The sequence below is a fragment of the Triticum aestivum genome, chromosome 1D, assembly GCF_018294505.1.
Source record: "Triticum aestivum cultivar Chinese Spring chromosome 1D, IWGSC CS RefSeq v2.1, whole genome shotgun sequence".
NCBI classification, from domain to species: domain Eukaryota; kingdom Viridiplantae; phylum Streptophyta; class Magnoliopsida; order Poales; family Poaceae; genus Triticum; species Triticum aestivum.
This window is the reverse complement of record NC_057796.1, coordinates 488,706,502-488,771,469: the sequence shown is the minus strand read 5'-3', so window position 1 is coordinate 488,771,469 and position 64,968 is coordinate 488,706,502. Positions and strand designations below refer to the sequence as shown.

Here is a 64,968-nt window from a genome sequence, read left to right as displayed (position 1 = left end):
TATACAAAGTTGTTTCGAGAATTATGGAGTTTTAATGATTTAGAAAATTTCAATGAGCATGCCACAATAAACAGTATGTTAGATATCCCGGCCATAACACATATTTTAGATGAACGCATATTATAAATGAAATATTTCATTGGTGATGAGCCTGGTGAGGAAGAAAACATATGTTTACATTATAAAAAAAGTCCATTTTACTATCCTGAATAAAGTGCGTAGTTCGGAGTCCCGGATATGATCACGGACATGACGAGGAGTCTTGAAATGGTCGAGGCATAAAGATCGATATATTGGACGACTATGTTCGCACACCAGAATGGTTTTGGGGAGTTTCGGACACATACCGGAGTACCGGGGGGTTACCGGAACCCCCCGGGGAGACTAATGGGCCTATTGGGCCCTAGAGGAGAAGAAGAGGGACGACCAAGGGCAGCCGCGCCCCCCCTCCCCCCCCCCCTAGTCCGAATTGGACAAGGGGGGGGGGGCGCCCCCCTTTCCTTGCCCCCTCTCTCTCCTTCCCTCTCCTCTCCTACTCCCACTTGGAAGGGGGGAGTCCTACTCCCGGTGGGAGTAAGACTCCTCATGGGGAGCGCCTAGGGTGGCCGGCCCCCTCCCCCTCCTCCACTCCTTTATATACGGGGAGGGGGGCACCCCTTGGAGACACAACAATTGATCTCTTGATCTCTTAGCCGTGTGCGGTGCCCCCCTCCACCATATTCCACCTCGATCATATCGTAGCGGTGCTTAGGCGAAGCCCTGCGTCGGTAGCATCATCATCACCGTCACCACACCGTCGTGCTGACGGAACTCTCCCTCAATGCTCGGCTGGATCGGAGTTCGAGGGACGTCATCGAGCTGAAGGTGTGCTGAACTCGGAGGTGCCGTACGTTCGGTACTTGGATCGGTCGGATCATGAAGACGTATGACTACATCAACCGCGTTGTGCTAACGCTTCCACTTTCGGTCTACGAGGGTACGTGGACAACACTCTCCCCTCTCGTTGCTATGCATCACCATGATCCTGTGTGTGCGTAGGAAAATTTTGAAATTACTACGTTCCCCAACAGTGGCATCCGTGCCAGGTTTTATGCATAGATGTTATATGTACGAGTATAACACAAGTGAGTTCTGGGCGATACAAGTCATACTGCTTACCAGAATGTCATACTTTGGTTCGGCGGTATTGTTGGATGAAGCGGCCCGGACCGACATTACACGTACGCTTACGCGAGACTGGTTCTACCGACGTGCTTTGCACGCAGGTGGCTGGCGGGTGTCAGTTTCTCCAACTTTAGTTGAACCGAGTGTGGCTACGCCCGGTCCTTGAGAAGTTTAAAATAGCACTAACTTGACGAACTATCATTGTGGTTTTGATGCGTAGGTAAGAACAGTTCTTGCTCAGCCCGTAGCAGCCACGTAAAACTTGCAACAACAAAGTAGAGGACGTCTAACTTGTTTTTGCAGGGCATATTGTGATGTGATATGGTCAAGGTGTGATGCTATATTTTATTGTATGAGATGATCATGTTTCCTAACCGAGTTATCGGCAACTGGCAGGAGCCATATGGTTGTCGCTTTATAGTATGCAATGCAATTGCCCTGTAATTGCTTTATTTTATCACTATGCGGTAGCGATAGTCGTAGAAGCAATAGTTGGCGAGACGACAACGATGCTACGATGGAGACCAAGGTGTCGCGCCGGTGACGATGGTGATCATGACGGTGCTTCGGAGATGGAGATCACAAGCACAAGATGATGATGGCCATATCATATCACTTATATTGATTGCATGTGATGTTTATCCTTTATGCATCTTATTCTGCTTTGATTGACGGTAGCATTATAAGATGATCTCTCACTAAATTTCAAGATAAAAGTGTTCTCCCTGAGTATGCACCGTTGCCAACGTTCGTCGTGCCGAGACACCACGTGATGATCGGGTGTGATAAGCTCTACGTTCATCTACAACGGGTGCAAGCCAGTTTTGCACACGCGGAATACTCGGGTTAAACTTGACGAGCCTAGCATATGCAGATATGGCCTCGGAACACTGAGACCGAAAGGTCGAGCATGAATCATATAGTAGATATGATCAACACAGTGATGTTCACCATTGAAAACCACTCCATCTCACGTGATGATCGGACATGGTTTAGTTGATTTGGATCACGTGATCACTTAGATGATTAGAGGGATGTCTATCTAAGTGGGACTTCTTAAGTAATATGATTAATTGAACTTAAATTTATCATGAACATAGTACCTGATAGTATTTTGCGTGTCTATGTTGATTGTAGATAGATGGCCCGTGCTGTTGTTGCGTTGAATTTTAATGCATTCCTTGAGAAAGCAAAGTTGAAAGATGATGGTAGCAATTACACGGACTGGGTCCGTAACTTGAGGATTATCCTTATTGCTGCACAGAAGAATTACGTCCTGAAAGCACCGCTGGGTGCCAGGCCTGCTGCAGATGCAACTGACGACGTTAAGAACGTCTGGCAGAGCAAAGCTGATGACTACTCAATAGTTCAGTGTGCCATGATATACGGCTTAGAACCGGGACTTCAACGACGTTTTGAACGTCATGGAGCATATGAGATGTTCCAGGAGTTGAAGTTAACATTTCAAGCAAATGCCCGGATTGAGAGATATGAAGTCTCCAATAAGTTCTACAGCTGCAAGATGGAGGATAATATTTCTGTCAGTGAACATATACTCAAAATGTCTGCGTATAACAATCACTTGATTCAACTGGGAGTTAATCTTCCGGATGATAGTGTCATTGACAGAATTCTTCAATCACTGCCACCAAGCTACAAGAGCTTCGTGATGAACTATAATATGCAAGGGATGGATAAGACAATTCCTGAGCTCTTTGCAATGCTAAAGGCTGCGTAGGTAGAAATCAAGAAGGAGCATCAAGTGTTGATTGTCAATAAGACCACCAGTTTCAAGAAAAAGGGTAAAGGGAAGAAGAAGGGGAACTTCAAGAAGAACAGCAAACAAGTTGCTGCTCAAGAGAAGAAACCCAAGTCTGGACCTAAGCCTGAGACTGAGTGCTTCTACTGCAAGCAGACTGGACACCGGAAGCGGAACTGCCCCAAGTATTTGGTGGATAAGAAGGATGGCAAGGTGAACAAAGGTATATGTGATATACATGTTATTGATGTGTACCTTACTAGAGCTCGCAGCAGCACCTGGGTATTTGATACTAGTTCTGTTGCTAATATTTGTAACTCGAAACAGGGACTACGGATTAAGCGAAGACTAGCTAAGGACGAGGTGACGATGCGCATGGGAAATGGTTCCAAAGTCGATGTGATCGCCGTCGGCACGCTACCTCTACATCTACCTTCAGGATTAGTTTTAGACCTAAATAATTGTTATTTGGTGCCAGCGTTAAGCATGAACATTATATGTGGATCTTGTTTGATGCGAGACGGTTATTCATTTAAATCTGAGAATAATGGTTGTTCTATTTATATGAGTAATATCTTTTATGGTCATGCACCCTTGAAGAGTGGTCTATTTTTGTTGAATCTCGAAAGTAGTGATACACATATTCATAATGTTGAAGCAAAAAGATGCAGAGTTGATAATGATAGTGCAACTTATTTGTGGCACTGCCGTTTGGGTCATATTGGTGTAAAAAGCATGAAGAAACTCCATACTGATGGACTTTGATTTGGAATCACTTGATTATGAATCACTTGGTACTTGCGAACCATGCCTCATGGGCAAGATGACTAAAACGCCGTTCTCCGGAACTATGGAGTGAGCAGCTGATTTGTTGGAGATCATACATACTGATGTATGTGGTCCAATTAATGTTGAGGCTCACGGCGGGTATCGTTATTTTCTCACCTTCACAGATGATTTGAGCAGATATGGGTATATCTACTTAATGAAACATAAGTCTGAAACATTTGAAAAGTTCAAAGAATTTCAGAGTGAAGTGGAAAATCATCGTAACAAGAAAATAAAGTTTCTACGATCTGATCGTGGAGGAGAATATTTGAGTTACGAGTTTGGTCTACATTTGAAACAATGCGGAATAGTTTCGCAACTCACGCCACCCGGAACACCACAGCGTAATGGTGTGTCCGAACGTCGTAATCGTACTTTACTAGATATGGTGCGATCTATGATGTCTCTTACTGATTTACCGCTATCGTTTTGGGGTTATGCTTTAGAGACGGCTGCATTCACGTTAAATAGGGCACCATCGAAATCCGTTGAGACGACGCCTTATGAACTGTGGTTTGGCAAGAAACCAAAGTTGTCGTTTCTTAAAGTTTGGGGCTGCGATGCTTATGTGAAAAAGCTTCAACCTGATAAGCTCGAACCCAAATCGGAGAAATGTGTCTTCATAGGATACCCAAAGGAAACTGTTGGGTACACCTTCTATCACAGATCCGAAGGCAAGACATTCGTTGCCAAGAATGGATCCTTTCTAGAGAAGGAGTTTCTCTCGAAAGAAGTGAGTGGGAGGAAAGTAGAACTTGATGAGGTAACTGTACCTGCTCCCTTATTGGAAAGTAGTTCATCACAGAAACCGGTTCCTGTGACACCTACACCAATTAGTGAGGAAGCTAATGATATCGATCATGAAACTTCAGATCAAGTTACTACTGAACCTCGTAGGTCAACCAGAGTAAGATCCGCACCAGAGTGGTACGGTAATCCTATTCTGGAGGTCATGTTACTTGACCAAGGTGAACCTACGAACTATGAAGAAGCGATGGTGAGCCCAGATTCCGCAAAATGGCTTGAGGCCATGAAATCTGAGATGGGATCCATGTATGAGAACAAAGTGTGGACTTTGGTTGACTTGCCCGATGATCGGCAAGCCATTGAGAATAAATGGATCTTCAAGAAGAAGACTGACGCTGACGGTAATGTTACTGTCTATAAAGCTCGACTTGTTGCAAAAGGTTTTCGACAAGTTCAAGGGATTGACTACGATGAGACTTTCTCACCCGTAGCGATGCTTAAGTCTGTCCGAATCATGTTAGCAATTGCTGCATTTTATGATTATGAAATTTGGCAAATGGATGTCAAAACTGCATTCCTGAATGGATTTCTGGAAGAAGAGTTGTATATGATGCAACCAGAAGGTTTTGTCGATCCAAAGGGAGCTAACAAAGTGTGCAAGCTCCAGCGATCCATTTATGGACTGGTGCAAGCCTCTCGGAGTTGGAATAAACGTTTTGATAGTGTGATCAAAGCATATGGTTTTATACATACTTTTGGGGAAGCCTGTATTTATAAGAAACTGAGTGGGAGCTCTGTAGCATTTCTGATATTATATGTGGATGACATATTACTGATTGGAAATGATATAGAATTTCTGGATAGCATAAAAGGATACTTGAATAAAAGTTTTTCAATGAAAGACCTCGGTGAAGCTGCTTACATATTAGGCATCAAGATCTATAGAGATAGATCAAGACGCTTGATAGGACTTTCACAAAGCACATACCTTGACAAAGTTTTGAAGAAGTTCAAAATGGAGCAAGCAAAGGAAGGGTACTTGCCTGTGTTACGACGTGTGAAGTTGAGTCAGACTCAATGCCCGACAACTTCAGAAGATAGAGAGAAAATGAAAGATGTTCCCTATGCTTCAGCCATAGGCTCTATCATGTATGCAATGCTGTGTACCAGACCTGATGTGTGTCTTGCTATTAGCCTAGCAGGGAGGTACCAAAGTAATCCAGGAGTGGATCACTGGACAGCGGTCAAGAACATCCTGAAATACCTGAAAAGGACTAAGGATATGTTTCTCGTTTATGGAGGTGACAAAGAGCTAGTCGTAAATGGTTACGTCGATGCAAGCTTTGACACTGATCCGGACGATTCTAAATCGCAAACCGGATACGTGTTTACATTGAACGGTGGAGCTGTCAGTTGGTGCAGTTCTAAACAAAGCGTCGTGGCGGGATCTACGTGTGAAGCGGAGTACATAGCTGCTTCGGAAGCAGCAAATGAAGGTCTGGATGAAGGAGTTCATATCCGATCTAGGTGTCATACCTAGTGCATCGGGTCCAATGAAAATCTTTTGTGACAATACTGGTGCAATTGCCTTGGCAAAGGAATCCAGATTTCACAAGAGGACCAAGCACATCAAGAGACGCTTCAATTCCATCCGGGACCAAGTCCAGGTGGGAGACATAGAGATTTGCAAGATACATACGGATCTGAATGTTGCAGACCCATTGACTAAGCCTCTTCCACGAGCAAAACATGATCAACACCAAAACTCCATGGGTGTTAGGATCATTACTATGTAATCTAGATTATTGACTCTAGTGCAAGTGGGAGACTGAAGGAAATATGCCCTAGAGGCAATAATAAAGTTATTATTTATTTCCTCATATCATGATAAATGTTTATTATTCATGCTAGAATTGTATTAACCGGAAACATAATACATGTGTGAATACATAGACAAACATAGTGTCACTAGTATGCCTCTACTTGACTAGCTCGTTAATCGAAGATGGTTAAGTTTCCTAGCCATGGACATGAGTTGTCATTTGATTAACGGGATCACATTAATAGGAGAATAATGTGATTGACTTGACCCATTCCGTTAGCTTAGCACTTGATCGTTTAGTATGTTGCTATTGCTTTCTTCATGACTTATACATGTTCCTATGACTATGAGATTATGCAACTCCCGTTTACCGGAGGAACACTTTGTGTGCTACCAAACGTCACAACGTAACTGGGTGATTATAAAGGTGCTCTACAGGTGTCTCCGAAGGTACTTGTTGGGTTGGCGTATTTCGAGATTAGGATTTGTCACTCCGATTGTCGGAGAGGTATCTCTGGGCCCTCTCGGTAATGCACATCACTATAAGCCTTGCAAGCATTGTGACTAATGAGTTAGTTGCGAGATGATGTATTACGGAACGAGTAAAGAGACTTGCCGGTAACGAGATTGAACTAGGTATTGAGATACCGACGATCGAATCTCGGGCAAGTAACATACCGATGACAAAGGGAACAACGTATGTTGTTATGCGGTTTGACCGATAAAGATCTTCGTAGAATATGTAGGAGCCAATATGAGCATCCAGGTTCCGCTATTGGTTATTGACCGGAGACGTGTCTAGGTCATGTCTACATAGTTCTCGAATCCATAGGGTCCGCACGCTTAAAGTTAGATGACGATCGGTATTATGAGTTTTGTGTTTTGATGTACCGAAGGTAGTTCGGAGTCCCGGATATGATCACGGACATGACGAAGAGTCTCAAAATGGTGAGGCATAAAGATCGATATATTGGACGACTATGTTCGGACACCAGAATGGTTTCGGGGAGTTTCGGACACATACCGGAGTACCGGGGGGTTACCGGAACCCCCCGGGGATACTAATGGGCCTATTGGGCCCTAGTGGAGAAGAAGAGGGGCGGCCAAGGGCAGCCGCACGCCCCCTTCCCCCCAGTCCGAATTGGACAAGGAGGGGGGCGGCGCCCCCCTTTCCTTTCCCCCTCTCTCTCCTTCCCTCTCCTCTCCTACTCCCACTTGGAAGGGGGGAGTCCTACTCCTGGTGGGAGGAGGACTCCTCATGGGGAGCGCCTAGGGTGGCCGGCCCCCTCCCCCTCCTCCACTCCTTTATATACGAGGAGGGGGGCACCCCTTGGAGACACAACAATTGATCTCTTGATCTCTTAGCCGTGTGCGGTGCCCCCCTCCAGCATATTCCACCTCTATCATATCGTAGCGGTGCTTAGGCGAAGCCCTGCGTCGGTAGCATCATCATCACTGTCACCACGCCGTCGTGCTGACGGAACTCTCCCTCAAAGCTCGGCTGGATCGGAGTTCGAGGGACGTCATCGAGCTGAACGTGTGCTGAACTCGGAGGTGTCATACGTTCGGTACTTGGATCGGTCGGATCATGAAGACGTACGACTACATCAACTGCGTTGTGCTAACGCTTCCGCTTTCAGTCTACGAGGGTACGTGGACGACACTCTCCCCTCTCGTTGCTATGCATCACCATGATCCTGTGTGTGCGTAAGAAAATTTTGAAATTACTACGTTCCCCAACAGTGGCATCCGAGCCAGGTTTTATGCATAGATGTTATATGCACGAGTAGAACACAAGTGAGTTGTGGGCGATACAAGTCATACTGCTTACCAGCATGTCATACTTTGGTTCGGCGGTATTGTTGGATGAAGCGGCCCGGACCGACATTACACGTATGCTTACGCGAGACTAGTTCTACCGACGTGCTTTGCACATAGGTGGCTGGCGGGTGTCAGTTTCTCCAACTTTAGTTGAACCGAGTGTGGCTACGCCCGGTCCTTGAGAAGGTTAAAATAGCACTAACTTGACGAACTATCGTTGTGGTTTTGATGCGTAGGTAAGAATGGTTCTTGCTCAGCCCGTAGCAGCCACGTAAAACTTGCAACAACAAAGTAGAGGACGTCTAACTTGTTTTTGCAGGGCATGTTGTGATGTGATATGGTCAAGGTGTGATGCTATATTTTATTGTATGAGATGATCATGTTTCGTAACCGAGTTATCGGCAACTGGCAGGAGCCATATGGTTGTCGCTTTATTGTAAGCAATGCAATCGCCCTGTAATTGCTTTACTTTATCAATATGCGGTAGCTATAGTCGTAGAAGCAATAGTTGGTGAGACGACAACGATGCTACGATGGAGATCAAGGTGTCGCGCCGGTGACGATGGTGATCATGACGGTGCTTCGGAGATGGAGATCACAAGCACAAGATGATGATGGCCATATCATATCACTTATATTGATTGCATGTGATGTTTATCCTTTATGCATCTTATTCTGCTTTGATTGACGGTAGCATTAGAAGATGATCTCTCACTAAATTTCAAGATAAAAGTGTTCTCCCTGAATATGCACCATTGCCAAAGTTCGTCGTGCCGAGACACCACGTGATGATCGGGTGTGATAAGTTCTACGTTCATCTACAACGGGTGCAAGCCAGTTTTGCACACGCGGAATACTCGGGTTAAACTTGACGAGCCTAGCATATGCAGATATGGCCTCGGAACACTGAGACCGAAAGGTCGAGCGTGAATCATATAGTAGATATGATCAACACAGTGATGTTCACCATTCAAAACTACTCCATCTCACGTGATGATCGGACATGGTTTAGTTGATTTGGATCACGTGATCACTTAGATGAGTAGAGGGATGTCTATCTAAGTGGGACTTCTTAAGTAATATGATTAATTGAACTTAAATTTATCATGAACATAGTACCTGATAGTATTTTGCTTGTCTATGTTGATTGTAGATAGATGGCCCGTGCTGTTGTTCCGTTGAATTTTAATGCGTTCCTTGAGAAAGCAAAGTTGAAAGATGATGGTAGCAATTACATCGTCCTTGATGGCCGTCGTGCACATTTTTGCCCGTGTCCCCGTCGTACATATTTTTTTGTTCGTGTCGCCGTTCGCAGCCGTTTCGGCGGCGCGCCAATGGTTTTGCGCTGTTTTTCATGGCGCATCCGGAGGTAGTAGTTTACAACTCAAATAAATAAAAATAACATGATTTACATCCAAATAAATTTAAAATTGTACCAAATACATCGAAGAAAAAGATACTTCTGTTGGTTTTCCTATGTGAGTCCACGTATGCTCAATCAATTTATTTATTTATTTGGAAACGGAGGCAAAAGTTTTGCCTCATCTCATTAATAAAGAAGAAGAGAATTGCCCGGTTAGTTAACAGAATACCGGGCGAAAACCGTTACAACATGCCCACACAGGACACTAGGGCGACCTAGCAACCCACACAAGAACGCACACACGCCGTCGAGGAGGGAAGCGGCGTCGAGGTAGCAATCCGGTGTCATCATCATCACACCTCTGCCAGGGCGACTCCGACTCCACCATCAACGACCACCGAAGTAGCCCTCACCATAAACGAGTGTCGAGGCCTGCGCCGGACAACGCCAAACAGTTCACCGCACGCGCCGAAGACCAGGCAGCTTCGACTCTGGCAACGAGCATTGCAGGGGGAAAGCGCTGGACCTGGGTCGAGCCAGCGCCGGGACTGACCACCCGTCTCGTGTCATCTTAAAGTTGAATGTGAGTTGTCCAATCACGTATTTTTTGAAATTGAGTGAACTGTGCAAAAGTTGGCGCTCCATACTCAGGCTTAACATTTTCACCCTGATAATCCCATCTGTTGGAAATATGCCCTAAAGACAATAATAAATTGGTTATTATCATATTTCCTTATTCATGATAAAGGTTTATTATTCATTCTAGAATTGTATTGACCGAAAACTTAAATACAAGTGTGAATACATAAACAAATACCATCTCCCTAGTGAGCCTCTACTAGACTAGCTCGTTGATCATAGATGGTTAAGGTCTGCTAACCATAGACATGAGTTGTCATTTGATAACGGGATCACATCACTAGAAGAATGATATGATGGACAAGACTCAACCGTAAGCTTAGCATTGGATCGTATCACTTGAGTTTATTGTTATAGCTTTCTTCATGTCAAGTACCTATTCCTAAGACCATGAGATCATAGAACTCCGGATACCGGAGGAATACCATGTGTGTTATCAAACGTCACTTCCTAACTGGGTGATCGTAAAGATCACTAGTAGGAAAAGGGGCTTTTACCCTGGTTTGTAAGGGCCTTTTGTCCCGGTTTTCGAACCGGGACTAAAGGGTCGTTACTAAAGCCCTAACCCTTTAGTCCCGGTTCTTACACGAACCGGGACAGCAGGTCCTCCACGTGGCCGCTGCTGCCAGCCCAGGCAGGGGGGGCCTTTGGTCCCGGTTGGTGCCACCAACCGGGACCAATAGGCAGGGCCTTTTGTCCCGGTTGGTGTCACCAACCGGGACCAATAGGCATCCACGCGTCAGCATTTCAGGGGCTGGGGTTTTTGTTTTTTTTGAAGGGGGGGGGGGTTGGGGGGTTTTAGGTGTTTCATATATTGTGTTAGCCAGCTAATTAATAGAGAGAAGTGTCCTCTCATATCTCCGTGCTTGGTCGACGCTACGTACTATATACGTATGGAGAGGACTAGAGAAGCTAGCTAGTAAGCAAATGAAGGAAACAGAAGATCGTCATGAACATATGCATATAGAGAGAAGTGATATCGACCACCTCTCCTTCTCCGAGAGATTGGTCGAACAACAAGTTCTCGTATATCTATCTGACACTACCGGCTACATATATACAATAATTATCTCTTACAATATAATCTCCTAATTAAATTGTAAGAACACAGGGTCCACATAGTATTCTCCGTTTTCAGCGATCACGTGGTCAAGGAAGAATGCCGCCAATTCCTCTTGAATTGCTCGCATACGATCTTCTGCTAGGAGTTCATCCCGCATCCGAAACATCTAATTTGAAGAAGGGGGTCAATACATATATATATGAATAAATGAAACTCGACACAAATGATGGTAATAAAATAAAATTGTGAATATTATTGCTTACGCACTTCATATTATTCGTCAGAGTAGCCCCGCTCACAGGTCGTGTGGCGGATAGACTCGCAAACGTAGTATCCACAGAAATCATTCCCTTGTTCCTGCCACAACCACTTTACAAGAAATAGAGGTCAATCTAACTGATAAGCAAGCATGCTAAATGGTATTAATGAAACTAGCGCTTGAATCACTAGGAGATGTGCGGAACATGCTACTATAGTACTTACTTTCGGGTGTCTAAATTGCAGCTTCTTTGGCAGTCCCGGAGCTTTTGTGGTGAATTTTCTCCAAACCCTGCCAGACAAAGAAAAAAATTACTTGATATCAGGAAATGAACAAAGTTGCTGATATGGTGGATAATGATCGATTTAACTTACTTCTCGAGCATTTGAGTCATGTTCGCATAGTCCTGGGGATCTTTTCGTCTCGAGTCTAAGACGGTTACTACTTCCTGCTCAAGCTTAATCTCTAGGAGAATATAGTGGAAGCTGCGCATGCATGCATAAGTCATCAATTACATTACCATAACCTGGACTAATAAGGGAAACCGAATATGGACAAGACAGTAACACTCACTTGAAGTTGTAAGGAAAGAGTATTATATCTTTGTTTTGATTTAATACCAACGATCGTAGCAAGTTGGCCTCGGCTTCTTTGGCATGTTTTTCAACCGTATATGCATCTATGAGATTTGTGTTAATGAACCCAATATCACCGATTTGTCTTTTCTTCAATTCGGCGATCTTCAATCTGCATAATATAGTGAGGATAATTGTAAATACATGCAATGAAAGAGCTGACCTATATAGAGAGACTTAATGACAGAAGTAGTACTACTTACAGACAGTAGCAAGTGATCGTTGTTTTATCGAGGGCCTTTTGATTGAAAAACTGGAAGAACTCCTCAAATGGAACATTCAGCAGTTCAATTCCAATGAGGTCATGCTCCGGTTTAACTCTCAGCGTCAAAGTATTCATCCCATCAGACTCTCTGTAGGTCTTCATGTACCAATCATGTAATCTTCGCATCATCGTTGTTAGAGATCTTTCATCTTTGATGAGAGGCTTCCCGTAATGGTATTTGTGTTCGTCCACCTCCATGATTTCATAATGTACATCGTCGGGCAGGTAATCTCCAAGATTGCTATAACCGGCCACCATCCTCGGATCATTAGCGACGATGTCTTTTGACACCTTGAGCGGGGGGCACGATTGGTTCGCTTGTTCGCCGAGCTGGGCAATTTTTTCCCTGCTCGTCGTTCTTTTAACCTTTGATCACTGACAGTACTTCCCGACCGCTCCGCTTCGGCATATGTCTTTGCAAGAATGCGCTCATAGTTGCCTCTCCGCGGAGACTTTGGTGGTTTTGTCAGGGCAGCCAGAGTGCGCTTTGCTTTCACCGGATCTACCTTCTCCTCCGGAGGTGGATGTTTCTTTGCTTTCACCCCTTCAAAGAAGTTTGTCACTTCGGCTCGCACGATCTTCCTGGTTTCCTCCTCGGTCCTCTCGTATGGTAACTTCTCTAGAGTCTTCAGAGAAGGACGGAATCTGTATTGCCTCCCGGCTCTGGCAGCTGTACTGCTAGACGCCGGCAGAGCAGACGGAGCGGCTGTGGCTGTCTTCTTTCCTTGCTTACGAGGCAGAGGAGAAGGACTACGATGCGCCGGAGCAGCCGGAGCGGCGGCGGGTCTCTTCCGCCCTTGCTGACGAGGCGGAGAAGGAGGAGGCTGGCTGCTCTGGCGCACCGGCGCAGGCAGAGAAGGAGGCGGAGTGCCGCCATGCGCCGGAGAAGGAGGCTGAGTGCCCTGATCACTCGCCGGAGGAGGAGGCGGAGGAGGAGGCGGAGTGCCGCCACGCGCCGGAGAAGGAGGCTGAGTGCGCTGATCACTCGCTGGAGGAGGAGGCGGAGGAGGAGGCGGAGTGCCCTTACTCGCCGGAGCCGTCCAGTTCGGAAGGTTGATGAGCTCCTTCCGCCATAGGCATGGAGTCTTCAGAGCAGAACCCAGCCGAGTCTCCCCTTCACCGGTAGGGTGGTCAAGCTGGAGGTCCTCAAATCCCTCCGTTATTTCATCCACCATCACCCTAGCATATCCTTCTGGAATCGGCCGGCAGTGGTAGGTTGTGCCGGGTTCAGGAGGTAAAACAAAGCCAACAGCCGTCTTGACTTTGAAGTTCTGCCATTGCGCCATAAGGTGGCAATGTTGAGACTCCGTGATAGCATCCATGGGGTAGCTAGCAGGAGCCGTCAAGACATGCTCCGGCCGAAGCAGCTCGGTGGAAGCCACGCTGCTTCTCCGCTGAGATGGCGGTGTAGCTTCGGGGGTAGTTTCGGCATGTCGATTGTCGTCTCGTTCCTCTAGCGCTTGAACCCTTTCGTGCAGCTTCTGAATTTCGATCTGCTCCACTTTTTCCTCCTCTCCTGGCTTTTGTAACCACCCGTGTCCGGAAAACCAGCCTTCCACGGAACGGAGCCTGGCGTGCCTCGTGTCTATCCAGGGTGCTCAGGATACCTGAGGGCCATTGTGAGCTCGTCGTTCTCTCTGTCTGGAACGAACGTCCCTTCCTGCGCTGCATCGATATATTGCTGAATCTTCTTGACCGGTATTCTCAAAAGCTCGCTCGTCCAAACGCTCCTCCCTGATACAGGGTCCAAGGTTCCGCCAGCCCCGAAGAACCAAGTCCGGCAACGGTCTGTCCAGTTCATTGTCTGTGGTTCTATCCCTTTTTCAAGCAGATGATTCTCAGCCTTGGCCCACTTAGGCCGGGCTTTGAGGTAGCCACCTGACCCCGTGCGATGGTGAAGCTTCTTCTTCGCAACATTCTTCTTGTTTGTCGCTGACATCTTCTTACTCTTTTCTGATGTCTTGTGGGCCACAAATGCGGGCCAGTGATCTCTGATCTTCTCATACCGGCCGATGAATTCTGGTGTCTCTTCTTTGTCGACAAACGTTTTCAGCTCATTCTTCCACCTCCTGAATAGGTCTGCCATCTTATTAATAGCATGAGACTTGATTAATTGCTCTTTAACTGGCTTCTCCGGATCCTCCTCTGGCGGTAGGGTGAAATTTGCCTTCAGCTCAGTCCAAAGATCATCTTTCTGCATATCATTGACATAAGACACCTCAGGGTCTTCCTTCTTAGGCTTATACCATTGCTGGATGCTGATCGGGATCTTGTCCCTAACTAGGACCCCGCACTGAGCAGCAAATGCATCCTTTGTCCGGATGGGTTCAATCGGTTGGCCGTCGCGCGCGATTGCTGTGATCTCAAACCTTTCATCCGAGCGCAACTTTCTCTTTGGGCCTCGTCTCTTTACCGAAGTTGTGCTCGATCTGGAGGGCTAGAAAAAAGAAGAAAGACGAGTGTTAATTAATATGTGTACATACCAAAACAATGAATGCATCAATTAGCTAGTCAACAGAGGCTTAACTAATATATTTACCTGGCCGGACTCTGTTCGGTCACCGGAGCCGTCACCACGGGCTCCTTCTTGCACCAGCATTGGGTCACCGGAGCCATCATAATCATGTCTTTCCTCCTCCACTCTTCGATCACCGTAGCCTGCTTCTTCACCCTGTTCTTCCAGACCATCATTGTCATTAAGATACGACAAGATATCACCTCCGGCTAGGATTATGTCCCCCAACACCTCTTCTGCTTGCTCGTCTCGTCCGTGCTCCATTGTTTCTGCAAATATTACAACATGGCAATTATTACACAAACATGACAGCAGGTGGATATATTAGTGCAAACGTAGACCTAGCTTATTCCGGGTTTGGGGTGGCCTCGGCAACGCTTCAAGGGTAGGGGCGCGGCGGGAGGGGGTAGGAGACCGACATCGTTTTTTTCTAGGGTTTGGGTGTCCTCGAGAGTTTTGGTCGAGCGAGAGGGCCGGGGGGTGCTCCCGTGGTATAAGTTATCACAGTCGAGAGGGGGTATAAATATCGACCATCCATCATGTTGAAGTTATCTGGGAGGGAGTTATATATATCGACAACGACGACATACATACATGGGAAAATAATGTTATCGGGGAGGGGGTATATCAACCCCCCCCCCTCACGTGTTGAAGTTATCGGGAGGGGGTTATATCGACAACGACGACATACGTACATGGGAAAATAATATTATCGGGGAGGGGGTATATCGACCCCCCCCCCTCGTGTTGAAGTTATCGGGAGAGGGGTATATCGACGACGACAGACCCGATAAAACATAAGAAAACGAAGAAGAAATAAAAAGAGGAGAAGAAGAAAAGGAATAGAGGAGAAGATCGAAGAAAAAAAAGAAGAAAAAAAAGAGGAGAAGAAGAAAGGAATAGAGGAGAGAAGAAGAAAAAATAGAATTTTTTCTATTTTTTCTTCTTCTCTTCTATTCCTTTCTTCTTCTCCTCTTCTCTTTCTTCTTTTTTCCTCTTCTTATTTATTTCTCCTCTTCTTCCTCTCCTCTTCTTCCTCTCCTCTTCTTCTCCTTTCTTCCTCTACTTATTTTCCTTTTTCCTCTCATTCATAAAAAAATGTTCAAATAGAAAATTTCGAAAAAAACTAAAGGTTTTGCCTAATCCATTGTTCATATTTCATCATGTTCTATGAACAAAAAAACATCATATTTCATCCACATCCATGCATACATCATATATGTGATCATCTATGAGAAAAACATCATATTCTATAAAAAATCATTACATATATATATGAACAAAAACAATTATGATAACAAGCATATATATCATCATATATACAAAAAAACAAGCATATATATGAAAAAAAAAGCATATGCTAGGGAGGGCGCCGGCCGGACCAAGGTGAGGAGGACCGCGGGGTCGGCGGCGAGGATGGCGACGGGGCAGTGGGCGCGCGCTCGGGGTAGGGGGTGACGGCGATGACGGGGACGGGCTGGGGCAGCGCGCGTCGGGGCAGGGGCGCGGCGGACGGCGAGGGCGCGGGCAACGGCGGGCGACGGCGACGACGGGCACGGGCGACGGCGGGGGCGGCGGGCGGCGTCGGCGTCGTCGGTGCAGCAACTGCAAGGTGAGAGTGAAAATTTCCTAAGTGTGAACTTATATAGCAAAGCCTTTAGTCCCGATTCGTGGCACCAACCGGGACTAAAGGTGGGCATTAGTCCCGGTTGGTGCCACCAACCGGGACCAAAGGCCTCTTTTCAGCAGCCCAAAGGGCGGGAAGCGGCGGCCTTTGGTCCCAGTTCGTGGCACCAACCGGGACTAAAGGGGGGGCATTGGTCCCGGTTGGTGCCACGAACCGGTACGCATGCCCCCCTTTAGTCCCAGTTGATGGCACCAACCGGGACCAAAGGCCTTGTGCTGCCCCGCGTCCAAAGTTTAGTCCCACCTCGCTAGTTGAGAGAGCTCGAGAGTGGTTTATAAGCGCTGCTGCGCCCACCCTCTCGAGCTCCTCTCTATAGCAGGCTTCTGGGCCTAACTTTGGCGCGCTACCCGTTGAGCCTTCTAGCCCTTCTGGGCATGTATTTGCATACCCTAGGGTTGGCAGGCCCAGCGGGCAGCGCCCCAACAATTTTTTATATAATTTTCTTCTATTTATTTCCGACTAATTTTTTTGCTGTATTTAGTTTCTTTGTGAATATAAAAAAAATTATATAGTCCCACCTCTTGCTGCCCAACCGGGACCAAAGGCCTCTTGCTGCCCGCGTCGCGGCCAAAAGTTTAGTCCCACCTCGCTAGTTGAGAGGGCTCGAGAGTGGTTTATAAGCGCGGTTGCGCCCACCCTCTCGAGCTCCTCTCAACTGCAGGCTTTCGGGCCTAATCTGTCACTATGTGCCTGTGGGCCTACTGGGCCTCCTGCGGGCCAGAATCCTGGCCAATGGATGGGTTTCTAGTCGTATTCAGGCCGTGGTGGCCCAGTAGGTGGCATATTTTTATTTTTTGCCTGTTTTTTGTTTTCTTTTTTGCTTTATTTATTTTGTTTTGTTTCTACTTACAACAAAAAACTTATTTATTTTATTTTATTTTGTTTCTAATTACTTATTTATTTTACTTTATGATAATTCTTTTTGCTATTAAAGTTTCTATCAAAAAAGTTCTTTATGAAATTCTTTTTGCTTTTAATGATTTTGAACAGAAAATACTTCGATAATTTTAGTTGCATCAATTTTATATGATTTTAGTTTCAATAATACTAGAGGTTTCTTATAATGTTTTGAACAGAAAATACTTTGTTAATTTTAGTTTCATAAATTTTATTAAAGTTTATTTTATTTTGTCGTAACACAAGAAGTCCGGAGTTGTAATAAGTTATTAAAAATAAAAAAGAGGCGCAATGCTCGTTGATTAGCTTCAAGCCTTTCGGAATAGTGTAGACTGCACCGCACATAGCTCCATGCAGTCTACCTTATTCCTCAAGGCTTGAAGCTAAGCAACGTGAAGGTGAGCATTGCGCCTCTTCTTCATCGTCTCTGCACTCAGGGCTTATAAACCACTCCTAGTGCCTCTCAGTAGCGAGGTGGGACTAAAAAACTACTTAGTAAGAAACTCTAGTACCGGTTCGTGCCACGAACCGGTACTAAAGGTGCTCGTGGGGCCACAGCCTCATTAGTACCGGTTCGTGGCACCAACCAGGACCAAATGGTGGAATTGGTCCCGGTTCGTGCCACCAACCGGGACCAATGGCCTTGCACAACGGCGTGGTGGTGGGAGTTTAGTCCCACCTCGCTAGCTGAGAGAGAGCCGCACCTATTTATAAGGTGCGGTGCGCCTGAGCTGTCGAGCTCCTCTCTAACGCAGGCTTACGGGCCTAACCTCTCTGTACATGCCTGTGGGCCTACTGGGCCTTCTGCGGGCCTGAATCCTGGCCCATGGATGGGTTTCTAATCGTATTCAGGCCGTGGTGGCCCAGTAGGTGGCATAATTTTTAATTTTTGGCCTGTTATTTTTCATGCATTTACTAATTATTTTGAGCTATAAGACCCTAAAATTGAAAAGCATTTCAAATGAACTCTGAAAAGGTTGAAACTTGGCATGGTATCATCATTTCATCCATATAGCATGTGCAAGAAAGTTGAGAGGGTTACGGCAAAAACTAGATGCACTTCGTGTACAAAACGGACAATGGTATCATACTCGTCTGTTACAAAGTTGGCATGGTATCATCATAATAGTTGCGGGAGAAAGTCTTCACTTTTTCTTCGCTTGTGTCATTTGCTTATTGCGCTGTAACCATGGATAATCTTCATCGTTTATCAGGATGCTTGGGTCAGCCTTGACTTTGAAGGGAGGAATTTCATGAAACTTTTCATAATCTTCAGACATGTCTGTCTTGCCCTCCACTCCCACAATGTCCCTTTTTCCTGAAAGAACTATGTGGCGCTTTGGCTCATCGTATGATGTATTCGCTTCCTTATCTTTTCTTTTTCTCGGTCTGGTAGACATGTCCTTCACATAGATAACCTGTGCCATATCATTGGCTAGGACGAACGGTTCGTCAGTGTACCCAAGATTGTTCAGATCCACTGTTGTCATTCCGTACTGTGGGTCTACCTGTACCCCGCCTCCTGACAGATTGACCCATTTGCACTTAAACAAAGGGACCTTAAAATCATGTCCATAGTCAAGTTCCCATATGTCCATTATGTAACCATAATATGTGTCCTTTCCCCTCTCGGTTGCTGCATCAAAGCGGACACCGCTATTTTGGTTGGTGCTCTTTTGATCTTGGGCGATCGTGTAAAATGTATTCCCATTTGTCTCGTATCCTTTGTAAATCAATACAGTCGAAGATGGTCCCCTGGACAACGAGTACAACTCATCACAAACAGTGGTGTCACCTCTGAGACGTGTTTCCAACCAACTGCTGAAAGTCCTGATGTGTTCACATGTAATCCAGTCGTCACACTGCTCCGGGTGTTTGGAGCGCAGACTGTTCTTGTGTTCATCGACATACGGGGTCACCAAGGTAGAGTTCTGTAGAACTGTGTAGTGTGCTTGAGACCAAGAATATCCGTCCCTGCATATTATTGAGTCCCCTCCAAGCGTGCCTTTTCCAGTCAGTCTTCCCTCATACCGCGATTTAGGGAGACCTATCTTCTTAAGGCCAGGAATGAAGTCAACACAAAACCCAATGACATCCTCTGTTTGATGGCCCATGGAGATGCTTCCTTCTGGCCTAGCGCGGTTACGGACATATTTCTTTAGGACTCCCATGAACCTCTCAAAGGGGAACATATTGTGTAGAAATACGGGCCCCAGAATGACAATCTCGTTGACTAGATGAACTAGGACGTGCATCATGATATTGAAGAAGGATGGTGGGAACACCAGCTCGAAACTGACAAGACATTGCACCACATCACTCCTTAGCCTTGGTATGATTTCTGGATCGATCACCTTCTGAGAGATTGCATTGAGGAATGCACATAGCTTCACAATGGCTAATTGGACGTTTTCCGGTAGAAGCCCCCTCAATGCAACCGGAAGCAGTTGCGTCATAATCACGTGGCAGTCATGAGACTTTAGGTTCTGGAACTTTTTCTCTGGCATATTTATTATTCCCTTTATATTCGACGAGAAGCCAGTCGGGACTTTCATACTGAGCAGGCATTCAAAGAAGATTTCTTTCTCTTCTTTCGTAAGAGCGTAGCTGGCAGGACCTTCATACTGCTTCGGAGGCATGCCGTCTTTTTCGTGCAAACGTTGCAGGTCCTCCCGCGCCTCAGGTTTATCTTTTGTCTTCCCATACACGCCCAAAGAAGCCTACCAGGTTCACGCAAAGGTTCTTCGTCACGTGCATCACGTCGATTGAAGAGCGGACCTCTAGCTCTTTCCAGTAGGGTAGGTCCCAAAATATAGATTTCTTCTTCCACATGGGTGCGTGTCCCTCAGCGTCATTCAGAACAGCTAGTCCGCCGGGACCCTTTCCAAAGATTACGTGTAAATCATTGACCATAGCAAGTACGTGATCACCGGTACGCATGGCGGGCTTCTTCCGGTGATCTACCTCGCCTTTGAAATGCTTGCCTTTCTTTCGACATTGATGGTTGGTCGGAAGAAATCGACGATGGCCCAGGTACACATTCTTCCTGCATTTATCCAGGTATATACTTTCAGTGTCATCTAAACAGTGCGTGCATGCGTGGTGTCCCTTGTTTGTCTGTCCTGAAAGGTTACTGAGAGCGGGCCAATCGTTGATGGTTACAAACAGCAACGCGTGCAGGTTAAATTCCTCATGTTTGTGCTCATCCCACATACGTACACCGTTTCCATTCCACAGCTGTAAAGTTCTTCAACTAATGGCCTTAGGTACACATCAATGTCGTTGCCAGGTTGCTTAGGGCCTTGGATGAGAACTGGCATCATAATGAACTTCCGCTTCATGCACATCCAAGGAGGAAGGTTATACATACATAGAGTCGCGGGCCAGGTGCTGTGATTGCTGCTCTGCTCCCCGAAAGGATTAATGCCATCCGCGCTTAAACCAAACCATACGTTCCTTGGGTCAGCTGCAAACTCAGCCCAGTACTTTCTCTCGATTTTTCTCCACTGCGACCCGTCAGCGGGTGCTCTCAACTTCCCGTCTTTCTTACGGTCCTCACTGTGCCATCGCATCAACTTGGCATGCTCTTCGTTTCTGAACAGACGTTTCAACCGTGGTATTATAGGAGCATACCACATCACCTTCGCAGGAACCCTCTTCCTGGGGGGCTCGCCGTCAACTTCACCAGGGTCATCTCGTCTGATCTTATACCGCAATGCACCGCATACCGGGCATGCGTTCAGATCCTTGTACGCACCGCGGTAGAGGATGCAGTCATTAGGGCATGCATGTATCTTCTGCACCTCCAATCCTAGAGGGCATACGACCTTCTTTGCTGTGTATGTACTGTCGGGCAATTCGTTATCCTTTGGAAGCTTCTTCTTCAATATTTTCAATAGCTTCTCAAATCCTTTGTCAGGCACAGCATTCTCTGCCTTCCACTGCAGCAATTCCAGTACGGTACCGAGCTTTGTGTTGCCATCTTCGCAATTGGGGTACAACCCTTTTTTGTGATCCTCTAACATGCGATCGAACTTCAGCTTCTCCTTTTGACTTTCGCATTGCGTCCTTGCATCGACAATGACCCGGCGGAGATCATCATCATCGGGCACTGGTTCCTCTTGATCTTCAGCAGCTTCCCCCCTTGCAGCATCATTGGGCACATCGTCTGGTTTCTCTTGATCTTCAGCAGCTTCCCCCGTTGCAGCATCACCTTATTCAGGGGGCGCATAGTTGTCATCGTCCTCTTCTTCTTCGCCGTCTTCCATCATAACCCCTATTTCTCCGTGCCTCGTCCAAACATTATAGTGTGGCATGAAACCCTTGTAAAGCAGGTGGGTGTGAAGGATTTTCCGGTCAGAGTAAGACTTCGTATTCCCACATATAGGGCATGGACAACACATAAAACCATTCTGCTTGTTTGCCTCAGCCACTTCGAGAAAATTATGCACGCCGTTAATGTACTCGGAGGTGTGTCTGTCACCGTCCATCCATTGCCGGTTCATCTGCGTGCATTATATATAATTAAGTGTGTCAAAAACTATTACAGAACATCATGAATAGATAATTAAGTGACCAAGTTAATAGAAGTTCATCATCACATTAAAACCAAAGTACATACATAGTTCTCATCTAACAACATATATATAGCTCTCCAGAGCATCTAATTAATTAAACCATACATTGAAACTATGTAAAACATTTCAATGCGAAAACAAATGCGATCATAATCGCAACCAAGGTAACAATTGATCCAACGGCATAATGATACCAAGCCTCGGTATGAATGGCATATTTTCTAATATTTCTAATCTTCAAGCGCATTGCATCCATCTTGATCTTGTGATCATCGACGACATCCGCAACATGCAACTCCAATATCGTCTTCTCCTCCTCAATTTTTTTATTTTTTCCTTCAAGTAATTGTTTTCTTCTTCAACTAAATTTAACCTCTCGACAATAGGGTCGGTTAGAATGTCCGGTTCAACCACCTCCTAGATAAATAATATCTATGTCACGTTGGTCGGCATATTTGTCATAAACAATAAATGAACCAAATAGTTATAAGAAGATAATATATACCACATCCGAATCATAGACAGGACGAGGGCCGACGGGGGCAGATACCAAAACCATCGCACTATGTAATAAGAAGGAATAATAAAAGTAACAAAATTAGACAAGTATCTATCTAAAGTAAGAATTTTTCTTTCTTTCAGAAAGAAGATAAGAACAAGAGGCTCACTACGGTGGTGCTGGCGACGAGATCGACGCGGGCGATTGACGGCGGTGAAGACGGGGACGTGACGTGACGGACCGCTAAACCTAGACAAATCTCGGGGAAAATGGAGCTCGGAGGTCGAGTTTCGAGAGAAGAAAGATTAACTAGTGTGGCTCAGACATTTCATCGAACACCTCATGTGCATAGGAGGTGAGCTAGAGCACCCAAATTCCCTCCCCTCGCCGGCCAGAAAAAACAGAGCACTGTGGAGTGCTCTGCTGTGGCGATGGAGTATATATAGGCAACTCATTGGTCCCGGTTCGTGGCACCAACCGGGACTGAAGGCCTTTGGTCCCGGTTTGTGCCACGAACCGGGACCAATGCCCCCCTTTAGTCCCGGTTGGTGGCACCAACCGGGACCAAAGGCCTTGTGCTGCCCCGCGTCAAAAGTTTAGTCCCACCTTGCTAGTTGAGAGAGCTCGAGAGTGGTTTATAAGCGCTGTTGCGCCCTCCCTCTCGAGCTCCTCTCAACTGCAGGCTTTCGGGCCTAACCGTTCTCTTTGCCTGTGGGGCCTACTGGGCCTTCTGCGGGCCTGAATCCTGGCCCATGGATGGGTTTCAAGTCGTATTCAGGCCGTGGTGGCCCAGTAGGTGGCATAATTTTTTTCCCTGTTTTTTGTTTTCTCTTTTGCTTTATTTATTTTGTTTTGTTTCTACTTACAACAAAAAACTTATTTATTTTATTCCGTTTTGTTTCTAATTACTTATGTATTTTACTTTATTTATTTTACTGCTGCTATTTTTATTTATTTTACTGTTGCTATTTTTATTTATTTTATTAAGGTTTATTTATTTTATTTACTATAGTTTATTTTATTTAATTTTATTAAGGTTTATTTATTTTTATTTAGTTTATTAAGGTTTATTTATTTTATTTACTATAAAAAATGAACGTAGATGCGCCTATAGAGAAAATTCAACCTAAATTCAGACTAAATTTCTTTGAAGAAATTTAGTCTGAATTTAGGTCAAATTCCCTGTATAAGGGCATTTATTTTCACTTTGAGAGGAGCTCAACAAGGCAGAGAGGGACGGACTTATAAACTGGTGTGAGCGCCCTTCGGTTGGCGAGGTGGGACTAAACTCTGACCGCAACTAGGACCAACCCTTTAGTCCCGGTTTGTGGTATGAACCGGGACTAAAGGGTGAGCCTCTGGTCCCGGTTCAAGCCACCAACCGGGACCAATGGTGGTGGGCCAGGAGCGAGGCCCATTGGTCCCGGTTTGTCCCACCAACCGGGACCAAAGGGGTCGGATGAACCGGGACCAATGCCCCCACGAGGCCCGGCAGGCCCCTGGCCGCACGAACCGGGACCAATGCTCACATTAGTCCCGGTTCGTGACTGAACCGGGACTAATGTGAATATTGCCCTGTGATCAAAGCCCAGTTTTCTACTAGTGGATGCTTTAAATGTATCTTCGAAGGTGTCTGTTGGGTTGGTATGGATCGAGACTGTGATTTGTCACTCTGTGTGACGGAGACATATCTTTGGGCTCTCTCGGTAATACAACATCGTAAAGAGATTGCAAACAATGTGGTAATGAGTTAGTCACACGATCTTATATTACAGAACAAGTAAAGAGACTTGTCGGTAACAAAATTGAACTAGGTATGGAGATACCGACGACCGAATCTCGGCCAAATAACATATCGCCGGACAAAGAGAATTGCATACGGGATTATCCGATGTTTGACACGAGAAAAATATCTAAGACTTCAGGAGAAAGGAAGAGAGAGTGTATTTCTCTCATACGCCGGGGAAAGGAAAAAAAGTATGCCGGCGTGCCAGTGTACGAAGTACACAAAGAAATATGATACGGGAAACAAGTATTTCATTAATCTCATTGGAGAAATAAAATTACAAGATCCCATAATAAAAAGGTGCGCTTCATGGCCTACTAGCGCGGCCAGGCTGACTGTGGTGATTGTGTGATCTCCTGGTTCTCGGGGCCTCGGAAGGCTTCCAGCGTTAATTACTTCTACGGGTTGCTCCACGGGATACCTCCGATTGAGCTGTGTGGTCGTCTTTGTCATCAACATACAAGTCGGCCTCATGTTTGTTCTGCAGTGAAGCACGGATATTGTTTGCGGAATTATAAGTCGGAGAGGGAGGGGCTCGCGAAAAGGGACGTGCTAGAGTGCAATGATCAACCGGCAACAACGATAGTGGTGAAGACAAGTGACAACATGGATTGGTCGCTAGAGGCCTGCTAGGGTGCGACGATTTGTCTTTCTCCCACAGGCACATTTGCTAGTAATTAGTAAAGATGGTTGTGTGCAACTCTGCATCATGCTTATGCAGAGACCATGGATAATCTTTCTTTTCAGAAAGAAAAAGGAAAAACATATGCACTGTATCCGCTCTGCCGCCCCATCCAAACAATCCCCTCAATTGTGAAAGGATTCCATTGTGAAATGTGGATGCTCAAGTCTCTCTCTTTCAGAGCGTCTGCCTTCCTTGCCTTGTCCTTGTGAGGGTTATTGCTTTGCTATATGACGCCAAGCCAGATGCAGCGATGCAGATCGGCACGCTCGTGCGTGCACTGGCTGGATGCAAGCGGAGACGCCGCTCCACTAGCCGAGCACCTGTAGGCTGTAGTGTAGCACACTCGTAGCTCTTCAACAGGAAGCTGTAAGCCTCTGCGCTGCCCTGCACTACTTGGGCAACAACACGAGTAGTGGCATGTCGTGCGAGCTGGCGCGCGCAGAGGAGAGGTCACCGCCTCGCGCTCCAGAGTAGATGGTGGCGCCGGAGAAGGCCTGCACGGGAGACCCCGAGTTGCGCGAGGCCGAGGCGAAGGAGGCTGCCTCGCTGCTCCGAGCAGGCCTAACCTGGCGTGCGCGCGCGGGGCTCCAAGACCCGAGACGTCTGGTGGGCCGAAAAAATCCACCCGATCGAAAGGCAGCTCGTGACTTTATAGTACCACACCGCCTGCCATAGAACTTTTTTTGCAGCTTAAATAGCGTGTATCCGGCCATCGATTTGCCGACGACGCAAGGCTGTTCTAAATACGTCTGCCGAGGCAAAAAGCAGTCACACCACACTTCTGGCTGGGCCAAGCCACGGGCCTGTCACCTGAAGTTGCTGTTAAATCGTGCATGAGGGGGGCCAGAAGTGTGGAATGACGTTAGTCTTTTTTATTTTATAAAAATATACAATTACGCTGACGCCGTTGTTATTTTCTTTTCTTTTTGTTATTAATTTATTTTATTCCATTTTCTCTTTCCCAGCTTCAAAACCTTCTTATATTTCAGTTTACAGACCATGATCCATCGTTCTATAATTATTACAGAAGACAAATAAGACATCACGTTCGTCCACATAAGCTTAAATAATATACAACGTTGATTAGTAATATTATTTACGGTCCTAAAGTTATATATGTTGGACCGACACGTACAGGGTGGATGAATAAATAGTTGGAAGTAGCAAACACAAAGAAGAAAAAGAAGCCGGACACACATGTACACGTCTCACAGACCTGCACAATTACTTGAGATAAAATTTGAAAAATATTCATACTTTTGTTTGCATGCTAAAAAAAAGATCCATATTGGATAAGTTGCTATATCACCTTTCTCTTCAAAAAATCGGATACATTGAGATGTATCAAAACTGTACTTTTATTCTTTTGCATGGTAAAAAAAGATTCATACTGTATAAGTTGCTATATCACCTTTCTCCTCAAAAAATCAGATACATTGAGATGTACCAAAACTGTACTTTTATTCTTTTGCATGGTAAAAAAAAGATTCATACTGTATAAGTTGCTATATCACCTTTCTCTTCAAAAAATCGGATACATTGACACGTATCAAAACTGTACTTTTATTCTTTTGCATGGTAAAAAAAGATCCATATTGGATAAGTTGCTATATCACCTTTCTCTTCAAAAAATCGGATACATTGACACGTATCAAAACTATACTTTTACTATCTGTTTTTCCTGCAAGTCAACACGTACCAATGGATAGGATCCTAAGAAGCCCATTAGTATATGGAAAATGTTTGTATACGGTAGACCGGCCGAGCGTTCGGCCGGTCGCGCCGCGTGCGTCCGATTATAGCAGATCGTACGATTACGAGACAGGTTACCTGGCATTGGGCCCATGCACCGCTCTGCGCGTCGCCCTCCCCTCCCCTGCCTTATCTCCTTACCAGCGCTCTACCTTATCCATTCAGTTTCCTCGTCCCATTTCTCTCATCTCTAGAAATCAACCCCAAAATCGCAACGAGCACGAGCCTCAAATCCCGACGACTACTGTTGCTACAAATTCCAGCAACGCCGGTGACCTCCTCTAGCCCAACGACCTCCACGTCCCCATCCTCCGTCTCTTGTTCCAAGCCCCACGGCGGCCGCTCATCCATCAGCGTGACCATGCGGCAACCAGCGCTCGTCGCCATGGCCGACCGCAGCTGATTGCGCTCCTGTCCATGGCCGCCGCCGCAGGATTTGCTACAAGCATGCTTTGTTTTTTGCAGGAACCAGCCCATGTATTTGCTATCACCCACCCATCCAAAATCTGCTACCACGTTAGTTTTCGCTGGAACCGGCGATCCATTTTGCTACAACCGTTTTGGTTTTTGTTACTATCGGTGTTTTGTGCATTTATGCTACATCCATCTCCATGAGATCGCTGTTTTTCCAGTCGATTTTTTGCTACAACCATGTTATGATTTTGTTGGAACCGAAGATAATTTTTGCTGGAACCGACTCATATTTTTGCTACCACCCACCCCACCCAAAATCTGCTCCCACCGTATTTTTGCTGGAACCGGCTAACGATTTTGCTACAACTATGTTGCTTTTTTGTTACTGCCGGTGTTTGTCGAATTTTTGCTACATCCCATCTCCATGAACATGCGAGACCCACGACTGTGTCTTTTGATGCAACCTTTTTGTCAGTTTTTCTTACCATAGGTATTGATGATTGCTACATTCATTCTCACAAGATGCTACATCCCTGTTTTCTCCGGTCAATTTTTTATTGCTACAATCATGTTTGATTTTGCTGGAACCGAAGTCAATTTTTGCTACTTCCATTCATGGCGGCGTTGCTCAACGGTGGCGATGGATTTTTTTTCTGGGAACCGGGGCTGCCCCCCGAAAGCGAGAATGGAGTGGCGGTGAGCTTCGAGGCCGGCGTCGAGCTCGTCCATGGCGGGGGAGGGGTGGGGTCAGCGGGGGCTCAGTCGTCTGGCGGAGGGTTCTTTCGCGTCTGGCGTGCGGCGGCGTGAGGTGGGAGATGCGGGGAGGACAAAGAAAAAAAGGAGCTCAATCAAACGGCTGATAAAACGCACATCTGACGGCTAGGTGTCGACCGGCCGAACGGTTCGGCTTGTGCGCCGGCGCCCAGCACTGCCCTTAGTATATGCATCTCTCTTAATAAAGCCCACTTACTAAAGTAAAAGTTCTTTAGACCAAAGTCACGCCCGATCTTACTTTGTAATCCAAAAGAAGCATTATCACACTCTTAATACATGAATGGTATGCACCAAAAAAAAACTCACGATAAAAATATCTTTGCAGGGAAAAATCTTGGATGAACCTAAAAAAAGATATGCGTCTTCTTCAGAATTCCAACAAGAATAAATTGAAAACATCAATGGTGGCCTACATATTAAGTTATACTGTTTTCGCCAAAAAAAAGACTGAATCTTCCCATTCATCGGTTATATGGTGGACCTAACTATAATGGTCCGACCAAAGGGCAACATACCAAGAAGAAATAGTAGCTCGGACTACATTGCATGTGCTGATGTAATGGTGACATCATGGACCACATTAGTAATTGAACATCCTTTATGTTTTATCTTCCATCGAGTGTCAGGTAAGAAAGCAGTGTGTTCATGTGAAAGAAAGAAACATAAAATAGAGAGTTGTTGTGTTTGTTCGTTCGACCGGTTCCATAAGCTGCACATGACAAAAACTTTAACTAACATTTAACGTACAAATCGGTGTTGTGACAACTTGCACAATAAATCCATTTGCCAGAAGGCCATCTCGAGCAATTGGCACACGTATTATCATGCATGGACTTGATCGAAATATACAAGTTGTTTCGAGAATTATGGAGTTGTAAATGATTTAGAAAATTTCAATGAGCATGCAGGGTCACCCTACTAGCCGCGCAAAGTGCTTATATATAGAGAATAAATGTTTAATTAGATACTTCACTCGTAAATAAGCACCGGTACTTAAAAAGCTTTGTTTATTTTATCCCTATAAGGCCATTGAATCTAAGATCTAACCCGAGAGCATGGGAGAGATCCAACGGCCGAGATGGCCGGGGAGCATGGGAGCATGTCTCCCATGTCTGCACGTGGTACTCTTCCCTTTGCTTCCGCTCACAGTTTCTTTCCACACACTTCCCATCCCCATGCCCCTCTGATCCCGCGCCGCTCCGCTCCGGCATTCCGCCCCCGATCAGCACCGCCGCCCGATCCAATCCCCAAATCATGGCGCTCAGCCTCATGCCCCCTTCAAGCATTGCCCTCCTCACCCCACGGGGTCGCGTCAGAGTCGGGCCAGCGGCGCCGCCGCCGCCGCCGGCGTCCAGCGTCCGCGCCGCCTCCTCTTCCAGAAGGCGCAATGGTGGGAGGAGGAGGGGGCTGGCCGTCGTGGCGGCCTCGGAGGGCGGCCAGGAGGAGGAGGAGGAGGAGGGGCCCACGGCGGCGGCGGGGAGGATGAACCTCAACGAGTACATGGTCGCCGTCGACCGCCCGCTCGGCCTCCGCTTCGCGCTCGCCGTCGACGGCCGCGTCTTCGTGCACTCTCTCAAGAGAGGGGTAAAAATTCGACCTTGCAACGTCATTCTTTCTGTTCCTCACTTTTTCCTTCAGTTGATCTTTTCCACTCGAATTGCCACTAATCTACGCCAGAGGGATACTGAATTACTGACAGACATACTGCCAACTTGTCCAGAACATCAGAGCTGTTTCTCTGCATTTATCGCTGTGAATGAACTATCTATCTGAACTGTGTGCTATGGCCATCTCTGATTTGGAAGGCTTTTGCAAATTTACTAACTGTTGTTGCTGCTGCTGCTGCTGCTGCAGGGAAATGCGGAGAAGTCGCGGATCATAATGGTTGGGGACACTCTCAAGAAGGCAGGCACTGACCACAATGAGGGTCTTGTTCGCATAAAAGACCTAGGTGACACGGAGTATGGCACTAGTAAAGTTTCTATTGCTGAAACCTTCTTCGTATTCTTCAAGTATCACAGAAAGATCATTGTGCTAGATAGGAGGTTTTCTGTTTGATATTAGCTATGTTATCCTGTATATCTGTTGCAACCTATAGCAAATATGTGGTGTCAACTCATAACTGTATGACATCTCAAAACCATGTGGTACGGGCATACTTTAACCATAATACACCCTCCGCTTTAAAAAGATGCGTGTCTCAGCAACACTTCGCATTTCAAGGAGTTTTTTTATTATAAAGGGTGAGTGGTTGATTAGGCACCCATGCTTCGGAGGCACATATGCATTTAACTAGTACCAGTTGATATTTAATAAATCATCTAAGCACCTACAAAGAGATGCTTGCATTGCAGGAGATAAGATTTGTAGGTGAATAATGATGTGGCGAACTGAGTCGCACATAAGCACTCTGCATTGTACATGCTCCAACTGTACCATTCCATCAAAACATTAGTGGTTTCAGCATCCTTAATTAAACTTACTAATGTTGAATCTCTGAAAGTAGGATGTAACTAGTGGTCACTCTTAGAAGTTTGAACTTGCACTTATTTGTTTGGTCATATGTTTTCTGTAATGTATCTGCAGGATGGTTCTAAACCAAGAGTCAGGACCATGCAATCTTGTCCTTGAAAGGCCAGTTGCGCCTTATCCAATACACCAGTTGCATCAAAATGAAGATTATCATATCCTATTTAACAGAGGGAGGGTTTCTCTTCCGACCTGGAATAGTGCTATGTTGTCCTCAAAGCTGAATAAATCATCTCCAGGAAATGGGAAATCTGGTTTTGCTGTATTTTCCCCAAGGCTACTAAGTTCCCAAGGATGGGCGCTTTTATCTAGTGAGAAAGACGGACTCAATAGGAGGAGTACGAACCTTGCAAATTGGATGAGTGAGATTGTTGGCTTTTACTCTGATGAGGATGACATGGATGCTGAATGGGCACATGGTAGTTTTCCTTTGGAGGAGTACATTAAAGCCCTAGACCGTGCTAAAGGTGAACTGTACTATAATCATTCACTTGGTATGCAATACAGCAAGGTCGGTAAATAATTCTTTATCCTCTTCTTCTTTTGCTATGTATACTACATGAAGTGATGAAGGTGCTATGCATTTCCTTTCAAGACTTTAGGACTAGTCTGTCAATCAGCATAGCAATCTTTGAATATTCGATGTATTTTGTCACAGATTACTGAGCAAATATATGTTGGATCATGCATACAAACACAAAAGGATGTGAAGATGTTATCAGAGACGGTGGTAGGTTCACTGACATAGCACAATGAACAGAAATCTTATTTGTTCAATTTGTACCTGGCCTTTTACCATTCAGTTAAGTTTCTGACATTTTAAAAGGCACCAGGGTATTACTGCTGTCCTGAATTTCCAAAGTGAAAGTGAGCGCATTAATTGGGGAATAAATTCTGAGGCAATCAACGATTCTTGTCGTCAGAACAACATCTTGATGATTAACTACCCTATCCGGTAGGATTTTATTTTTCTCACTAGTAGATCAGAATGAAAAACTTAGTTGATTAGAGTGCCTTGCAGTAGCAACAGTGGACGTGCTTAAATATATTATAATATCACTGAGTAAAAGAAATATTTATTCTTGTTGTCAGAATAACATCTTAATGATTAGCAGCAGTCTTTTTCCTGTTAAAAGAGATATTTATTCTTCCTTTATTTTGTAGTTACAGTAAGTAGGGTTATGTAGATACCTGCTAGTATAGGATGTAATGTTCAGCATTATCTCTACAGTATCCCTTCTGTTTGATAACTGTTGCACTTTCCTGTTTAGGAAATAAACATCGCTGCTATATAGTTGGCACTTCCTATGGAATCTGATTTTCATTGAACTATAGATGCCCTCTATTTTTATTGTTTTCAGAGAGGTTGATTCCATGGACCTGAGAAAGAAGCTTCCTTTTTGTGTTGGTCTTCTTTTGCGCCTAATAAGGAAGAACTACCGTATATATGTGACTTGTACCACTGGATATGATAGATCACCAGCATGTGTGATTGCATATCTACATTGGGTTCAAGATACACCTCTTCATATTGCTCACAAGTTCATCACTGGGTTGCATTCATGTAGACCTGACAGGTAGTTTTATATGACATAGTTTTCTTAATTTTAGGGAATTAACTCAACAAATAAGAGCTGTCTGGTTCTTATTTCCACTGTCTTAGTTATTGTGGCTATTGTTTTGGGAGCTTAAAGTTTCATTTGAATACACAGAGCTGCAATTGTTTGGGCAACTTGGGATCTCATTGCATTAGTTGAAAATGGAAGACATGATGGCACTCCTACACATTCAGTGTGCTTTGTTTGGAACAATGGTCGGGAGGTAAGTTCGTTCATGACAGAATGTATCCAGAATGTTCCCTAAAAAAAGTATCCGGAATGTATCATTGAGCAGTGCTTTTGGTGTGAAATTATTGGGTTAATTTCTATCTTCCTCTTGATAATCACTAACCTGACGGAATTGAATGTTATGCATTTTCTCCAGGGTGAGGACGTGGAATTGGTGGGGGATTTTACAAGTAACTGGAAAGACAAATTAAAGTGTAACCACAAGGGCGGATCCAGATATGAAGCTGAGGTTCGACTTCGACATGGAAAGTAAGCTGCCGATTATAAGATTCTGAAAAAAAAAATCAGTAACGAGATTCATCAGTGCCTTGGAGTTGGTATTATATGAGAATATTGCAGAGAGATGCCATCTTTCTATCTTGGTTCAACTTATGATCAATTTTCCTGTGATACTTTAGAGTTATCCACAAGTAACTAACCCATACTGGTTCAGGTACTACTACAAGTTCATAGTTGGGGGTAATTGGAGGCACTCGAGTTTGTTGCCGTCAGAGACAGATGAACACGGAAACGTCAACAATGTGATCAGAGTCGGTGACATCGCCCGGATTCGTCCTGCTCCCAGCCAATTGCAGATAAAGGTATACAACCTGCCTATTTTTACGCTAATTAGACAGATATCCTCATAGTTCCATTTCTCGATCAAACCATGCCTGCTTTTCTAATGCACATCTTTATGTAGACATCTGTATTATACGATAATAAAATGTGATGTCTCTCATGGCAGGATCCATCTGTTGTTAAGGTGATAGAGAGGGCACTGACTGAGGATGAGCGGTTTTCGCTGGCGTTTGCGGCACGCCTCATGGCATTTGCAATCTGCCCAATCAGATTGGCTCCAAAGCAGTAGGCATGCCATCCCAACCCAACTCCCGATTCCGTAGTTTACATAAACCTCATGAACAGAGAGCAATCGTTTCGCACCGTATGCTCGTTGAAATCAAACGTGGTTGGGCACAATGTATATCTCTTGTAGTTCTATGAGCTGTACCTGAAATGAACTTTTACTCTGGGTCTTTGGGTTGTTCACTCTAAACGGAATAGGTAAAATAACTAACTACTTTGCTGGAGGCTCTCCCTGTCTCAAGGTAAGAAATTGCCTCTGTAACCCGGGAGGCGGGAGAAGGGGGGAGGACGGGGACGCGGCTAATCTGCACCCGGGCTCATATGCTCCCGGGTGAACAGTAAAATCAAAACTAAATCAAAAAAAATTCAAAAAATTCCAAATTTTTTTTGAGAGAAACATTGACAAAAGTTCTAAGTGCCTGCAAAAATTCGTCATGAAATCACATTCCTAGAAGGCGTGGCAAAAAAAACAAAAACAGTACTCTGAAAAAAGCTACTTTCAAACGCATTTTGAAGCACTGAATTTGTTTTTTTTGCCACGCCTTACAGGAATGTGATTTCATGATGAATTTTTGCAGGCACTTAGAACTTTTGTCAATGTTTCTCTCAAAAAAAATTTGGAATTTTTTGAATTTTTTTCGATTTTACTGTTCATGCGGGAGCATATGAGCTCGGGCTCAAAAGATGACTTTCGGGAGGACGGCCCCTTTGGGTCGACTGTCGGCTTTACCTTACCGGATCCCGGACTCCTGAGGTAAGGGTTGAGCTTCGCCAAGACAGATCCGTGAGAAGTGTGACCTGAAGATTCAGTGCTGAAGATAACCGGTGTATGCTGGGAACGTAATAATAATTCTTACCGTACAGTTAAGGTGTCAATTACAAACAGAACAAACAGCTGCTGTGGTGTAGTGGTTATCACGTCAGTCTTACACACTGAAGGTCTCCAGTTCGATCCTGGGCAGCAGCAATTCCTTTTTTCCCCCTTTTTTTGACCCTAGTCATCTGGCATTTTTCTGCATGTCAATGATAATATAGCAGGCCGAAATGATTGATTAAATTATTATTTTTCTCTCCATTAACAAACTAGCTTTATTTCTGCTTTCTTTCGCCTCGTCGTTGACGGGAACGTCCCCTCCCACTGAATGCGCATCGCCGGAAATACAGAAATAAATGCGAGCACCAGGATTTGAACCCTGGTGGGTTGGGGATATCACAGTCCCTCTAACCATCCAACCGCAGGTTGGTTCGCTCTTTGTTACCTTCTATGATGATGTACTTTGGTTGCACACGTGAACATATTTGTTATGTAGATTAAATCTATACCTACTAATAAAATAAAATAGGTATTCTTAGTCCGTTTTACTATTTTATAGAAAATCCCCTAATGTTTCTGACATTAAACCCACAGTACATATTAAATGTTTTTGAAAATACTCATATCTTGTAAATCGTAACTCCAAATTTAACATGTTATATATGAAATTTAATGAGAAAAATATGTAGAATCTGAAAATGATGTTATTTTACCTGTTAACAATTTAAAAAATACTATCTAAGCTGCAATGTTAATTAACAATGCATTATTCATCTTTTTTTTCATACCGGTACTGATTTAGATTGGGGATGAACACCTCGGCAAAATGAGGATTGGACATGAAATTGAAGATAAGTTGGTGATTAAAAAATCATGTATCTATTTATGATTAAAAAATCTCTCTTTATGATTAAAAAAAATGTATCTATTTAACAACCTTTTTGACAACTCTTCATGTATTTAAAAAATATGCATGTGAAAAAAAGTGTTCAAAAGTTACCATAAGTTGGTGATTCTTAAACTGAAAACTGTCATTGCTGCACACATGTCTTTGTAGTGTGCTAATGTGTCATCGTTTGTTTTTGTCGTTTTTCTTTACTCGCCCGTGACAACACCCCATTCCGAACATGACATGAATAAATGCATGACCACTTACCCGTTTCTTTGTACGAATTAAATCTACATGCAAGACGTGTTGAAATAGAACACATGAATCTTAAACTACGCTTTTATAGGTTAAGATCATCTTTGTTTGGGCCGTAGGTACAAATTCTCAGATTATAGACCATTTTTTGCAAATTAAGAGTGTGTGGTATTTTTTTTCTCCTGTTGCAACGCACGGGCCTTTTTGCTAGTTGAACTAATACATTGAAAGGAAATCACGGACCAACAACAAAAGATTTCATACTTATGCTCTACTAATCATATTGCTAGACCATCATTTATATTGTTTGAATATATCATATGTATCGTCTCCTAGTGGTTGCACCATAAGACAAAGTCTCCCATGCCTACACATGTTGATGTTGAAGTGAGCACCTTGCATGGACTCGATATGTGCCCTACAAGAAGTTGAAAACTCTTAAGTCCTTGTACAATGTTAGGTGCTTAGAAAAAAAAAACGGGAGTTTCTAAAGCACAAGTGCTATAGGAGAGCCGCCTAATTAAGTGTCTACCCTCTATAATTAAGCACCGACAGATGCTTAAAGGAAGACTGATTTATTTCTTTAAACACCTCTCCTAAGCGTCTTGCATTGTACAAGGCCTAATATGGTTAGAAACAGCGTCATTTCGACAACTCTGCGTAACCTAATATAATGGCACACTCTCACTCGGATCTGAGCCTCTCAGCACTAACCCCATTTAGTTAGCTAGTTCCCAAACATATTGAGGCACCCGTTTTTAAAGGTATATGGAAACCAACATGAAAAGTCTGCCGCAAAAGGGAGAGGGCGGACATGGGAGAAAGATGTGCCACCCATCACGATAACATCAATTCTTACTACCATCCAATCTACACTTGGTCAAGTTATCTTTCTTTAATAAGACTACTAATCTACATAAATAGCAACTGAAAATCCAGTGGCATATAGTTATCCTCAGTTGTACCAGACATCCGCTCCTCATCTTGTCACACATCTGAGCAAAGGCAATACCTTGGCCGGTCCGGTAGCGTGAGTCTGTGGTAATGTTGTGTTGGGCGAACCCTATATCCTTGGGGGTGTAGGGAAGAACGGGAGCAACGTCGTATCTCCGTCAGATCACATCGACGATCTCCATCTTGTGGTCGGAGTTGAAACAACAACACCATTTGCATTTAGTGTGGCATAAATTATACAATTCTTATAAATAACACCCAAACTTTAGTTATTCTAGTCAATTACCCCTAGCCCACCCAAAAAAATCGCCCCACCCACCGATATCCGATAATGCCTCCATTTCACCTTCAAATTCTGCTATGCTCCACTTCTACGTTCTCCCTCCTCCAACCTCGCCTCGCATCATCTCTCCTCTCATGCGACCAGCAGAGTCCGCCATTGCTCCACCATCATGGATGATGAGGCTATAACAAGGGGCAGTGGAAGGGTGGATCTCTTAGATGAGGTGGGAAGGTGGCTGAGCCATCCTAACTCAGTATAGTATACGCCTTCTTTGTGAAAAGACGACACTCCCTTCGACCCACATTTATTGTTGGCAATTAATATGGACCGAAGGGAGTACGAGTTATTATTAACAATGATGATTTAGAAAAACAATGATAAAAGTTGTTTTGGTGCGTAATATTATCACGCTGAAGATAAACAGGACGAGGATACCAACGGTAAGGAGGCTAGGCACGTAATAATAACACTTGCCGTACAAATTCGTTGTTAACTGAAAAAAAAGACATAGTTGCTGTGGTGTAGTGGTTATCATGTCAGTCTTACACACTGAAGGTCTCCAGTTCGATCCTGGGCAGCAACAATTCTATTTCCTCCCTAATATTTTTTTGGCCCATTATTTTCCAGTATCTTGTTTTTCTTTTTCTTTGGCGCTGCGGTCAGGAGTGACTCAGACGACTATTATTCTGCGTGTCAGTGATACATAGCGATAGGTTTTACAGTACATCTTACTACAGAATTTAAGGTGATGAAATAACTTTTTCTCTTCATGAACATACTAACTTTACACACACACAGTGGGAATTACAAACTGCAGATACAGAGTAAACTGTACTTGATGAACAGCTAGTCATTAACTCCACTAACTCTAGTATAACACAGTAATAAAACTAGACTAAAGAACATCGGAAAAGAAAATGTCTCTTTAGATCATTTTCTCCTCTCTTCTTTGACTCCACCAGCACTAGCATGACAGAGATGTAATAACACTGGACTGAAGCGCTGCGAAGAAATTGCCCCTTCAGCAGTGGCGGAGCTAGGCAGGAATCTATTGATCTTTTCCTTATCTAATCCATGCACAGTAAAATTTCTTCACTGATTTTTTTTGCCTAAGGCAGGGGGGGCCACGGCCCCCTCAGACTTGCACTAAGCTCCGCCGCTGCCCTTGAGATCCTCCTTCCTCCATGTTGATGCGGTCAATCCTGCCGAGTGTTGAACGCTTTCTTTTTCTTCTATGTTCCAACAACGATTTGGTTTGGCCATGGGCCACTGCATCTTGACTGCGATAATGTAGTTGCCGGAGTGGCGATTAGATCGCCGGAGAGTGAGAAGAACGAGCGAGAACGAACAGCAGACGGTAGTTTTTGCCTCGCCTGAACCTACGCGAGTCTTTCTGTTATTCCTTTGAATGAGTAGCTCGATTACAATGGATCTTAGCTAACTAACCTCCGGTCAGACTGCCCCACAATTTGCGTGATGCCGTGCCATCCCACGACTACATTTCGTGTGCCTTGCTAACCGGAGGACTAAACAAGGAAAATAGAAAATAAACAACCTCGACGTGCCATGGCACTCCTGGTATACTAGCTACGTGCATGCAGATGTCACATCGGCCATGCACCACATTATTCTGAACAAGGAATCAGCGATGAGTTTATCCAACAGATAATACCTCTCATCATATCACACCGCTCCTATAACAATGAAGTTTAGCAATGAAACACATTTCAGATCCAAACCCGCCATGTTTGCACTTGCATTCTTGCTGCTCCTGCTCATAGAAACCACACAATAGGTTGCCCAAGACAGCTACATGGAGGGCGCATGATCTTGGAGAATGCATCACGAGGGGAGAGGGAAGACTTGATGTCCATGATGGCATGTATCGCAGATGGCCCTGATGGCCTCCTCTCATCGTGGCGAGGGCAGGACTGCTGTCGGTGAGAGGGCGTAAGGTGCAACAACATGACCCGCCATGCCATCGAGCTCGACCTTCATGCACCTTACAACATCTAGTCATCTACTAAAGGTGAGATAAGATCTTCTCCAAAATACCTGTAGCATCTGCAATATCTGGACCTTGGCAGAAACTATAATCTCTTCGGGTTTAGAGGCCGCCTCCCAAACTTCTTAGGGTCTCTTCGTGACCTGCGGCACATCAACCTCTCTTACCTAATTTTTAATGGCATGGTGCCCATCAGCTTGGCAACCTATCCATGTTACGATACCTCAATCCGAGGACTTATTATCTGCACTCATTCGATCTCTCATGGCTGCCACAGCTCTCTTTGCTGAAGTGCCTTGACCTGAGCAACGTGAACCTATGTGTCATGGTAGGCCAGGTTGCTTTGTGCCCTGCTCGAACCTCACCAGGCTCAAGATTGTCGACATCTCTTCCAATTCAATTCGAATGCATTTCAACATTATTAATTGGGCTTGTGACACAACCAGCGTCAAATATCTCAACCTTGAGCGCAACAATATATATGGCATGTTTCCTCCACAGTCGGGAAACTTTAGCTCACTTGGAGACCTTCAGCTAAGTGGTAACTATCTGAAGGGAATAGCCTTTGCAGCCTGAGAATATTTGAATAAATATCACATGTTGAAGTGTTTGGGAGGGGGGGGGGGGGGGCAAGGGCCCCCTGCGCACTTGTTGGCGTTATGTTTTGCAGATCACTTTTTAATTATTATTTAGAGAACAAACATACAGATAAAAAGGAGGCGTGATAACCCACAAGTATAGGAGATCCCAACAGTTTTCGAGGGTAAAGTATTCAACCCAAATTTATTGATTCGACACAGGGGGAGTCAAAGAATATTTGTAAGTATTAGCAATTGAATTGTCAATTCAACCACACCTAAAGATTAAATATCTGTAGCAAAGTGACCAGTAGCACAGTAATATGATAGTTTGATAGCAGTTGTGACGGTACAGTGGTAACGGTAACGGCAGTAACAGTTTTGTAGCAGTTGTAACAATAGCAATAGCAATAGTAACTTAACAAAAACACTATGTGGAAAACTCGTAGGCATTGGATCGGTGAATTCGTTGGATGCTATTCATCATATAACAGTCATAACCTAGGGCGACACAGAACTAGCTCCAGTTCATAAATATAATGCAGGCATGTATTTCGTAAATAGTCATACGTGCTTATGGAAAAAACTTGCATGACATCTTTTGTCCTACCCTCCCGTGGCAGCGGGGTCCATAAGGAAACTAAGGAATATTAAGGTCTCCTTTTAATAGAGAACCGGAACAAAGCATTAACACATAGTGAATACCCTCAAACTACGGTCATCACTGGAAAGTATCTCAATTACTGTTACCCTGGGGTTTATGGATCATAACACGTAATAGGTGCGTGTGACTTGGAAGATCGGATCTTGAACATAGATATAATGGTGAAAATATAAACGGTTCAGATATGAAATTATGGCACTCGGGCCCTAGTGACAAGCATTAAGCATAGCAAAGTCATAGCAACATCAATCTCAGGTCACAGCAATCGATTATGTCTTCTGTAAGTCATGATCACTATCGGCCGACAACGGGCTATTGGTTGCAGCAATTTTGCTCCTCATCTCCGGGCCTATCAAATGCATCGATAAGATAATAAATCTCAAGAGAGCTAGCTTCGATATCTTTTCCACCACTGTGAAAGATGTTCTTCCGAGTGGTACAAGTAGACAGCTTGGACTTGAAGAATATGTACAACAATCAAGAAATTTCTTTAAGAATCAGAAGCCTACGTTGCCATATTTTTCTAGGTGGCCTGAGAGCTGCATGCCCCTCCATTCGCCTGAGAGCTGAGAAGCTATTTGCGGACTATGCACATAGCTATTCTGACCGGCTTGATAACCTAACATCCTTCTGGGTCCTTCACTGCTCAACACCGCATGAGGTGATCAAATCTGGACTCGCCAGCACTTTTGAACTTCTCTACACCAAAAGCCATGCTGCACCCATAATGTATGTGATCAGATCACAACTCACTGCCACTTTTGAACTTCTCTACATCAATACTCTGTATTCTACGCATAATTTATGTGCCCCATATTTTTAAACTTCTCTGCATGCACTAGAACTCGTCCTCTTCCACGCATAGCCCCGAGATCTTATTATTGGACTCAATATTGCTGATGAACATACCTACACCAGAAATCGTGCTCCACGCATAGCCGCATCTCAACTATCGCCTATCGATTATCTTTCTTTGGCAACATGGGCATCATCTACAGGTTTGCCAATTGTTGCCATCGGTCTCTTCCACAGTACTGACAAACAAGCATATAGAGTTGCCAATGTCATTGTCACACTGCTGTTGCTGTACGGCAACCTTGCTTTGGAATTTATTTCTGTGTACTTAGCAGTACGTTCTAGCGGAGAGTGGCCTGACATATGGTTGCTCAACATAGCCTTTTTGGATTCTTTGCCCACAACAAAAGGCACATTGCAAGGACTTGCTTGACCAATACTGGTGCATGGATGCCTGCCACTCGTTGGAGGATATTACAATGCTAGCTCGTATACACATTAATTTGGTGTGGTATTATTACATAAAGGATGATGAAAGTTACACGGAACACACCAATGCTAGGGGCCAGTGGACTATGAAGTCTATGTTTTTTTTTTTGAAAGATAGGGGTTTCCCCCCTGCCCCAACTTTTATTAAAAAGCAAAGGCGAAACCAACACGACCAGGACAATGTACAGCGCTCGGCAACAGCCAAAGTAGCTGTCACAGAAGGACATAGCGAACTACCCTATTACAAGGCAAAATAGATGGGTCCAGCCAACGCCTAGAGAACCAAAACAGGTGGACTAAGTTCAGGTAGTTCATAACATTTCACATCTCCCAAGCTATTCTAAGCAATTCCCCTCTTCGCCGATCCAAAAGCCTTAAGCATCGGAGAAGCAGCGCACCCTGGGCGTTGGAGCACAAGATCTTCCATTGTCTCATCAGTCCACCCACCAGGTCCATGATGCAGCGAATGCTTCGCCATTTTCGCCCCTGAAACACAACTTCATTGCGCAGAAGCCATAAGCCCCACAAGGTAGCAGATGTGGCAATATTGATAGCTTCATATTTCTTTTTCTCTTTCCACAAAGTAGACAAGGACAGAAAAGAAGATGGGGCAGAGATACCCATCCCTTCAGCAATTATATTCTAGATTTGACTGGCTACCACACAATCGAAAAATAGATGGTTAATCGATTCATTTTCCCCACAGAAAACACAAGTAGGATCTTCCACATGTCTTCTCTTGGCTAGATTATCTCTAGTCAAGCACTTATTGTTATATGCTAGCCAGAGAAAAACATGGATATTAGGGGGGGACTTTGATTTTCCAAATAGCATCTTTAATATCAGAAGATATCCCTCCAAAGTTAATCATTTTGTACAAAGATCTAACTGTTTAAATCCCAGAAGGTTCAAGATTCCATCTAGGAGAGCCTGGAGCAGCCCCAGGGGTAAAATCACTAACTATCTCACACAACTCATACCATTTTCCATAATGCTATCATCTACACACCTCCTGAAAGTCAGCTGTAGAGAATTGCCATCCCAAACCTGGGCAATGGTGGCATCTTGTTGTTGACAAATGTCAAACAACTCCCAAAATCTAGTTTTAAGGGAGTATCCCCCAATCCAGGAATCATGCTAGAAGGCAATGTTCTCACCATTTCCAGGGACCCAATTAATAAAAGTTTTAGATCCATCAAGAGCCCAGGTTAGGCTTTTCCAAAAAGGAGAGCCTAATCCAGGGTTTCCCCAATAGATATTGGGTTTGTCAGTAGCATATTTGAAGTTAATAATTTTCTTCCAATCACTATCCCTCCCATCATAGAATCTCCTTCCCCATGAGGCAAGGAGGGCCATGTTGTACTCTCTAAGATTAGGAACCCCTAAACCCCCAAATTCTTTTTTCTGAGCAATCTAGCCAGATGGTATTTATGATTGTCACCCACATTGCCCCCAAAAAAGTGAGACATATGTGAGGTGATGGCATCAATGGCCCACTTAGGGAATTTCATAACAGACATCAGGTAGGCAGGAATGCTGGCTATGCATGTAGTTAAGAGAATTAGTTTGCCCCTGTAGGAAAGATGTTTACCCAACCAGCCAGCAATATTTTTAATAATCCTGTCAATAATATGCTGAATGTCCTCTCTCCTAAGCTTTTTACAATGAAGAGGCACTCCAAGATATTTGAATGGAAAATCTCCAAACTGACAACAGAAAACTTGGGCAGAATTGTTGGACAATTCCAAAGGAACATCGATGGTATGGAGATCACTTTTATTAAAGTTGATTTTCATACCAGAAAGGCTTTCAAAGCAAGTCAAAATCCATTTCAGGTTCTTGGCATAAGCCATTGAGTCTTGCAAAAATAAGATAGTGTCATCAGCATACTGCAGGCTGATGACACCCCCAGGAATCACCTGGGGTAGGAGACCAGCAATTAGGTCAGCTCTGGCAGCTTTGGATAGCATTTTGGTAAACACATCCACAACCAAAGTAAAAAGTAAATGAGAATGAGGATCACCCTGCTTTAGCCCCTTCCCAGCCACAAAATGTGGCCCATTAGTTTCATTGATTCTGACCTGAAAAGTCCCTTGATGTAGGGTACTAAGGACCCAGTTAACCCACTTGATCCCAAAGCCCCTAGAAAGGATCATCTCTTTAATGAAATCCCAATTAACCCTATCATATGCTTTCTCATAGTCCAACTTAAGAATAAGGCCACTACTCCCAGACCTGTGAACCTCATGAATCACTTCATGAGCCATCACAACACTTTCCAAAATGAAGCTCCCTTTGATGAAGGCAGTCTGGTTGGAGGAAATTAGTTTATCACATAAAGGAGAAACTCTAGTAGTCATAGCTTTAGAAAAGATCTTAACAGCACAGTTACTAAGGCTAATAGGCCTAAAGTTTTTCATCTCCCTGGCCAAAGGAGTTTTGGGGATGAGAGTAATCAAGGCAAAATTGAGTCTGAAAATATCTAGAGTACCAGCTTCAAAATCCCTGACCATCCACATGAAGTCATTTTTGATGATATCCCAAAAAGTTTGGTAGAACAAAAAAGACAGACCATCAGGGCCAGGAGCCCCGCAGGCATATGAGCTCTTGATAGCTTGCTTAATTTCCTCTTCAGAATTTTTTTTTCTAAATTATCTCTATCAAGTTCAGAAACCTTCTCATCATCTTCCGAAAAGTCAGCCTCAAGATGAACATCAGGTTTAGCCTCAAAAGCAAAAAGTTTCTTATAGAAATCAGTGGCCACTTCCAACATGTCAGCAGTAGACGTCACTACCCCATTGGGGCCATCCAGTTCTGCAAGATGGTTTTTCCTGTGTCTATGGTTTGCCAAGGCTTGGAAATATGCATTGTTCCTATCCCCTTCCAAAAACTTTTTATCTCTTGATCTCTGCCACAAGGCAGTTTCTTCTTTTTTCCAAATATCTTCCAATTCCTTTTTAAAGTTTCCTAGTCTAGCAAAATCACTGGGGGAAAGGTTTTGTGTCTCAGAAGAGACATCCAGCTTGTCAAGCTCCACAAGTATGACTTTTTTCCTCTTCTTAATAGCAGCTTCAATGTTAGTACTCCACCCCTTAATTTTTTCCCGAGAACCCTAGACTTAACCATCCAATTTTCCACAGACGAAATATCAGAGGAAACAGATCCCCAAGCACTTTCCACAACCTGATTGAAGTCAGGTTGGGAGAGCCACCATTTTTCAAACCTGAACATCTTAGATCCACAGTGTCTACTCCCCCCAGTATTGTAACATCCCAGAATTCTAAATTTTGGAATGTTATAATAAATTGATAGATTTGATTGTTGGTTTGATTGTGGTGTGGTTGCTTGTGTGAAATTGAGTGAAAATTGAAACTTTTTGAAAGTTAAATGAGAGGGAATAAAAGGACTTTCCCAAACTTTCATCTTGCGTTTATGATCTCCATGAATTCAAATTCTTTTCATCACAAAACCCTAGAGTGAAGATGACATGACTTCTTCCATTTATTTAAATGAAAAGGGTTGTTGAAAATATTTGAATTTCATTTGAAATATTTCAAATACAGAAACTTTAAGCAACTTAATGATTTTCATGAGAGAAGATAAAATGACTTCTTCAAAAACATATGAAATATGAGTTGGGAGTTTAAAATAATTAAATTTAAAGCCCCCTTTTGAAATTATTTTCAATTTGGAGTTATTTGGATTTTATTCAAATTATTTTTCTCCAAAAATAAAATATATGGAAAATAGGGTAAAATGATTCCCTACAATATAAAATTGGAGAGAAATAAATTTGAAATCATTTTGGTATCTTTTTAAATGATTTGTATTGGATTTTATTGCACTAGTAGCATTGTTTGCTTTATTTAAAATATTGTGGATTTTATTTGAAGCTAGAATAATGTTCATACTGTAGAAAATAATTTTCTGAAAAGTTTGATAAATTATATGCCTATATAAAGTTTTTGTTTATTATGTTCCCTTTTGTTTTTGTTCTTCGTAAAAAAATCCTACGAACAGTGCCAGGCCGAAGCCCAGCACTGCTCCTCACCGCACTGGCCCACTGGCCTTTCGGCCCAGCCCCGCCGCACCTGCTCGCCCGCTCCGCCGCCCGCTTCGCCCAGCCACCGACAGGTGGGGTCCACCTGTCGGGACCTTCTCCTACCCGCCGCCGGAGTCCGGCTCCAGCACTCCTCGCCGGCGACGCCGTGTCCAGGCGGGACTCCTCTCCCCTTGCCCCTCGCCCAAGCCGCCCTCGCCTCCCCTCCTATATAAGCCGATGCCCCGGCCCTCTTCTCTCCTCAACCCGAGGCACCACCGCGCCCGCTCTCGCCGGAAACAGCCGCCGCCGTCGAGATCCGCCCACCGCCGCCCGCTCCGTCCAGTCGCCGTCGACCTCTGTCGACTCCGCCCTCGTCTCCGCCGCGTTGAGTCTCCCCTCCCCGAGCACTCATCCGCCTTCTCCGACCACCGGAACCACCGCCCCGACCGGACCCGAGCCGCCGCCGCCGTCTTCTTCTTCATCGACGACGTCGCTGCCGCCGCGGTAAGTCGTCGTCGCCGCCCCATCGTCAGATCTAAAACCCGCGGCCCGGATTAGATCTAGCTGTTTTTTTCTTTTCGAATCGGTGTGTGCTATTTAGCGGGCGTTCGCTGTTTAGTTTCCACAGCAGACGGTCCTCAGCCAGTAGAATTCTGCCACGTGTCCAGGGACCCAGTTGCAGATATAAGTTTCATAGATTAGTCCCTGGATTTTTCAAAACACCCCTGAACTTCAAAACCCTCCAACTCTTTATCCGCAACTCCGATTTGAGAAATTCTTTTTGCAAAATACTCCATGTGACATATACTTTCCAATAAAAAGTGGATTTTGGAGATTGAGCAAATCAAATTTATTCAACTTCAAATCTAGTTCAAACCTTCGTTCGATCGTAATTTTTGAACCGGAGCTCCATTTTTTTATGAAACCAACGCCCACATCTTCGTTATGATCCTCTCTGTCCAGTAAAACAACTTAAACTTGTTTTTGAAAATTTATAATTTGATTTCAAACAGATTTGAATTTGAACTTCTTTTGTTCATAACTTAAGTTTTATAACCCCGTTTGAGTTGATTCTTTTTGCAAATCGAAGCTCTTGACCCAAACTTTCTGATAAGGCCAAATTCACTTAATTTTGGTACTATTAGAAATTGTTTTCTGTTGCAAGAGTTATTTGCCTGTTTTCGAAGTTTTCCGAGATCTTTTCTTCGATTCTTTTGTATGAGTGCTTATGTATGCAATTGCTTGCTTACGATAGATTGAACGGAGTGTGACGAATATAACTATCAGGAGTTATGAGTGTGAATGATCTTCATCAACAGTACAAGGCAAGTTCACACTTTGATCATACTTTTCATACCCAGTTTTTATGCATTAGTTTCAACCCTCAAACATTGCATGAGTAGGATTGATAACATGTGGGTATTGGGAAGTAGTTAATGAGGTAGAACCTATTGTCTTATATTCAAACCTTGGGAGTTACTACGTTATGTTTACTGCTATGCTATGCTCGTAGACGTGGTTTGGTTTTGAGAGAATTCATGAAAGATGTGAGAGTTATGATTAACTAAGGGATACTTAAGGTGGCTACTTTAATACACATCTGGGTGGAATGGTTGGGGCACCCTGGAGCACCCAGTGGTTTGCCCGGGCACCTGGAGAACCCAGTGCTTGCCCAAGGGGATCCCGGAGGACCCGTGTGATCACCCTATGGAATGCCACCCAGGCTCAAAGGGATCATAAGCATGCTAGAAACTTCCGTGTGCAGCCACAAGCTATTATGGGCTCTAGTATAGTTGAGTATGTTGCATGACCTCTCAGTGGTAGGCTAGCAGATGTAGGGGATGTAGGTTGGTACTGTCTACCCAGGGTTAGTGTTAATGCTTCAGAAAGACTGTGTCTCGGTCATCCGTTTCTCAAACACCATGTAGTGTGAGAAATCCAATGGAGGAGATCGAGTCTTGTGGGGAAAAGTGCGCAAACTCTGCAGAGTGTACAAACTAATCACGATTAGCCGTGTCCCCGGTTATGGACATCTTGAGTCTCTGGTGCTTGGATTATCATGTTGATCTCAACACTCTATTTAATGAATTTGATTGGGTTAATGATTATTATTTTGGGATTGAGTTGGAGGAACCTTCTCAATATTTTCAACAAACTTTGTAGTTAATAAAATATATTCCTTTGCAGTAGGGAAAAATTGGCTTTTCGCAAAACATTGTAACCATAGAGCCTCCACCAGCCATATATGCATGTAGTGATAGTTATTATTCATCATTATCCTATGGTGTGAATTTGCCAGTACATTCAATGTATTGACCCTTTGTGGCTGCAACGTCTCATGTTGCAGGAATCTTACGACGAGTAAGTGATACGTTAGGGTTATAATTTGCTACACTCAGCTTTGTCGTTGGTGTTGATGGGTGAAAGAACATGTGGTGCCCCCATGTTTGGTTTTGGTAATTGACGACAATCTCTATGGACTAATGGTTGCCTTGAGTTATATTTGAAGGTTTTGTCCGTAGGCTTTTCTTGGAGTACATGTGTTGGTTTCAAGGAGAGTTTGTGTTGACCAAGGTGTTATTAAGGAATTATCCAAAGATTGGTCATGTGAGAGTTGAGCTTATTGCAAGCATGTCTTGAAGAAGAAGATTGTGTGATAATTCATATTTACCTTCAAGACATCATCCAAATGAAGAGAGTTGGAAGAGTCAAGGTTGATCAAGACTAAGTCAAGAGTGAATCAAGTTGATCAACACACAAAGCGCACAAGATGTACCGAGGGATCAAGCGATCCCATGGTATGGTAAGCATTGTCAATTACGCCTTGTGTACTAACCCTTGGTCTTCGTGAGTGTTCTATGTGGGGTTAGGTACGTGTTCATGGGCTTGCGTCAAGAGGAAGATATCACTCAACCCATGAAGAGGATGACATCAAGTGGTGATCGTCATCAACATTGCCGTGTGCAAGTTCAAGTGGAGCATCACGAAGAGATCAAGTGCTTAAAGCTTGCCGTCCATTGTGGTGACAATGGACTTGTGAAGATGTGCGGAAGGGTGGCTCACCCATAGTGGAGTATGGGGGAGCAATCAACTAGTCTTCATCGAGCCAACGCAATCAAGAAAGGTGGTCCATCTTGAGGGAGTCAAGATCGTCATCATCTAGCTCAAGTGGACCATGTGCAAGGCAAAGGTTTGCTCTTGATAGGTTTTCTATTTTACCGGTCTCATGATGGTAGTTGGGAGACCGGGTTATAGGATCGATTGCCGTACTATCAAGGGGGGCTCTCGATGAGTAGCTTGATCGTATCGTGTCATAGAGAGCTCAAACCATTGCATCCTTGCATCATCTTTATTGGTTCTTGTTTGGTTCTTCTCTTTGTGAGTTTTGGAGCTTATGGTCATCTTGATGATAAGCTCGAGTTCATCGAAAACGGAGTTCACTCGCATCTTCTATGATGTTTTCGATGTTGGAGGTTATGTCGGTTCTTCTCGGTTGGAGGTTTCACTCCTCTATTTGTTGGCATACCTCCCCTGCCTCTTCTTACTACCTCTTACTATTTTATATGTTTTGATGCTACTCGTCTTCCTCTATCCAACAAGCTTGAGTTTGCTCAATTCAGAGTTCATTTGAAGAAGTTATGGTAGTTCTGTTTTTCTTCCCTGCGGTAGTACCGCGGTGGCAGCGGTAGTACCGCTTGTAGCGTCAAGCGGTAGTACCGCGGTGGCAGCGGTAGTACCGCTTGTAGCGTCAAGCGGTAGTACCGCTCCAGTACCGCTCTACTACCGCCTCGATTTTGGGTCTGCTCTTTTCGTGTCGGGTTCAGCGGTAGTCGCGCGGCAGTAAGGCTCGGTAGTTCCGCCTATAAGCGGTAGTACCGCTCCGGTCGAGCGGTAGTACCGCTGGGGTGAGCGGCAGTACCGCTTATAAACGGTACTACCGCCCCAAGGTTCATGTTTTGTTGATCCGTTTCCTTGCTTCTTCCGCCCGAGCGGTAGTACCGCTCGTGGAGCGGTAGTACCGCTCGTGTGCGGGCTGAGCACATAACGGTTGGATTTTCCCCCTCCTATAAAAGGGGGTCTTCTTCCCCAATCAACCTTATCTCTTGAGCCCGTGTTCTTCCCCCTTGACCTTCTTCGAGCTTGCTAACTCTCAATCCCTCCATGGATTCTTGCTAGTTTTTGAGGGAAAAGAGAGAGGAGATCTAGATCCACATTTCCACCAACCACTTTCTCCTGTATGTGAGGGGAACCCATTGGATCTAGATCTTGGAGTTCTTGGTGTTCTCCTTCTTGTTCTTCCTCTCATTTTCCTCCCTAGCATTAGTTGCTTTGGTGGGATTTGAGAGAGAAGGACTTGGGCACTCCGTGTGCCCTTGCCATTGCATTTGGTGCATCGGTTTGAGTTCTCCACGATGATACGTGGAAGTTACAAGTTGAGAAGCTTATTACTCTTGGGTGCTTGGTGCCCTTGAGCTTGTTCCTCTTGGGTGCTTGGGCGCCCTGGACGGTTGGTGGTGTTCGGAGCTCAATCATTGTGGTGTAAAGCTCCGGGCAAGCGTCGGGGTCTCCAATTAGGTTGTGGAGATCGCCCCGAGCAATTTGACGGGTACCGGTGACCGCCCCCAAGGGTTGCCAAAGTGTACGGGTTCCGTGACCACCCCCAAGGGTTGCCATTTGTACGGGTTCGGTGACCTCCCTCAAGGGTCCCTTAGTGGAATCACGACATCTTGCATTGTGCGAGGGCGTGAGGAGATTACGGTGGCCCTAGTGGCTTCTTGGGGAGCATTGTGCCTCCACACCGCTCCAAACGGAGATTAGCATCCGCAAGGGTGTGAACTTCGGGATACATCGTCGTCTCCGCGTGCCTCGGTTATCTCTTACCCGAACCCTTTACTTATGCACTTTACTTTGTGATAGCCATATTGTTTCTTGTCATATATCTTGCTATCACTTAGTTGTTTATCTTGCTTAGCATAAGTTGTTGGTGCACATAGGTGAGCCTAGTTGTTGTAGGTTTTGTGCTTGTCAAATTAACCGCTAGGTTTATTCCGCATTTGTTCAAGCCTAAACCGTAATTATTTTAAAGCGCCTATTCACCCCCCCTCTAGGCGACATCCACGATCTTTCAATGGGAATCCACAACCTTGTTGTTACTTCTGCTTTATGGATTGAGGTAATAGTATTTACGTTACTTTATACATGTGATTTACCTCTGTTATAAATCCTCGAGTACTGTGTGTGTCAGCATACCGATCCAGGGATGACACTTAAGCACAGAGACTTGACCGTCTGAGATCGGGTCGCTACAAGATGGTATCAGAGCACATGTTGACTGTAGGACGTGACCCCTAGAAACTGGCAAGCCCATAGGAAAGATTTTTCTCTACAACTTTCTTTTCAAAAAGATCTTTTACCTCTCTTCTCTTCTGAGCTTATTCAAATATTCCCTTTTAGTGAGACTATACCCCTTTTCCCCTCGTGACCATGAAGATTCGACTGATGAGACCACTCCAAGGAGTACAAGATAACGGACAACTAAGACCACTTCGGAATGAAGAGTATTTTACCGAGCATTGGAATAATTGGAACTACAATGGTTGAAGACTCCGAAGACTAGGAGAATTTGAAGGCTTTGAAGAATTTCCAGATTGGTATAAACAAGGAAGGTTACCCTGATGGAACTTGCTAGACTATGGAAGCTGTAAATACCCGAGATCAAGGTGTCGGAAAAAGACCGGAACATGGAGCATTAGAACTCAAAGTTTTGTCAAGAAAACCCCAAGACAGGAGATATCAATTATGGAACGAAAGCCCATGGCAGTAACACGGGCATAGACACGGCTAACCATGGTGTTATCGCCCGCTGATGCTATTGTCACCGTGCGGAGTTAAGCATGCATATGCATGGATGGATTGGATGGTAGAAGGCTGATGGAGCACCTATTGGAAATAGAAATTTCCATAAGACCCCACCTATTAACCCAATCATTGAACAACAAAGAACTTTGTTGGTCTACAAGACCATTGCTCTTCTCTTTACTCTCTCTCACTAAATTGAAATCACCACAAATCAAAACAGGATAGGTACTGGAATCAAAGATATCATGAAGCTCAGAGACAAAATCCATTTTGAACTCAGGGTAGGCAGAGCCATAGACTATGACCAAATGCCACAAGAAACCATCACATTTGTTTTTAATAGTGGCCCTAACAGAAAATCTATTGTTGGTAAACCCAATCACATCAAATAAGTCATTTTTCAGGCCAACTAAAATACCTCCAGCAGTCCCTATAGCAGGAAGAAAATGCCAGCTAAACAGCTTCTTACCATCCAAGGCTCTAAGGAAACCCTCAGAAATAACTTGTTTCTTTGTTTCTTGAAAACCAATAAAATCAGGATTAGTTTTAGCAATCACATCACAAAGGCACTGAACTTTACCAGGCTTACTTAATCCTCTAATATTCCAAATGAGACCTATCATCAGGGTATTCTAAAAGGGTGAGAGAAGACACAAGGCTTAACCTTAGTGAGGACAGCAGGGGATTGGTCTATATTATCAGCAGTGCCAACTGATGCCACAGAGAAATCTCTAGCAGGAGTCCCAACTAACTCTTTTTGAGACAGATCAATATTATCAGGCAAAGCTACTTCTGGTTCATCATTAGCAAAGGCAATGCATTTCTTTTGTTCTTTAACTTTTAGTTCTTCTATAATCTCAAACATATTATCATTACTTCTACCAATGGCAAGACCTACCTGAACAACTTGATTGGCAAGGAGAATAGAATCAGTGGTAGGGAAAGATTTACCTTTGAAAGTTGGAGGAATCTCCAGGTTCTTCTTCATCTTATACTGGGCAGCTTTTTTAATTATGTCCACATTCCCATGCATCCTAGTATCATATTTCTGGGCTTTGACAGGCCCCCATTTTATGTTCTTGTCTTCCTTGTTTCCACCAGATCGGGCTTGGTCCAAAAACTCCAACAGTGAACGTTTTATACCAGACTCTTGTATTTTCTGAACTGTACCAGGGGAGAGAACTCCCACATCCACCTCTTCTACACTTTCATCATCATCAGATACAGACATGTCCACTAAGTTCAGCAGATTCAAACAGTAGCTCATACTATCAGTTTGGTTACCATCATCATCTCTTTTTAACCAAGTCTTTTCAGGAGTACAAACTCCATCTCTCTTGTCAATCAGGGCACCCTTATTCATGGAACACACCTCCTCATTCATACCATCCTCTTCAACATTCCTCTTGTTTGAGAGGCACTCCAGAGTGAAGTTCCCCTGATCATCCCCCAAACAGTCAGACATCGTGTTGCATGCTTTTTTCCCAGCAGAAGAACTTGTGCCCCCTTTGGATGTAAAGTTAGCCTTATCAAGACCATCAATGTCAGTGTCATCATCAGTGAGTTCATCATCATCATTGTTCTTGTTTGGATCATGTGGTTCTTGGCTACCATTGTTTTCCTTAAGGTTATCATCCTCACTCTCATCTTCAATTTCTACCATAGAACCTTTGCCTCCCACCTGCTCAAAACCCTCCACAGTGAAACCAAGCAAGAATAGCTTCTTCTTCATCTCAATGAACCTCTCAAAAGGAATTTGCCTAGGGTCTCTGCAAGCAATCTTAATCCTCACATTCTCATAAAATTTTCTAAACATGCCATTCCAATCAACATCAGTGAGCACCCCAAACATGGATGCAATTTGTGTAAACACTTTCTAGGAGCACCACTTAGGAGGAATCCCCTCAATCAGCACCCATGCCTCAATAAGTTCACCAAATGGGTCACAAGACCCAGTCCATTCAGTCATTTTGACAGATATATCTTGGGGTAAACTGAAACCATGAAGTTCAATACTTTCCTCCATGGAGGAAATCTGACCAGAAACTCTTTACTGGATAACTCCCTAATCTGCCAAGCCCAAGCTCTGGTTTTGCAAAAAGTAGCAGTCAAAAGACTCACCAATTTATCCTTGTCCACCTCACCTTTGGTAATGTTAACCACACCACAGTTCTGGAAGTTGATCCATTTGGATTCATTTGCCACAGGAACCTCAACATGATAAAAGCCCAGGCCACTAGCACCACTCCCAAAGAAAGCTGCAGTGGGCTGAACCCTAGTCCAAGCAGAGCAGTTGTTCACATTGTGGGATTGTTGGCAGATAAAACAAGCTTTAGGTCTAACATAGTTACCCACATAGTGCCCAGGGCCACCACAGTTAAAACATATCAGGTCTTTGTACCTGGGATCTAGAGGCTGCTCTTTTTCCACCTCATTAACCTGGGACGATTGAACCTGAGAGGAGGTGGCGGTGGAACCAGTGGATCTAGTTGGTCTTTGAGGAGGGACAGGATTTTTACCAGTCGTGTTCATCTGCTTAGATCCACCAGCACCAGGGCGGGTTTCTGCACCGCTCCCTTGGCCGGACCAGCAACACCAGAAGGGTTGGCACCAATGCGGTCGGCCATCTTCGCACCTTGTTTGACCACTTCAGCAAAGGACAGAGATCCTGGGCCAATCCCTTCTCGGATGAGCTTGATTGTTTTTGGAGTGGGATCAAAAGCGCGAAGGGTGGCCGGGAAGCAATCAGAGGCTAGAAATGACCTATTCTCCACAAGATCTTTCCGGATCCAACAGAGGAATCCGGTGGAGGTAGCATTTTGCGGTATGGAAGGGATGTGCTATGGGGGTGGCGGCGGAGAGGGGATGGGATGAGCCAAAGCTGGCCGAAGTGTTCCTCTATTTCTAGGGCTTCGTCAGAAGACGAACACGCTTTTTTTAAATCCGTCTTCTCTTTAAAAAGACGCCCTCGGAAGGATGGACTAGGAATACGCGTAGGGGTTGGTTTGACAGATCAAAAATCCCCACCAAAAGCGGCAACCCGCTGAATGTTGGTCGCCGGCGAACACACCGCGTCACTCGACCTCTCCGTGCAAGACCCTACTGCAGAAGCAGCAACCACTCGATCTTCAACCTTATCAGGAGCCCCATCAATGGGGGCAGCGTTCAAACGATTTTTGCGCAGCCTCTCGCAAAATGCAAGCAACCGGGAACGAAAATTCGGGGGGATATGGATAGGGGGCACCTCAAAATTACCAGACCAGGGAGGAGCTTCAATGGAGTGCCGCCGTAATCGTACATGACGGGAAGGAATTAGGGATGAGCCAGAGGCAGAACCCTTGACGGCAGCTCCTCCGGCGGGATGCTGGCCAGCGCATCCACCCGCGGCGGCCTGATGTTGAGCCGCGAGGGGTTCGCCGTCCAGAAGGACGCTCACCGAGCCGCCTGTTCTGGAATCACCGATTCGGCCTCCTGGATTGCCCAAAACAGGAGCTCCACCTCGTTCGTGCCCTCGTCGCCGATGAAGCGCGACCTCTCTGTGAAGGTCGCGTGGTCGATTATCTGAAAGTGAATGTCGCCCCACTCGCTGCGATTGGGAAATCGCTCCCGCACCACACGACGCATCTCCCTGCGCGCCGCCGGCGAATCCAGGTCGATCAGAGCCAGCGGCGCCACCGCCGGGGCTGGCAGCGCCCTTGGCTCCGCCACCCTTGTCGCCGGACCCAGCCTCCGCACGCGCACCCGCTTCCGCAGCCTCCCCGCCATGAGTGCCTATCGTGATCAGGTCTAGGGTCGGAGAAAACCAGGGGAAGGGCTAGCGGGAGGCGTATTGGAGGGTGGGTAGGTGGGGAGGCGAGTAAATTCTGGTTCGGGGCTCGCCGCCGACGCCTTTCCCGATGAGGCGTGGGGGACGGGGGCGGGGGTGGGACGGGTCAACATCTCTCAAAAATACTATTAGTTTCCTTTGATGGGGAATTTAGGAACATACTCTACTGTACTGTACTGCTTGAACATACTCTATGAATTTTGTCCCACTCCTGGGCTGGAGCATAGATAAGCCATTTGATGAGAGCGTCCTTCTGTGGCATATAGCCATGGAATTCTTCTTCCACTCCAACACAGACAATGCTACTGGTAGCCGATGCAGACAGATGTCCAACTATATGGTGCATCTCCTGTTTGCCAATCCTGAGAGGCTACTGCCAGGCAGCAGGAAGAGTCTGTTCACAGACGCCTACAACCAACTCAGTGATATGACATCCTCAAGGGTGAGGGTACATCGGGTAACGCTGACCGGCTCAGCTCCCTCCCCCTCCCGTGACGCTCCCGCGAGCGCCGGGGGGGGGGGGACACCCCCTCCCCCTCTCCCTCCCGCAACACTCCCGCGAGCGCCGGGGGGGGAACCCTAGATCCGCCTCCAGCTACCCCCTCCTTGACGGTGTCGTGGACTAGGGGGTACTCACCACGTCATCTCCCAATCTGTTAGATTGGGCCCAGGACCCCCATGGCCGTATACTCATGGGCCAGTTCGGACAGCTGCCGCTTACAAGGAAGATTCCACAAGACTTGGCGATGAAGACAAGGACTCCTCCCCACCGGCGTATTCGGCTAGGACTCTTATTATCCGAGGCCTCTGGTGCATTATATAAACCGAGGCCAGGCTAGTCGATAGAAAAAGAACAACAAACATAATCATAGGCTAGCTTCTAGGGTTTAGCCTCTACGATCTCGTGGTAGATCAACTCTTGTAATACTCATATCATCAAGATCAATCAAGCAGGAAGTTGGGTATTACCTCCATCGAGAGGACCCGAACCTGGGTAAACATTGTGTCCCCCGTCTCCTGTTACCATCGATCCTAGACGCACAGTTCGGGACGCCCTACCCGAGATCCGCCGGTTTTGACACCGACATTGGTGCTTTCATTGAGAGTTCCGCTGTGTGATCGGCAAAAGGATCAATGGCTCGACTGCAGATCAACTGCGACATCGGCTTCTTCGTCACCGGCTCGGCTGGTCACCATGGCTGGACCGAGGACTGCGCCCTACCTCCGATCGTCATGTTTGGATGAGGGCCTTCATCAACATCAACTCCGATCTCTATCAAGATCATGGAGGAATCATCCAAGGAGCCCGGGGGCTCAACGTCAACATTGCCCTCGGGCGACCGTGCTGTTTTTCTGGACAACGAACTTGTATCCGCCGTCACCGCCTCCTCAAGTGTCATTTTAACGATTGCTTCGGTGGAATTGTGCGCGAATTGAGTCTACAACAACCCTGGAAAATTTCGTCGAGTTCTGATGGAGGAATCTCTGGCAATCCGCGATATACCGGAGCCGTGTCAAATCTGGACGGGAATCTGGACGAGTTTAGGGTGTGGTGTCCAGCTTCTAGCTCAAACGTCCTTTGGAGGATCCAACCGTTGATCGGCTGCAGAATTCCTATATCTACCACCTCTCAAAATTTCAGCTCGATCCGACTGTCCAAACTTCGGGAACCTTCCGATTAGTGCATCACTTTTCGGATCTGTTTTCTGCGCGAAAACGAATCCGACCCGAGTTCGTCTTTTTTATGAACGGGATTTCGGACATCCTTTTTGAAGGAAATTTTGTATGGGGTATTGTGTTTTGTTCCCGAACACATCCCACTAACTTTAAAATCTTTTGAACATGATCTTCACCATCATGCTGGTGTCAAACCAGTCCAGCAATATTGCTCCACTGCTGCCGACCTGCGCTAGACACGTCGTCACTTTGTTGAGCCGAGCTCAACTTCTTCGGATCATCATCTCGGCGAGCCGAACAGGAGTTCGGCATCGCGAAGGATAAATCATCACCAACATCGCTGCCCCATGGATTACACGGAGCGGGCACGCCGTCATCGCCGCACGGTCACTTCATCAAGCCGGCATTGACCACGTCACGACCTGCATCGGCAGGGCCGCACTGTTGCTCCTTCAAGCCGACCTACTTCGACTCATCGGCTGACATCGAGGCTTCGACATCTCGGCTGGACCGGGGGCTTCGCCATCTCTTCATCAACCTACTCCGGAGACTTCGGCGTCACTAGCCGACCGGCTTCGTCACGTTAGCTGGACCGTTTGCTTTGCCTCGGCGAGCCAACCTTTGCCAGCATCGCCATGCCGTCGCTTTATCGCCCATCGGGCAATGGGTGTGCGGATCGAGTCCCAATTTTGGGAATCACCTTTCTTCGGATTGCTACAACAAATAAACTAGGTGCTATTAATCCTAGTAGTTTTTGCTTGTTTGGGTTCATTTTTCCCAAGGAATTATTACTCTGGTTTGTCCATCATATGTACGCAGGTCTATCAAATGGTGGCCGCATTAACGACGGTCGCATGGTGGTTCAGCCAGTTTCCGTACATAGTCCGGCGAACGCCGCATCTGGAACTCGGACCGACCTGTGAATTCAGGCTTTGCCACGCCTTACCGCATCACGCCGACGCCCTGCATCAACATTAACCAGCTAAGTTCCCTTCATGCTCAAAGTTTTAAATTTTTAACTTGTGTTCGGTTCGACCAAGCATTATACCTTTTTGGCAAAAAGTGGCTTGTGAAAAACTTCCTTGTCGAAACTTTGTTTGTGACACACAAATTCAAATACCCCGTTTACTTGGGGGCTTCCTTTATGAAGCCTTTCCTCTTGCAAATGATTACACTTGTACGGCTTCGTTCCTTGTTCGTGTATTACGCCACAATATGCACCATGTTGACTTAAGCGATTTGCAAGCTGGGTTGCCTCGCTCCTGTGTTTACCCCTACGTTCCCGATTGTTCGGCTAGGGAGTAAAGGGAGCACCTCTGCGATTGTCACGATCGGGTCATCCGAGCCGGACCTCAGACTGGGTGAAGCCAAAAGCTAGCGCTCTTATTGTTTTCAATTATGGTCGGCCACAACGGAACTCATGAGTACAAAAAATCTATTGCACAAGTCTCATAGTAGCAATGAGCAACCGAAGAAAGGTATCGGTGGGGGTACTATTTTCTTCGAAGATGCTTCTTACATTTCGTCAGTAATATGGCATAAGTTCCCTGAGCGCGCTTTGTCTGTTACAGCCTTATGGCCTGATTGCCTGGTTATCGGAAACACCATCGATATTCTCGACAGGTGGAGTACATAACACTTTTCGGCTCTTGACCGAAGAGGGAGAAGTCGACGGTCGGTTAAGAAGCGTTTAAAGTTCGGGTGAACACAGATATGATATAAGTACTTCGGTACATAGAATCATTATACATAAAATTCTTTTACCCAAGTCACTTGGGGGCTCTTAAATTTATATGAGCCGTTTTATAATAAGTGTTCTTCTTCTTAGTCGTTGCAAAGTTTTTTTTTTATTATTTACCACTCCCTTTTTCGACACGAGGGTCTGGTCACTAGCCAGGGAGCCTAATTTCTCTCACAAAACCGCTAGAGATCAGTTTACTAAACTGGCCTAACGAGAAGTATTCCGCCTTCGGGATAGGAGGTTGAAGCCGTAGGCTGACCCGCTTGGAGTCTTGAGATAGGATGTGTCATGTTAAAGCACGACAGAAGCACCTTTTTTTTCTAAGACCAATTTTCGATTTGGCACCGAACACTTGTTGTAGTTCGGACATCCAGTTTTTACTGAAGTTTTTTTGGTTTTCCAAGCCTATGGCACTTTTAAACTATTTGTGTGTTTCCAGCAGAAGTCTCGCCGTGCAACGCCGGACACCTTTAGAGATTCGGCAAAAACATTCTCGGACACTACTATATATGCATTGGTTTCGAATTGTGTCTTTGGTCAATAGTTGGGTTGCCCGGCTCCCGTGCTTGCCTCCTACATTCCGCTTTGTTCGGCTAGGTGTGCAAAGGGAGAACCACTGTGATAGCTCGCATGGTTAAGCACCTCAGTGGAGAAAGCCAAAAACTGACTGTCACAATAAGTGTAAATTGGTCAGCGATCCGATGATTATGTTAAATGACGGGCCGTTCATAACATTGGCCGCAGTGTTTACGGCTTGACCTCGGATGTCGCCGAACACTAACGGGGGCTCATAGCTAGTTTCCCTAGTTTAAAGCTCCTATGACTAAGCAAAAGTTATAAAGCCCGCATATCTGATTGCCTCGTTTCCGCTAACACAACCGCCTTCGGGCACCGATACGTCGGCTAAGGGTTCTCTTGTTATTGCGGAAACACCCTGTGTAGTATCTACAAAGGTGTAGAAGCCGACGATGGGCCCCTTTCAACTGATAAACGGTCGCAATGGAGTCAAAACAATGATGTAAAGTACTTGGATACATAGAATCATTACACATAATCTATGATTTTACTCTGGATATCGATCCTTAATTCGGCCACCCGTGCCCACATTAAGGCTCGAGGGCTACTGGGCTTTGCGCTCATTATTTACAAATATTAAAGGGGCACATCGATCCCCTGATCTGGTGTTGCCACCAGACCAGTGTCTCGGGGGCTACTGCATTGCCTATTTCAATGCAGAAAATTCCAACTGCCAAGTGTTCGGCTTGACCGAACTATGGGCAAACGTGTCTTCGGATACAATAGGTACCATTTGGACCTATCCGGCGTCAAGCTAAATATATTGCGGCAACTTTTCAAGACCCTGTTGATACGTCTCCGTCGTATCTACTTTTCCAAACACTTTTGCCCTTGTTTTGGACTCTAACTTGCATGATTTGAGTGGAACTAACCCGGACTGACGCTGTTTTTAGCAGACTTTCCATGGTGTTATTTATGTGCAGAAACAAAAGTTCTCGGAATGACCTGAAACTCCACGGAACATCTTTTTGGAAAATATTAAAAATACTGGAAGAAAAATCCATGTCAGGGGGCCCACACCCTGTCCACGAGGGTGGGGGCGCGCCTGCCCCCCCTGGGCGCGCCCCCTACCTCGTGGGCCCCCTGACGCTCAACCGACCTCAACTCCAACTCCATATATTCACTTTCAGGGAGAAAAAAAATGAGAGAGAGGGATTCATCGCGTTTTACGATACGGAGCCGCCGCCTAGCCCTAAAACCTCTCGGGAGGGCTGATTTGGAGTCCGTTCGGGGCTCCGGAGAGAGGGATTCATCGCCGCCGTCATCATCAACCATCCTCCATCACCAATTTCATGATGCTCACCGCTGTGTGTGAGTAATTCCATCGTAGGCTTGCTGGACGGTGATGGGTTGGATGGGATCTATCATGTAATCGAGTTAGTTTTGTTAGGGTTTGATCCCTAGTATCCACTATGTTCTGAGATTGATGTTGCTATGACTTTGCTATGCTTAATGCTTGTCACTAGGGCCCGAGTGCCATGATTTCAGATCTGAACCTATTATGTTTTCATGAATATATGTGAGTTCTTGATCCTATCTTGCAAGTCTATAGTCACCTACTATGTGTTATGATCCGGCAACCCCGAAGTGACAATAATCGGGACCACTCCCCGTGATGACCGTAGTTTGAGGAGTTCATGTCTTCACTATGTGCTAATGCTTTGTTCCGGTACTCTATTAAAAGGAGGCCTTAATATCCCTTAGTTTCCATTAGGACCCCGCTGCCACGGGAGGGTAGGACAAAAGATGTCATGCAAGTTCTTTTCCATAAGCGCGTATGACTATATTCGGAATGCATGCCTACATTACATTGATGAATTGGAGCTAGTTCTGTGTCACCCTATGTTATGACTGTTACATGATGAACCGCATCCGGCATAATTCTCCATCACCGATCCAATGCCTACCACTATAGAAAACAACTATTTTGCCGTCTGCCACGGCGGACGGCAAAGGCTCGAACGGCGGACGGCAAAGGCCTTTGCCGTCAGCCGCAGACGGCAAAAGGCTCCGGCAAAGTAGGCTACGGTAAACAGGTCCTTTGCCGTCTGCTTTTTATGGCGGACGGCAAAGAGTCCTTTGCCTACAGCGGCGGACGGCAAAGAGGAGGGACGGCAAAAATACTGGACGTCCGCCAGCGTTAATCCGTTAGGCGGCTAACGGCGTCCTTTGCCGTCCGCCAGCGGACGGCAAATTTGAGCGCCTCTTTGCCGTCCGCCAGTTGACGTCAGCAATGCGTTAGCGCCCGCTGTTTTTTGCTGTCTGCCACGGCGGACGGCAAAGGCAAAGTCTTTGCCATCAGCTTAGCTTTGCCGTCCGCCACGGTAGGCGAATTTGCCAAATGGCCCGTCTCTCAGGGGTCTCGGGGTCGGGGTGCCGGGTCGGGGTCGGGGTGCCGTGTCGGTGTCGGGGTCGGCGTGTCGGGTCAGGCTCGGGGTCGGGGTCTCGGGGTCGGGGTGTCGGGTCGGGGTGCCGGGTCGGGGTGTCGGGTCGGGGTGCCGTCTCGGGGTCGTGGTGTCGGGTCGGGGTGCCGGGTCGGGGTCGGGGTGTCGGGGTCGGGGTCTAGGGGTCGGGGTGTCGTGTCGAGGTGCCGGGTCGGGGTCGGGGTGCCGTGTCGGGTCGGGTTTTTTTCCTCTTTTTTCCTTTTCTTCTTCTTCCTATTCTTCCTTTTCTTCCTCTTCTTCTTTTTTCTTCTCCTCCTCCTCCTCTTCTTCTTCCTTTCCTTTTTCCTCTTCTTCTTCTCCTCCTCTCCTCTTTTTCTTCTTCTTCTTCCTCTTCTTCTTTTTTCTTCTCCTCCTCCTCTTCTTCTTCTTCCTTTCCTTTTTCCTCTTCTTCTTCTCCTCCTCTCCTCTTTTTTCTTCTTCTTCTTCTTTCCTCAAACTAAACTAAACCTAAACCTAAAACTAAACCTAAAACTACAACTAAAACTAAATCTAAACTAAAACTAAAAGTAAAAAGGAAAAAAACAGAAAAAAAAGAAAAAAAAGAAAGAAGGAGGGCTCACCTAGGGGGTGGAGGAGGCCGGTGGAGGAGGGGGCGGGGCGGTGGAGGAGGCGGCCTGGGGCGGCGGGGGGCGGGCCCTGGCGGTGGGGCGCGGGGCGGCGGGGGGCCGGGGCGGTGGGGGCGACGGGGCCCCGGGGCGGCGGCGAGCCGGGGCGACGGGGCGGCGGGGGGCCGGGCCCGGGCGGTGGGGCGCGGGGCGGCGGGGGGCCGGGGCGGGGGGGAGGGGGGCGACGGGGCCCCGGGGTGGCGGGGGCGACGGGGCGGCGGCGGCGGCGGGGTGGGACGAGAGAAACGGCGAGGGAGAGAAGAAGTGAGTAACGAGCGGGGGGTACGGGCCGTTAGGTAGTGAGCTCTTTGCCGTCCGCCCCTCTTTGCCGTCTGCTTTTTTGCCTCTTTGCCGTCTGCTAGCGGACGGCAAAGAGGTGGCCCGTTAAGTTTTTCCTAAACGGGCGGGGGGTGGGGGCCACCTCACTCTTTGCCGTCCGCCAGCGGACGGCAAAGAGCCGTCTGCTGGCAGACGGCAAAGAGCTGGCAGATGGCAAAGAGCTTCTTTGTCGTCTGCTTTTGGGTAGCTGATGGCAAAGAGCTTCTTTGCCGTCAGCTAGCGGACGGCAAAGAGCTGGCAGATGGCAAATTAGCTGATTCCAGTAGTGTACGAGCTTTTCATATATTGTTCTTCGCTTATTTACTTTTCCGTTGCTACTGTTACAATCACTACAAAACACCAAAAATATTACTTTTGCTACCGTTACTTTTGTTACCGTTACCACTACTATCATATTACTTTGCTACTAAATACTTTGCTGCAGATACTAAGTTATCCAGGTGTGGTTGAATTGACAACTCAACTACTAATACTTGAGAATATTCTTTGTCTCCCCTTGTGTCGAATCAATAAATTTGGGTTGAATACTCTACCCTCGAAAACTGTTGCGATCCCCTATACTTGTGGGTTATCAAGACTATTTTCTGGCGCCGTTGCCGGGTAGCATAGCTCTATTCTTTGAGTCACTTGGGATTTATATCTGCTGGTCACTATGAGGAACTTGAAAGACGAGAAAACAAAAATTTATCCCTCAACTACGAGGGGAGGTAAGGAACTGCCATCTAGCTCTGCACTTGATTCACCTTCTGTTTTGAGTAAGCTTGCGACACCTAAACCTGCTTCTGCTATTCGTTCTTATATGTCGCATGTTATCGATGATGCCACTTCTGCTATGCATGATACTTATGATGAAACTACTTCTATGCCTGATACTACTGTGCCACTTGGTGAATTTCTTGATGAACAACTTGCTAGGGTTAGAGAGAATGAAATTATTGAAACTGATAATATTGATGAAAGTGATGATGAAGACTCTCCCCCTAATAAATATGAATCGCCTGTTGTTCCTGAGGGTTATGTTTTGAAAAAGAAGCTGCTTAGCTATTTTAGCTTGCAAAGATAGATACGAGCTCAAGAGGTTATTAGCTAAATGGAAGCAGCAATCTCTTAATGCTAGAATGAAACCTGACCCTGCTTTTGCTACTTCACCTATCTGTGTTACTGATAAGGATTATGAATTCTCTGTTGATCCTGATATAATTACTTTGGTTGAATCTGATCCTTTTCATGGCTATGAATCTGAAACTGTTGTGGCACATCTTACTAAATTAAATGATATAGCCACCCTGTTCACTAATGATGAGAAATCTCGCTACCTTATATCCTTAAAATATTTCCGTTCTCATTAAAGGGTGATGCTAAGATATGGTTTAATTCTCTTGATCCTGGTTGTGTGCGTAGTCCCCAGGATATGATTTATTACTTCTCTGCTAAATATTTCCCTGCTCATAAGAAACAAGCTGCTTTAAGGGATATATATAATTTTGTGCAAATTGAAGAAGAGAGTCTCCCACAAGCTTGGGGGAGGCTTCTCCAATTACTTAATGCTTTGCCTGATCATCCTCTTAAGAAAAATGAAATACTTGATATCTTTTATAATGGACTAACCGATGCTTCCAGAGATTACCTGGATAGTTGTGCTGGTTCTGTTTTCAGGGAAAGAACACCGGATGAAGCTGAAATTCTATTGAATAATATGTTGACAAATGAAAATAATTGGACACTTCCTGAGCCAATTCCTGAGCCTATTCCTAAACCAACTCCGAAGAAGAGAGGTGTTCTATTTCTCAGTCCTGAAGATATGCAAGAGGCAAAGAAATCTATGAAAGAAAAAGGTATTAAAGCTGAAGATGTTAAGAATTTACCTCCTATTGAAGAAATACATGGTCTTAATTTACCGCCTGTTGAAGAAACATATGATCTTAATCATCACCTATTGAAGAAACTCATGGTCTTGATAACCCTACACAGGTAGTAAAGGTAAATTCTCTCTATAGATTTGATGAAGGTGATATTCCTCACTATAAGTCTGCTAGACAATGCTTAGAAGAGTTTGATAATTTTATTGTCAAACAAGAAAACTTTAATGCTTATTTTGGTAGACAATTGAAATACAATTCCGATACGCTTGAACACTTGGGTGATTATATGTCTAGAGTTAAAGGTGAACTTAAACTCATTAGTAAACATGCTTCTATGGTTACCACTCAAGTAGAACAAGTACTTAAAGCTCAAAATGATTTGCTCAATGAATTAAATAGTAAGAAAAATGATTATGCTGTTAGAGTGGCTACTAGAACTGGTAAGATGACTCAGGAACCTTTGTATCCTGAAGGCCACCCTCAGAGAAATAATATTGATGCACCTAGTCCTTCTAAAAAGAAGAAAAAGAAAAATGATAGGACTTTGCATGCTTCTAGTGAACCTATTGCTGAAACACCTGAGAATCCAAATGATATTTCTATTTCTGATGCTGAAACACAATCTGGTAATGAACATGAACCTAGTGAAAATGTTAATGATGATGTTCATGATGATGCTCAACCTAGTAATGACAATGATGTAGAAATTGAACCTGCTGTTGATCTTGATAACCCACAATCAAAGAATCAACGTTATGATAAGAGAGACTTTGTTGCTAGGAAACACGGTAAAGAAAGAGAACCATGGGTTCAGAAACCCATGCCTTTTCCTCCCAAACCATCCAAGAAAAAGGATGATGAGGATTTTGAGCGCTTTGCTGAAATGATTAGACCTATCTTTTTGCGTATGCGATTAACTGATATGCTCAAAATGAATCCTTATGCTAAGTATATGAAAGAAATTGTTACTAATAAAAGAAAGATACCGGAAGCTGAAATTTCCACCATGCTTGCTAATTATACTTTTAAGGGTGGAATACCAAAGAAACTTGGAGATCCAGGAGTACCACTATACCATGCTCCATTAAAAGAAACTAT

The 64,968-nt window shown here is 45.2% G+C and overlaps 1 protein-coding gene and 2 non-coding genes across 4 annotated transcripts; all 3 read left to right on the top strand.

The window, feature by feature from the left end:
- The first annotated feature begins 29,073 nt into the window (after nt 1-29,073).
- On the top strand, nt 29,074-33,343 carry LOC123183342 (phosphoglucan phosphatase LSF1, chloroplastic). Of its 2 annotated transcripts, XM_044596129.1 has the most exons (10): nt 29,074-29,535; nt 29,806-29,912; nt 30,538-30,991; nt 31,139-31,210; nt 31,314-31,435; nt 31,842-32,057; nt 32,193-32,301; nt 32,464-32,576; nt 32,761-32,908; nt 33,055-33,343. In XM_044596129.1, the coding sequence occupies exons 1-10, from the start codon at nt 29,206-29,208 to the stop codon at nt 33,175-33,177; spliced, it is 1,794 nt and encodes a 597-aa protein (XP_044452064.1). In that variant the 5' UTR covers nt 29,074-29,205; the 3' UTR covers nt 33,178-33,343. The 2 variants fall into 2 exon arrangements, with proteins under 2 accessions (XP_044452064.1, XP_044452065.1); XM_044596130.1 differs by lacking the exon at nt 29,074-29,535 and having other exon boundaries at nt 29,806-29,923.
- A 724-nt stretch (nt 33,344-34,067) lies between these two features.
- On the top strand, nt 34,068-34,140 carry TRNAV-UAC (transfer RNA valine (anticodon UAC)). The gene has a single exon. It is a non-coding gene; the product is annotated as a tRNA-Val (tRNA).
- A 2,738-nt stretch (nt 34,141-36,878) lies between these two features.
- TRNAV-UAC (transfer RNA valine (anticodon UAC)) lies at nt 36,879-36,951 on the top strand. The gene has a single exon. It is a non-coding gene; the product is annotated as a tRNA-Val (tRNA).
- Nucleotides 36,952-64,968: the final 28,017 nt, after the last annotated feature.

Bases quoted from the DNA above. Each gene is read 5' to 3' on its own strand.
- LOC123183342 (XM_044596129.1), top strand. From the start codon at position 29,206: ATGGCGCTCAGCCTCATGCCCCCTTCAAGCATTGCCCTCCTCACCCCA. The intron at 29,536-29,805 runs GTAAAAATTCGA...CTGCTGCTGCAG, and splicing joins TGCACTCTCTCAAGAGAGGG to GGAAATGCGGAGAAGTCGCG. The intron at 32,058-32,192 runs GTAGTTTTATAT...TTGAATACACAG, and splicing joins CATTCATGTAGACCTGACAG to AGCTGCAATTGTTTGGGCAA.